At 32.0% G+C, this 72089-nt stretch overlaps 5 protein-coding genes, 1 long non-coding RNA gene and 1 pseudogene across 11 annotated transcripts; 2 read left to right on the plus strand and 5 right to left on the minus strand.

Annotated features, from left to right (window-relative positions):
* Window positions 1-8366: 8366 nt before the first annotated feature.
* Window positions 8367-16564, minus strand: LOC113861190 (apyrase 2-like). The gene is made up of 9 exons (XM_027493850.1): window positions 15718-16564; window positions 15504-15632; window positions 15317-15373; window positions 15122-15214; window positions 9880-10085; window positions 9596-9687; window positions 9208-9422; window positions 8912-9101; window positions 8367-8835 (listed from the first exon to the last, which is right to left on the minus strand). Exons 1-9 carry the CDS (start codon window positions 16027-16029, stop codon window positions 8720-8722), a joined length of 1410 nt encoding a protein of 469 aa, XP_027349651.1. The 5' UTR covers window positions 16030-16564; the 3' UTR covers window positions 8367-8719.
* LOC113861196 lies at window positions 16352-30606 on the plus strand. The gene is made up of 3 exons (XR_003504144.1): window positions 16352-16462; window positions 19187-19192; window positions 30556-30606. It is a non-coding gene; the product is annotated as an uncharacterized LOC113861196 (long non-coding RNA).
* Window positions 18092-30737, minus strand: LOC113861188 (pentatricopeptide repeat-containing protein At5g15010, mitochondrial). Of its 4 annotated transcripts, none has more exons than XM_027493848.1 (3): window positions 28169-30649; window positions 25690-25962; window positions 18285-18749 (listed from the first exon to the last, which is right to left on the minus strand). In XM_027493848.1, the coding sequence occupies exon 1, from the start codon at window positions 30040-30042 to the stop codon at window positions 28243-28245; it is 1800 nt and encodes a 599-aa protein (XP_027349649.1). In that variant the 5' UTR covers window positions 30043-30649; the 3' UTR covers window positions 18285-18749; window positions 25690-25962; window positions 28169-28242. The 4 variants fall into 4 exon arrangements, with proteins under 4 accessions (XP_027349650.1, XP_027349648.1, XP_027349649.1 ...); XM_027493846.1 differs by having other exon boundaries at window positions 18329-18749; window positions 28099-30711; XM_027493849.1 differs by lacking the exon at window positions 25690-25962 and having other exon boundaries at window positions 18092-18749; window positions 28169-30655.
* LOC113861195 lies at window positions 18599-28234 on the minus strand (annotated as a pseudogene).
* Window positions 30738-33659: 2922 nt separating the features above from the next.
* On the minus strand, window positions 33660-38977 carry LOC113861193 (aquaporin SIP1-2-like). 2 transcript variants are annotated; one of them, XM_027493853.1, is made up of 3 exons: window positions 38547-38977; window positions 38047-38319; window positions 33660-34107 (listed from the first exon to the last, which is right to left on the minus strand). In XM_027493853.1, the coding sequence occupies exons 1-3, from the start codon at window positions 38859-38861 to the stop codon at window positions 33952-33954; spliced, it is 744 nt and encodes a 247-aa protein (XP_027349654.1). In that variant the 5' UTR covers window positions 38862-38977; the 3' UTR covers window positions 33660-33951. The 2 variants fall into 2 exon arrangements, with proteins under 2 accessions (XP_027349654.1, XP_027349655.1); XM_027493854.1 differs by having other exon boundaries at window positions 34088-34165; window positions 38547-38964.
* A 13803-nt stretch (window positions 38978-52780) lies between these two features.
* Window positions 52781-55806, plus strand: LOC113862994 (calcium load-activated calcium channel-like). Of its 2 annotated transcripts, none has more exons than XM_027496348.1 (2): window positions 52781-52881; window positions 54706-55806. In XM_027496348.1, the coding sequence occupies exon 2, from the start codon at window positions 54779-54781 to the stop codon at window positions 55346-55348; it is 570 nt and encodes a 189-aa protein (XP_027352149.1). In that variant the 5' UTR covers window positions 52781-52881; window positions 54706-54778; the 3' UTR covers window positions 55349-55806. The 2 variants fall into 2 exon arrangements, with proteins under 2 accessions (XP_027352149.1, XP_027352150.1); XM_027496349.1 differs by lacking the exon at window positions 52781-52881 and adding an exon at window positions 53126-54619 and having other exon boundaries at window positions 54706-55568.
* A 3350-nt stretch (window positions 55807-59156) lies between these two features.
* On the minus strand, window positions 59157-62469 carry LOC113861998 (protein FLOWERING LOCUS T-like). Its single transcript, XM_027495142.1, has 4 exons — window positions 62270-62469; window positions 61933-61994; window positions 61672-61712; window positions 59157-59377 (listed from the first exon to the last, which is right to left on the minus strand). The coding sequence occupies exons 1-4, from the start codon at window positions 62465-62467 to the stop codon at window positions 59157-59159; spliced, it is 522 nt and encodes a 173-aa protein (XP_027350943.1). The 5' UTR covers window positions 62468-62469.
* Between the last annotated feature and the right edge of the window lie 9620 nt (window positions 62470-72089).

Consider the following 72089-nt stretch of genomic DNA (forward strand, 5'->3'; position numbering starts at 1 on the left):
ATTAAATGCTGGCTAGGAGTCATATATGGTTGGCTAGGGTCTGGCATGAACTGGTGCTGAGAAAGGCCAGACATGTATTGCTGGCTGGGGTATATGGGTGTCGGGTGGTATATGTGGTGTGATGTAGGTTGTACAGTGGGATATGCATCCGGTTGTACATCATGTGCTGGGGGGTCGACTGGTATATGCGCCTCATTGGGGTATTGGCGTCTACTAGCACGTGTACTTGCACGCAAACAACGGCTGAAAAAGCGTCTATCTAGAACGTCATCAGGGTGTGTGATGTCAGGTACCAAGGAAGCATGTAGTGCTACACCATTAAGCAAGTCCCTAAGCTCTAGATTCTGTGGGGCTCCATCCAATGACAAAAATCTATTAGCGACTGACAAATACCACTGGAAATACTTGACAGAGGACGATCATCATCAACTAGAGGATATTGAACTCGTCGTTCCTTAGTGTGCCATGTTTGGTGATAATCACGCCACCATATCTCTGGATCACCCCTCCCATCCTTAACATGCAATCAATCAATATTTATCGGGCTGATTGGTATGTGTTGTGCTCCACCAAATTATCGAACCACGCGATCAACAGAGTGTCACTCAATTATAGTAAACTGTATAAAAGCAGTCACAGATGCCCAAATATTAGCCTCATCATACACGAAAGGAGGTGTAATGTTCCTGACCTCATTGTTGTTGTAGGACGTCCACCTAAACTGAAATAATAAATAACAAATATTAGACTAAAAATATAATTATTTAAAACAAAATAATTTAGTAACATGCACCTTATTTAAACTTACTCCAGTAATGCCAATTAAATCAATGATCCTCTTATAACGCAATAATTTATCCGTATCTGATCTAGTCGATGACCTATAACTTTTCCACGTGAAATGGGCATAAATAACAATTACTTGCAAAATTAACATATATAAATAAAAATAATAATATATTGATAGAATTAATTTGTACCTCAATGCTAGTGGAAAATGAGAGGATGATGGTGCTTAGGGGCTAACTGAGGTATTCTATACCATGCCCAAGACTATAGAAGAGGCAAACAACCTGCAATCTCATGATAAAAGGATGCTAGCACAGCAAAACCCCAACTATAGTTTGAAATCTCAATAAAATCAGTTAAAAGAGGTAGTCACTTCATATGAACCTTAAATCCTGATTTATCTGGAAACAATACCCCACCAAATATCATCATTATGTACGCTCTATGTAACGAATAATAGTCTGTCTATTAGTATTATGAGATAATGCTCCAAATGTATCTAAAAACTACTGTAAATTTTTAGAAAATCCTTTTATGTTACTCTCATCAGGAACTACTCTAGTTAAATCTTCACACAATGCCCATATATTTCGATCATAAAATTTTTCCCACGCTCCAATGCAACCACTCACAGGGATTCCATTCACACGTGAGCCTAGCTGAAACACAACATCCTCTAAAGTGATCGTACATTTTCCATATAGAAAATGAAATGTATGTGTCTCCGGCCTCCAATGTTCTACAAGTGCACTTATGAGTGTTCTATCATAATCAAATACTAGAACCATCTGTTCAACATGCCAAAAACTAGTTTGCCTAAGAAATGGTTCCATTCTTGAATTTGGAGGAACGATCAGATTATAACGCCTACTTTTTAAAATTCGAGCTTCCTATACAATAACAATAATATAAACAAGATTTAAATGAAAATATTATATCAAAATTATTATAATTATAGATTACTATAATGCAAAACTATATTATCATAATAATTATAAATATATAATAAAATTTTATTTACATTCCTCAATATAATAATTATAATTATAACAAACATCAGGCAATTAATTTACAACATAATATTAACATATAATTACAGAATTAATAATACGTTAAATTAAATGCAAAAATAACTAATTATAAATCGACTAAATATATTTAAAAATTAATTTACATGTATTGACAGCTTGCTGACAATATGATCAACAAAATTAAGTCGATATAAATCATTATCCATCTTTCATCGTTTCTGCTGTCTCTATTGTTCTTTGATCATTCTTGTTGTCTTTGCTGTTCTTCGATCCCTCTCTCTGGCCTCCTTTCTCTCTCTAGTCTCGATTCTCTCTTTACTCTCTTCTTTCTGGTTGCTCACACTTATATAGCAGTCAATTATAATCGTCTCTAAACAGTAATGGAAGTCGATTTTAATTGTCTTTGCTGTTATATGGAAGTCGATTATAATCGACTTGTTTGTATCTGCAAATCAACAACTAAAAACGAATAGAATTAACTTCAATGGAGGTTGAAAGTCGATTAAAGTCGACTTCTGTGAAGAGATGAAGTTGTTTAAAGTCGATTTCTATGGGAGGTAACAACAAATTCAATTTTCAAATTGAAGTCGTTTGTAATCGACTTCTGTTTACAGTTTCAGGACATTTATGTAATAAAAATATTCTTAGGGCACATGCATCATTTTAGTTTGAAAAGGCAGTATTTATGTAAAAAAAACCTCAATTATCTCTTCTTCATGTGTCATAATAGGTTGGTTAGGCGTGGTCTCCTCCTGTTGATGAGGAACTCCCTATTGCTGGCTCTGTCCTTCATGTTAGCTCCTTGTTAACACCATGATTTATTGAAGTTAAGGCAATTCGGGCCCCACGATGAGCACAAAAAATGTTCCTGTTAAGGATACAATGATCTTCAATTATCTCTTCTTCAGTCCTACATCGTGACATCCTCGCGGATATGTCAGATCCTTCTCTATATGACGTGGGGAGGGTACCTGCAAAAGACACTCCGATAATAAAATCAGGTGTCAGTTTAGGCAATAATGACTATTTACTATTCAGAAGTCAACCCTTTACCTGTACCTCTTACTTTCCTTTTATAGGCAATATTTTGGGCTAATGAGCTTCATGACTCAGCCCTGTCTTAAGCCTTCCATTTCAGTAGATAATTAATGATTATCTACCTTAATTTATTCAATTATCTCTAATTTATCTTAATCTGACTAGAGGGATGTTCGTCTTTTTAGGCCGAAGGGGTATTTGGATTCCTTCTTTCGCCACAGCGACCGAGTAGGATATCTTATCCTGTACAATACATGAGTCTTGATCATATAACTTAATGTATTACAATGCATGTATTATGAGTATACCTTTTGATATACCACAATACCTGTATCATAATAACATCCATCAATCTATTCTGGCTCACGCATTATAATTACATTTCTCACAATTCCATCATCATGTCATATCATTTCATTTCATGTATAAAACTCTTTCTTCATTGAAGAACAGTCGAACACTTTTCATCAATAACATAGTTTCACCCATTTTGACATACTTCAAGGGAGAGGCACAATGTCCTGGTAGAGGATATCGTCTTAGGGGTTAAGGTTTCCTTAAGTATCACAAAGTACAAACCTTTAGATCAGATAAAATGGAGAAATAAGCATGAAGTTGAAGAATTAAACTCAAAGAAACTTACTTGGATCTGAATGGTTGAGCTCCTAAGCCCAGACTCAAAGGAAGATTGAAATTTAGAGAAGGATTTCTCAGAAGAGAGAGAGTGAGAGATCAGAGAGAACAGAGAAAAGGTCAAAATTTTGGATTGTAATATAAGTTTTCTAAGTTGAAAGCCTTTAAATACCTTTTAACTCGCGATATTTTTGCTATAGCGAGAGATTCTCGCTACAGCAAAAAAATCAGACAAAATTTTTTTTTGCTATTTGTCATTCTAGCTACAGTGAGAGCTTCTTACTGCAACGAGAAAGCATCAAAATACTTGATTCTGGATGCATCTTTCTTGCTACAGCAAGAGATATCTCGCTATAACGAGATACCCTGCACCCAAAACTCATATTTTTATATACAAGGACCACAAAATTAATTGTGTTACATTGACATTTGCAAAATATGACATCAAAATACATTAGGACTTATTTATATCATTTACAAAATACAAAATATGATAAGTCCTAATAAGCAGTCTATCTACCAGAGGACCGAAGACGATTCTAGTCATCATCCCTAAACCATCCATCAATCTCTGCTATCTCCTCTGAGGATAACTCTTTGTCTTAATCAAGGTCACCCTCGTCAGCTACCAGCTTAGGGCCCATGACTCTCTCGGCAATGCAACGACTAGGTCTCCCATGCTGGTCATGGTCCAAAAAGATGGGTGGATTCTACCACTGTCCGGATAATCTAAAGGTACATCTTTTCCTATAGTCATTTCTAAAGTAAATATAATACCTGACTCATTATTACTACGTACAATAAAACTACAATGGCATAACCGCTACCAATCCCTAGTTATTGGGTCTACTCTACTAGTAATGAGTAACTCAGATAGCTAACAAGTCCTTGTGGGTCTGTCATCTATATTCTCTGAAAGGTTATGTAAAGATGAGTCTCGATTCTCATACCAAGCATACATGCACAATTAAGTCAACAATACAAATGAAGGCAACAAACCATCATGCCACAAGATCATATTGATATAAAGCAACAATCATTAATTACTTAGCTTATTACATTTCCTCTTTATTAACACTTAGAATTCTCATTTCACACTTTCACTGCTTTGGGATCCCTTGAGGTCTTCCTTAGCATGGATAGTTGCTGGATAGCCACAGTTACATAGATACAACGTGTGCTGAGCCAACCCTTTTAGCAAAAGCGTGGTTAGGAGTTTAAGTCAGAAAACAAGTGTGAAGCCTATGGTGCTCTTACTCTCATTTGTTATGTGTAATTCAAGAAGAGCATCCATCACCCTCATTTCTCAAGATTTCTCAATCGTCTTCATCTTCCACGCCTCTAGTGTACTTCTAAACTTTCCATACTTATCCTTATCATGTTCTTTCCTCATTTCATTTCTCTTTTCATATTTCCTATCTCACTTCTATATTTCTCATTGTGGATTTACATTTCTCATTAGTCATTATGGCCCAAACTAATTATTTATTATATCCTAAACTCAATATTTGTATACTATCATATTATTCATCGCTTCATTTCTATATTTTATTCAAGTTCATTACTACATCATATATCAATCAATCAATCATTGCCGAGAGTTGGTCACCCCCGAACTTAGTCTACAATATACATGCATATACACTCAAAACAAATATCATGCACATAATCAAACACCACAAAAACATGCTTCAATCAAATATATATTCACAATCATGTATTACATCACAACATTTTCATGAACACAAATATATTACGTTCTTAGTAACAAGATAGAGCTCTCCTTACTTTGAAGTGGAAGTTTAGTGAAGGATTTTTGAGAGATCTTGCTCAAAAGGCTAGGTTCTTCCTAAATATCATAAGAGATCCTATTTAGAGGAGGAAAAACAAGAAAAGAATCAAAGGAATGAAGAACCAAGCTTCAAGATCGTACCAAATAACAAGGAGAGTGAACTCACAAGCTTGGATCAAAGAAAGATTGGAGCTTTTCAAGGATTTTCTGAAAAAAGGAGGAGAGAGGTAAGAGGGAATAAAGAGGGGTCGTAATTTGAATTATAATCCAAGTTTCTCAACTTGAAAACTTTTAAATACCCCCTCAACTCGCGTCATTCTCACTAAAGCAGGCTAATTCTCGCTTCAGCAAATCTTTCTCTCGCTACAGAGAAAAAATTAGACATATTTTTTTCCTTGCTGTCTGTCATTTTAGCTACAACGAGAGAGCGTTAGAGAGCTTGATTCTGAATGCTCATTTCTTACTACAGCGAGACACATCTCGCTGCAGCAAGAAATCCTACAATTTACACACCTAAAACTCTCTTAATTTCAAACAACATACATTGACAATTCATACTAAATATAAAATTAATAAATAACAACATAGGGGTGTTACATAAATCAACAAGTTATCGTTGTGTGCATGCATGTGCTATAATATAGGCCCATAAACAAATAATAACAAAATTTATTCATGAATACTATAGCAAGGGGAAATACTTACAAACATGCACATATGATCAAGCTTATTCCAAGTGTCAAGTATCAAAAAAACTAAAATAGACCCTATTAATCCACTAACAGTAAGAAAAATATTAGTATGACAAAAAAAAATTAAGAAAGAGAGCACTAGATAAATCAAAGAAAAGGTCAAACATCAACTAAAAAAATACTTATTTACTGTGAAAGATACTTTCAAACAAATCATAATAAAGAAACTTAGAAGAATTAAATACATCTAAACTCTAAATTTAATAAGAATTATCATTTTTTTATTCCATACTATAATACTCCAAAATAACATTAATTATTATAAAAGACAATTAACATATGGCATACTATATATTTTCTAATTCAGTAAATTTATTTTTTAGATATCAACAATAATAGTGCAAATATAAACACCGTTAGACAATAACAAATTAACAACCTCGAGCTCCTCAAATCATCTTCCAATTTTGTCTTACGAACATGGTATTGGATTCTATGTTTGCTTGATCTTAAGAGCTTGATTCTTGAAATTGTTTGTATGAGGTAGTGACTCTCAACTAGTTGAAATACACCAAAACCAAAATATTCCTTCCACGTTCAAATAACTTAATATTGATATCTTAAATTCCTACTTCTACTTTTATTCTAGTATCTCGATGGAGATGTCCAACAAAATAGGCTTTTTTATTTAAATATTATAAATTTAAAAATAAATTCTTAATTTATTATTATTTTCAAACTATTTCCTATTTAAGATGAGTCAGTCTACGTGCTAATAGTTTCATCAAAATGATTAACGGAAATGTTAAATTTTTACTTTTTAAAAAGCAATTTTCATCATTAGAAGCGCGAAATAATCAAATCGTGATACATGTTAGTATCAGTATAATTTTGCAATGATTAGCGAATATAATTTCGCAATGATTAGCAAAATTAAAGGTCAGTTTCGTCGTAGAAAGTGCAAAATTATCATATGGTGACACATGTCACGATCTAAGTAAACTTCACTATGAAAAATTGCACAACTTGCAGGAATCTAACACATGGCATGATTTTGGCCCATTACACGAATAATGGCAAAACTTTTACTTTATCGTGAAGATGATGTCATCTATACAAAAAAAAATAAACATATAAATACAAATATCAGTTTCATTAATAATAGTTTATATTTTTTTAACATAATTAATAATACATATATTAACTTCATTATAATAGTTAAAAAAAATCTACAGACAAATTATTATCACATCATAATGACATTAATTTAAATTTATAATTATATTATTTATGCAAATATCAAGTATAAAAATACTTGTGTTATAATTCTATAAAAATTATTAGTATTTCTTAAATAAAAATATCAAAGCACTTACTTAATTACAACACAAATTTGAACTTATTTAAATATAAAAACATAATTAAACAAAATTCAATTTATATTTACATATAAATCATAACCATATTTAAAAAAAAATTCAAAGTACTAACATAATTAAATATAATTTTTTTAAATTTTCTATAAAATTATAATCACATCATAGTTAAAAAAATTTTAACAAAATTAACTAACATTATACCTGAAAATATTTTTTGCGCAATGGACCAAAATCATGTCACATGTCAGATCTGAGCAAGTTATACAATTTTTATGGTGAAACTTACTTAAATTGTGACACATGTCACCACTTGAAAGTTTCGTGCTATCCATAGTGAAACTGACTTTCAATTTCGTCAATCATACTGCGAAACTATATTGATATTGACACGTCACAATCAAATTATTTTGTGCATTTGGTAGCAAAATTTGTTTTTAAAAAAAATTAACATTTTCCTTGACCATTTTAACAAAATTATTGTCACATGAACCGAGATAGGAAAATAGTTTAAAAAAACAATAAATTAAGAATTTATTTTTAAATTTGCAATATTTAAATAAAAAAGTCAAACTCACAAGTGTTGAATAATTAAAAAGGTTAATTTTTTCTTTGATCATAAAAATGTAAACTCTTACAAAATCGAGAGGAGATAAAATGTAAGATTATTTAAACTAGGAGTCATTAAGTAAACGAGTTTTATTGTACTTTACCCAAAAAGAGAAACAAATATTAAAAAATACAAAAAAAAGACAAGATTCTATCAAGAATGCCTCATTTGACATTTAGGTCGAATCAAGAAATTAAAAAACATTATGCCATTCACACACTCTATCCAACTCATTAATCTCATGAATGCACTCAAATTTTAGTCCTCGAGAATCTACGTGTAACGTATGATAGTAATGAAAAGTTAATTGTGCGTGTACCATAAGATATCAATGAAGGGTTACTCAAAATTCCAAGTCCACACTACTGCAAGCAACGAAATGCCAGGTCTGGGTCACCAAAATAAGTAACAAACGGTTAACTATTATCGAGAATGAAATCATTAATAGAAACAAAAATGAAATGGTGTTAAGTATCACCATTTTGTTCATCTCTTGACAACATATATAGAAACACTAAATGAATCGAATGAATCTTCCAGAGCCGTAAATCAGATATATTGTGAATTAATTACATCTGAAAAATAATGAAGCTATAATCTTCCATTATTCCTGAAACGAAGACCCATATGCAATCTCAATTAGCCTCAACGTAATCTCTGATCACGATGAATGACAGTATTTCACCACAAAATACTTGTGATAAAACTCGTCTCACAAGATTTCTGATCAAGTTGTACGAGTGCTGATCCTTGTGATGTTACGCAGTAGATGATACAGCTTCTATGGCGCTGCCTAGGGGCCATGCTGCCTCAACAAGGGCATCATCGTATTTAAGTTTCTTCACCAATGTAATCTCTTGCCATGGATATATGCCTGCCAACAAAACCAGACTTAGTAGAAACGTCATTATTATGCACCACTATTCCAAAACATCGAAATAAAACCTTACCAAATCCTTCAACAAGCAGCGTATACTGATATACAAGATCCATGCAAATATACGGAAGGTTCCCATCATCAACATGTCGATAAGTGGACTTGGCATTCTCAAGTTTTGTCTGACAAGCTTGCTTAGCTGCATCCTCAAAATCCGCAGGACGAACTATTGCAACTGGTGAGTTTGGATCAGCAAAACCAGCCTATGGAAATGAATAAATAATGGGATTAGAATGGAAATGCAGTGGCATTAGAAGCAATGGCTATCAGCACCTGATTCCAAGATTGAGTAAATTAAATAATAAATACCTCAGCAGCCCGGTCAAAGAAAAAGGAAGCAACAAAAAGGTTTTTCTGTCCATCCCCGCCTCCACCGTTCCATATCCCACCAAAAGTGCACTTCATATGTGTACATGTTGTTGACTCATTGAGAGCCTTTAAAGCTACACTTTTGCATTCATTTAAGCTTGACCCAGAAGGGGAGGATGAAGCCTTAAATGACTTTCCTCCATATTTGTAAGATCCTATGAAAGTTAAATGTTATCCCAATTACAAGGCAGGAGAAAAACTATATTTTAAAAAAAAAAAAAAAAAAACTTCAGAACTCTTTTTCGATCTATGAAATGTAAACTTAAAGAGCTGGAATCTAAATTAGCATCAAAATAGAACCAGTCATATAGAAAGATGTTATGTTTACCATCATAGCCAGATAAGATACAAGGGTTTTCAGCATCATCGGAAACCTTTAAAATCTCAGCACGAGCAGCTAGTAAACCATAGTGCAAGTAACTGAAAAAAAGATGTAAGAATCTGTTAGAAATTGAAGTGATATTAGAATATCTATCTATGTGAACACTGAATAGTAATTATGAAAAAGACTACAAGTGGAAGTACTCAGGTCCATGAATTAGTTCTCCTAGTGCAGCTAAAAAGATGAAATATCATACTGGCATAGTGGCATATCAAGGATAAGTAGAAAACCTGTGAACATAGAGGTAGTATTTCCTTCCCCTAAGGAACATCTCCTTGACATATGGGTCCTCTCCATCTTGTACTTTTGGAGCCATGGCAGCATCTGTTTCTGAGATGGCATATGCCATTTGAACAGATCCACCTCCAAGATCAACTACCCCCACAGTCTTCGAAAAATCTTTTCCCAAGTTTCCCAATAGATAGTTAATAGTAACCTAAAACAATAAACAAGGTATGACAAAATACTGCATCAGTTCTTTAGAGGAGAAAATACACAAAGCTCTTAATTCCCTTACAGCTTGTAGTTCATATTGACTTTTCTATTTTATAAAACTTTGGGACCAAACAAATGTTTTCTTGCACTATGAATGATCTCTCTGACCATATAGTAAATTAACTTTGAAGAAAGTGTCAAATCTCTACCTTCCAAGTTTTCCGAAGACAAACAATCTAAAGATTTTAGAGTTCTAATTTTATGCATCTACCCATTGCTCGTACCCTCTTTCAAATAGAAATTACACAACTTCTTGTGTTGAAGAAAACTGTAGATGAATGCAAGGAAACCAAGAGCTTTTCACTGTTAGGTTAATTCCACCAAAAATTATCCAGTGGAACAATTCTTCAAATATTTTATATGTCAGAATGAACCACAATTTGAACTATTAGCTTTTTTCACTTTAGGGTAGATGGTAGAATTATAAACAAATCTTTGGAATTTAACAATCACAAAAAAGAATCAAGTCCAATGTCATGTGTTGTTCTTCAGAATTCAGACCGTCCATAGTTTAGAACTTTGATAATAATGGTCATCCCTAATTTAGAACTTCTATAGATCTGACAATATCATTCATCTCCATCCCCATTTACTACTGTGTATTGCTATTTTAAAACCACTACAAGAAAGAAACAGTGTGATGCCACTAACCATCCTGCCTAGAATACTGCTGGTAAAAAACTGTCCCATTGGGATTTTAGAAGTGAAATTAGAAAGAAAAATGAATATATATGAACATAATATAGATATGGAAATATAGACTTTAGACAAACCCTTGCTCTTTTAATCTAGCTAATTTGGATAAACTTCTCAACAAACACTTAAGGTAGAAGAAAATTAAATGAATTAAGAAGTAAAATGAATAAAACTTTTTGTAAAAGTTAAAATCAACTTATGCACCTTAACTTATGGAGAAGTTAATTGAGGAAGGTTTTAAAAAGGTTGAGATGCATAAGTTAATTTTAATTTATGAGAAAAGTTTGATTTATTTTACTTTCTTGATTCAATTTATTTTGTTCTCTTAGATGAGCTTTATCCAAACTGGCCGAAAATATAAAAGAAAAACCTTATATCAGGTGAAAGTTTATGTGGTTATGATCCAGTATTAATCAAATGTAAGATACAAACAACTAAGACTATTCATAAGACAAGAATAAGGAGCCAACTCTGACAAGATTTATACCCAACAAAATAGGAAGTGTAAATTCAAAAGAAAGTCCAACTGTAGTGATCTAACAGGAGTTTCAAATCTAAGTGTGATGAAACTTTCTCTGAGAGGCAAAGAACCAGATTTAATAACAAATTTTATAATTGATTTTTAGAAGATATTCCAGGAGAGCTTGCAATATGTACAACCCAATGCACCCTATAACTGGTTCTTCAACCAACTAACAAAAACCAGATTCCCATTATCATGAAGCAGGATTTTAATAATTCAAAATTCACTAAATTTCCACAAAAATTGTAAGCAAGCATTCCTCTGTAGCTGTATTTTCCAATAACTTCCCCAAGGCAATAAATCACAAAACCAATCATAGTACACATAGATCTTTGACATAAAATTAACACTGTCAAGACAATTTTCCTGCCTGATTTATGAAATCCACAGTTTCAGAAATACAGTACATAAAATTTGGCAGGTCTGTGTTTAAAATTATGGAAATAGCTACTATCAATCTTATCGATTAAAAATACTATCTTAGTCACATTGTTTATTCAACATTTCAATTTGGTTTCCAAATTCCAATAGCTTACACGACATGTTTATTAACAGCTTTCTTTAACTTAATATAGCACATTTAATCTGACCAGAGGATCCCCTTACTGTACAACCAAAGTACTAAGTCTACTAATCACAGCAACTAAAGTAGTATTAATCATATATCTACCTGCTTTGTCTATATCAGCACTTAGATTCCATTACCTATCCAGTAAAAAGGTAAAATTTTTGAAACAATTCATTCTTTCTGTTTAGAGATGACAATGGATAGGGTATGGGTAAGTTACTATAGTACTCATCCCCATATTTGCGTTTTAAAAAAATACCTGTACTTAACCCCATACCCACGTGGTTATGAACATTAATTTCTACACCCGTACTTTATAGGTACCCGCATACCCATTTTGTACTCATTACCCATGCTTGTTTGGAAAAAAAAATATTTATAAAAAAGAATATATTTATATAACTTCACATAAGTAGCATAATAATACAAAAATTCAATAAGTAATTGTCGTACAAAGTACAAACATAGATAAAAAATAAATATTCAAAGATTACAAGTGTTAAATGCATCTTAATACAATAATTTTCTAAACTAAAATTCTTAGAAACAATAAGTGAAACTAAACACACAAGTTATTTGTCGACAATGACTCTATTTTGTGTGATATTCAATTGATTGGCAACATAAGAGTAACAACGAAAGACCTGCACAATGGGTGACCCTTCATGTAGGATCAGTTGGTGACCTCTTGTGGCGACATTGACAACTAACTTTAATAAATAACGTTTTATAGTTGTTAGGTTTTAATGAAGCAGACATTGAGAATGAGTAAAGTTAAGACAAAAAAGTTCAAATACTAAACGACAACGAAAAGTGAATACATAAAATACTTTTTTTAACTTTTGAATTTGAAATTGTAAGAAAAATAATAGATTTAATTAAAATAATATAATATAATTAAAACATATATATATATATGTATATGTATATATATATATATATATATATATATATATATATACATATACATATATATATATATATTAATATTATTATTTTTAACTCATGTACTATACGAAAGTATTTTGTTAAAAATATAAATTTTTGAAAAATTATTTTAATGAATTAAATATTTATAATGTATATAAATTTTAACAGAAAGAATTTGAATAAAAGATAAATAGTCACAATAAAATTTTATAATAAAAAAATATATGTGTATATCAAAAATTATATTTTTTATCTGAAAAAAAATTAACAATATTTTTTTATATTTTATATCTTTTCAAAAATTTCTTTGAACATAAATAAATAGTAAAAATAATATTATTTAGATTCAATAGATTATAGTTGTACTCATAAATATAAAAAATAAAATTTAAATATTATCAATAAATAATAAGTTTACAGTAATAGTAAGTGATCATAAAATTTATCAACTCACTTTATGATTTAAATATTAATATGATTTTATTAACAAAAATATTTGTATGAAAAATATTGTGTCATATAAATAATATTTTTTTAAAAAAGTCAATCTCATAACAAATGTATAATAATTAAATTGTATTAGTCTAATTAAACGATATAAAATAGTAAATAAAATTCAAGCATATATATATATATATATATATATAAGCGAGTATGGGACAGTGTGGGTACTTAGATATCCATACTCACACCCATCCCCATTAAAATTTGGAAGTGTTTATTCGTAGCCATGTAGCGGATAAATATCCTAACCATTGTGGGTAAATTTTGCGAGTAACCATCGAGTAATTTACCTATTACCATCCCTATTTCTGACAGCCATAATCATGTAAATAGTTGTTGAATTAACTATGCATTTGGATTTTCCTATTGTTCATCTGTTGTAGAGTTCTCTTATGGTATATTTGGAAGTTGGGTTTTGGAGGGGAGGGAAGGGGAGGACAAATATTTTATTTTCAAATTTAAAGAGATATATAATATATATAAAAAAAAAAAAAATTGACATATTAAGTTTATACTACTCTATCATTTTGCGGCTTTTATTTAAAATAATATGAAATTAAAGAATGTTAACACCCTTCCCCAGCAAAATTTAACACCCAAACACATCCTTAAGAGATAGGAACTACTTTGAGTGAGAATTTAACTCTTCTAAAGTGAGAGATTCACTTTAGAGAGTAAAGTAAGTTAGTGGTGATAACTTCTCACTTTACTATCTCTATAAAGTAAATCCCTCACTTCGAAGGAGCCAAATCCAGTGACCAAATGTATTTTTGCAACTGTTTGGTTTTTTCTTTTTGATTGTTCTAGGAGGACTGCTTATCCTACTTTCTTGTATCTGACTTCTATATTGTGTTCAACAACTTAATAAACATGTATATCAATTAATTCCAAGCTCTATAATGCAAGTTATGTAACCAATAATGGGACCACACCACGCCTTTTGAGAAAAATACAACAAGCCCCAAATGAAAATTCAGGAATCAAAACCCAAACAAAGTACTGGACATTAAAGTTCAAAATAGTAGTTTAAACTTCAGCGATTTACATATGTATAGATTAAGAAATGAAAAAAATGTGTATTCAAGCTTGCTTGTTGTCTTTTTCAAATAAAAGGACTATATTAAAAGAGAAAACAGACAACATGAAAGCAGGAAGCGAGGTTAGGACTAGTATAAGAAAGCATACTACCTATATGTTTCAATAATCAACAACAAAAGTCATATTCATCTTGAGTAGAATGCCAGTGTGTTTGCAGCTCAGAATGTTCCTTTGGAATTGTAGGACACAACCTAAGGACCTAGCATACAAGGAACTCAATACAAGAATAAAAAGATACAAGTGATAGGCAAAGAACAAGCAAATGTAGTACTTTGAGCTAACTTGTCTCAGAAATACCTTCATTGACAAAACTTCATTTAACACGAGTTCATCCAACCTTGATCTTTTAAACCTCACCTCAATCGTCCCAAACCCCAAAAGAAATAAAGAATTAAAAATCACATTGCACAGTATTCAAATCCCACAATCATATAAACCGTCACTTAATCAGTCTGTTAGTAAAAGCCAGTATCGTCTAGCCCCTACCTAAGAATTCCACTCTTCAACTTCAACAATATAATCTATGTCAGTAAAAATCTTATTGATTCTCCACAAGGCAGGGTGCATTCTAGTCTTGACGCATTCAAAGTAATGGCATATAAGCAAGCCTAAGAAATGTTAATGCCAAACACTAATAACATTAAGCCATAAATCGTACCCATTGATAAGCACCTTCTTGTGTTCCATCCAGCACTGTGACCGCATCCGACTCAGATTTCAGGCTGCTTCTATCCTTTAGCAAATCCCTTACCTTGAATCACCAAAATTCGAAGCAACAAGAAAGTTAAAATAAAATCAAAATGCACATAGCTGTTAAAACTACTGAAATTGAAAAAGGCATAGAGATAGTCACCGCTTGCAATATCCTATCAGATGCATCCCCTTCCAAAGCCCTCAAACCCGCAGTTGCCTGCAATAGCAAACAAAATCAATTCAATTTTCCTTCAGAGAAACCCAAACGTAAAATTAATACACACACCGATGCAGAAATAAAAAAATTTAAAATAGAAAAAATTTTAAAAATAAAATAAAACGCTCACCCCAACTCGAACGGGTGTCTTGGATCGCAATTCACGAGGAACAACACTCTCCGCTTTATCTAAAAGAGAAACCAGAGATTCCGCTGCCTGTTGCGGATTCTGAGCGTACGCACTCAAACCCGGTTTAATCTGCAAAACACAAACGACCACAATAAATTAAAAAATTAAAAAAATAATAATAACAAGAAAAATAACAATATTCATTTAAGTTGACCTGCACGAAAAGCTCGAGGTCTTTGCCAATGTGAACGAGATCTAGGTTCTGATCGAAATGGAAGACGTGCACGCGGCTGCCGGAGCTGCCGGCGTCAAATATGACGGCAAAGGAACCCCCAGATGTCCTGTCCGGGGACATTTTCCGGCTAACGAGGGCGTAATCACCGACCGACTCGTTGGAGGAGCTCGACGGCATGGCGTAGAGAACGAATGTGATCAGAACAATCGGGATCGCTACAACGAGGAGCGTCCCTCGGAACCTATAGATCTTATCGGAGAGAGACTCCTGGCGGCCAGAGCGCTTCAGCATTTTGCTAGACTCAAACTCCGGCGACTGCTGATCGGCGGCGTGAGACGGCGGAGAGTTGCTGCTATTGCCCTGGCCGTCGAAGAGCTCGGCGGAGGACGGCGATCGGTACCGGATCTGACCGTTGGCGGTGGCGGCGGCGGGCTGAGCCTTCAATTGCTTGGGATCTTGTAGCGGCTCCAGCTCTGTGTCTTGGGATTCTCAACCACCTGAATGAAGAAGACGACGACGACGGATCCAAAAACCGCCGGAAAGTGAAAACAGCGCGACGGTGCCCGTCCTATTGGGAAATGCACGTTGCGTCTTGGCCTCCTGACACTGATGCTTCTCTCTCTATCTCTCCCTCGTGTGTGTAGTGAGAGAAGTGCGCGTGTGTGTGTGTCAGTGTCTGTGTTTTGTGTGCGGGGAAAATGGTTAAATGGTGTATCTGTAAATTGTAAAGGAAGGATTACTGAGTTGGCCTTCTTCACCCACCGAGTCGGACTCGGTCTCGGGGAAGAGAATAACTGAGTCGTTCTGTTTCTGAATCTTTCCGCGTTCTCTCTTTCGTGTGTGTATTAATTTAAGTATCGGAGTGAAATATGTTACGTGTCACATACGGCCTCGAGGATGAAAATGCTTACAAAGAATGTACTTTTTACTTTACTTTACACTACGGCCTACTATTGTGCGTTAGGGTGTAGGAAAATATAAAGCGCATTTAAAATTGCATATGCATCGATAAACAGAAAATTAGAAAGACTTAACGACGTAGAACGCAAAGTGCCACAATAGGTAAATGTGTGATGATAAGTGAATAACACTTATAGATATGGAGTATAATAAATAAAGTTTTTAAGCATTACTTAATTTAGGTTAAAAAAATATCTATTCTAGACCCAGACTCATGTTTGAGTTTGAATTTATATTTGGAGCTCAAAGTTATGTCACCCGCAAAAATTTTACCATAAAGATATTATTGTTTCAAAAATTTCAACTTAAAATTTTGATCCCATACATTTCATATTATAGTATATCTTTTAAATATAATTTAAAGTGATTAAATATTTAAGGTAGACCTTATGTATAAATATCATTATTACATATCTGTATAAGAAAAGAAATTTTTTTTAAGGTACAAAGGTCTTTGTCAAACCTTCCGTAGTAGAAAATAACTATCTTTTCTAAATAAAGATATATCTCGAAGATCAATGGTATAAACATATTTTTTTGACTAAAATAAAAAAATTATAAGTTTCTCATACTTAATAGACAATGAACTTTTGGAGGATCATGAAGAAAACTCTTATCCTTCGCAAAAAAAAAGTCAGATTTCGAGTAGTTTTGAAGGATCGTGAGATGTTAAAAAGAAGATGATTTTTCAAAGATTTTTTGAGGATTTTTAAGCTTTCAAAATGAAAGAAGTCAAAATTAATAGAGAAATTATTTTGAGTTAATGAGACTGAATGAACTCTTAGATTTGTTTTAATTTTATCGTGTTTAGTGTTTAAAGAACTGCCAAGTTGTGTTTAGTATTGAGCATTCTTGCTTCATCTTTTATTTTGTATTTATTATGCATTATTGTAATGGTTTTATATATAACATTATTTGATTGTAATTCTCATTAGGCTTTTATAATTTATGAATGTTCTGAAAACAAACTATGGAAAGAAGACATCTAATTCAAATTTTTGGTTGCAAAAATTTAATGTTAATTCAAGCAAGAGTTGATTGGTAGTTTCCTCTATTATATGAATGATATGTAACGTGATGGATCAGTAGATCTTACAAACAACATAATTTAATTCAAACTGAATTGATCAATTCAATCAATTATTGAACTAACAAATCTACTAGTGCAGTGATTGTCTAATCTCTTTGTTCGTTAGTCTTTTATTTGTTGTTTTATTTTGCATGTATTTTGAATGAGTATTTATTTTGTGTTTATTTTATGTAGCATTACAACATTGTTCTTTAAAGAGGGGGGGGGGGGGGGATCATGATATTTAGGGTCACATGTTTTAGGCAGTCCCCCTAGTGAGTGTGGTGATTAGTAACTACATGATATGCCCGGAGTTTTTTTAATCTAAAATCTTGCTTTGAGGGAAAGTTTTGACGTTACTAACACAATGATTTTGCTAGCATGAGTAAAACTAACACACAACCAACTTCTCTATAAAGTTCAACCACTTTGGTAGGTAAGGTCACCATTTGAGTCTTAGCATAGTGGAGCTTGACCCCTCCTTATTCGTTGTAACCCAAACAGGCGTCTGTTAAAGACAATCCATCGCATATTCATGCAAACACAATGGAACCGACATTAAGATGAATCAAGTCAGTATCCAATTCAGATACTAAACTTCTATATAATTTTTCTAAGTGGATACCGAATATATGGGCCAAACATAACCCAGTAATTTCTCCCTAACTTATAACATTTGATTTTGCGCCGAACAAACATGATTTATCAAAAGATCAGAAACAGAAGAGAGAATGATGAGGAAATTATTATATAATGTAAAAGGGGTTCTTAATATAGTAGCATGGTGCTTAAGAATTGCGATGCATGAAGACCCAAATCTACTATCCCTTATCAGGCTTTCTTCTGTTTGATTTGAGGCGATGGTGGGGGAAAGCACGGAACAGCAAGCAGCCAATATTGCTCCAGTAAAGGGGCAAATCCAATATACATAAAATTTGTCCCATGTGTTGTGCCAATTGTTTAAGTATGCCCAACCAAAGGCCTGCATAGACAATAATCAATCATAGTCATTCATTGGTATCTACAAGTCAGACCCTGACCAAGCTGAAATGAACATCAGAAGGATCAAGAAATAAATGCACATAACAATGTGTATAAACTACAGGAACATCAAATAAGTTACAGTGCAATGGGTAACAGAAAATTCTGATTTTAAGATGACTATTTGGAATCAAACTGTAAATGTTCGTTCACCTAGACTCAGGTAAAACCACCAATTTGTTTCTGAATTATTAGTATTTGTCCCAGAAAAATATATGAAAGATGGCAAGACAAAGTTTTCATGTCATGTAAGGAGCTTCATATGAACCCGCAGCTCAGTTTACAATTCAACACAAACGCTAATAATATACTTTGACATTCTTTTCTTCAACATTCAATGGGTGAAATTTCATGTTGGCACCACTAAATCAAGAAAAGGTGAAGGTTATTAAGTGGGGTCAGCATGAAATTTCACCTAATAATTATTGAAAAAGAAGTGCTACTAGCATATCTCCATTTTCCAAGTATAACTGGCTGAAATTTGGTATGGTTAGGCGCACAATCAATATTCTAGTTTTTAAGAGTAGTTCCATTATGTCAACTCAAAAATTAGGAAAAACATTCCATTTCCATGTTGTCCCCCAAAGACTATAAGCAGTCCAAGTTTCCTGAATATTTGCATAACTTAATGACAATTTTATTTAACATGGATCAGCATCAAGTCCTTTAGTTGAGAAAACGAGGCATGTGGTCCAATTTCAAGAACAGAGAAACTACAACAACCATATTCATATTAAATGATTTAAGCTTATGATGTTTTAAGAAAAATGTTGATGCTGACCAACTGAAACACAGCTAAAAAGGAATGCAATAATTCAGCAAGAAAGATCTAGTAAAGATAATCAAAATGAAGGTGAGAACAAATGAAAAACTATTGATATGACTGTGAACAGGCAGGGACAGAAAAGGAGATTGATACTTAGTACTTCAAACTTAAAAGTGTTATCAACAGCTATAAAGGTACTCACACCTTAGATCTTTTCTTAGCATGAAATGGCTGCCAGAATTCAATCCCATGGTCTCATCCTCTTCCACTTTAAGTGAGTACTACTAGGAGTCAAACTAAAGTGGATGAGAAAGATATATCAGTGCTAAACGATGATGGAGAAAGAATTGCCACAGTAATAAAGGTACTCGCACATTATCCCAAGAACTAAATGAAATATGAAAGGATGACAGCAGAACAATAGATGCAGGGGATAAAGGGCCACACACAAGCTTAAGATATGATTGTTGTGGAAAGGAGAATATTGCACTGGATCAGTGGTTAAACCCGAACTGCTAAGACTGAAAAAAACGTGAATATATTAGATGGAAAGTAGGAGTGCTACTTATTGAGAGAAAATATGGTAGAATTGTGCCTTCACCTAAGATGGTTCAGACGTGTGAAAAGACCAATAGAAGTTCCAATTAGAAGATTTGATCGAAGAAGAAAGCCCAATAATTAGAGGGGAATGAAATTTTTAAAAATGATTTAGATCTAAATTGACTATGTGAAAAATTAGTTTATGATAAAACATAATTATATTGTTTGATCTGTGTAGTCAACCTCACTTAGTAAGAAAAAACCCTATCCTTATCAGCAATTCAAAGGAAGAAGAAAGAATACCCAAATCCACAAAAAGTATATATTAATTCCCATGTTTTAAACTGATAGGCAATATCATTTTGATTGATTAATCAAAGTGATGTTGAGGAAAACAGGCAAAAGCAAATATACCATTAGGTCAGACATAATTTAATAGCTTTCAGTTAAAATGTATTAAAGCAGCTTTATCAAATAGGTCGTAATGGTTTAATACACTTGATTAACATGAATGCGCTATGACACCAATTCCCCCGTTTTTATTTGTCAAAATAGCATAACGTAAATCTAAGCAGTAATCACTAATATTCCTCCATCAAAACAGTTCTTTGGCTAATAATATTCATCCATATTATAAATTTGCATTTGATACAACTTGATACATTATTTAACACAGTTAGATATACTTGGCATATAGAAGAAAATTAAACTAAAAAGCAGAACAAAAAAGAGGAAAAGAAGAGACAAACACCTCAGGGCCTCATCTTGGTCCACTAACTCAGCTGCCCATGCTTCCACCCTTGTTTCCCCTTGGGCAAATCGCACCAATGGAGGAGGTATCCTTCCATAAACTACTTCAAAAGGAGTTTTGCCCGTGGATGCATGAAATGTGGTATTGTACCACAATTCTGCCCAAGGTACCCAATATGACCAATTTTGGGGCTGCTCTGACACAAAACATCTAAGATAAGCTTCTAAACATCTATCACCATTTCCGTTTGACCATTGGTTTCCGGACGATAAGCGAAACTCATCTTCAACATGGTTCCCTGCAAACGGAACAGCTCCTGCCAGAATAGACTCATGAACAATGGATCTCGGTCACGAACAATTGAGTGGGGTATGTCGTGAAGCCTAACCACCTTTTTAGCAAACACTTCAGCTACTTTTCTTGCCATATAAGGGTGTTTGAAGGGTATGAAATGTCCATACTTAGATAACCGATCCACCACCACAAATATAGCTTCAAATCCCTTGGATTTAGGCAACTTGGTAATGAAATCCATGGAAATATCTTCCCAAACTCTATCTGGAATTGACAAGGGCTGTAACAACCTTGCTGGGGACATGGCAGCATACTTATGGCGCTAGCAAATATCACAGTTTTTCACGAAATCCTGCACTCTTGTCTTCATGCCCACCCAATATAGTTTTCCAGCCAGTCTTTTATAAGTTCTCAAAAACCCAGAATGGCCACCAGCAGGAGATGAATGAAATTCCTCCAAGACATGAGGAATAAGAGGTAACTTTGCTGAAATAACCAATCTTCCCTTGTGCATCAATACCCCTTGCTGTAAACTAAATCCATGGTGAGAAGCAGCACCTTGTTGCAAGTCACTCACCACCTTTTGAAGAAAAGGGTCAGCATTGCATTCCTCTTGTATTTGCTGCCCCTGCAACCAAATTGGCATTGTGGCTATCTCCAATAATTTCCCTTCTTCACATACACGAGATAGTGAATCAGCTGCTTTGTTTTGAGGTCCCGACTTGTATATGACTTCAAACTGATATCCCATCAATTTTGTTGAGCAACCGTAGTAATTCGCTGCTGCAGCAAGTGCCCCAAACTCTGTTGGTCAGAATACACCTTGAACTTCCTATCTCCAATAATTCCCCTTCTTCACATACGCGAGGTAGTGAATCAGCTGCTTTGTTTTGGGGTCCCAGCTTGTATATGACTTCAAACTGATATCCCATCAATTTTGCCATCCAATTTCGTTGAGCAACAGTAGTAATTCGCTGCTGCAGCAAGTGCCCCAAACTCTGTTGGTCAGAATACACCTTGAACTTCTTGCCTAGTAAATAAGGCCTCCAATGTTGGACTGCTAACACGAGAGCCATCAATTCCTTCTCACAAGTGGATTTACTCAAGTTATTAGGGGATAAAGCCTTACTAAAATAAGCAATTGGCTGCCAGTTTTGCATCAGCACAGCTCCTATTCCAGCCCCAGACGCATCACACTCTATCTCAAAAGGTTGAGAGAAATTTGGTAAGACCAACAGGGGAGCTTGAGTCATCACCCTTTTCAATTTATTAAATGCATCTAATGCTGCAGAATTCCATTTGAAACCCTCCTTTTTTGTTAACTCAGTCAATGGTTTGGCAATTTTACCATATCCTTTAATAAATTTTCTATAATACCCAGTCAAGCCGAGGAACCCCCCTTACGCCTTTAACATTACGTGGAATTGGCCACTCTACCACACTCTGAATTTTTGCAAAATCAACAGCTACTCCTTGATTCGAAATCAAATGACCAAGATACTCCACTTGCCTACTTCCAAACACTTATTTTGATGCCAGAAAATGCTGTTCTTCCAACAATTGCAAAACAACCTTTAAATGCTCCAAATGCTCAACCCATCCCCTGCTATACACCAAGATATCGTCAAAAAATATCAACACAAATTTTCTCAAATAAGGTTTAAAAATATGGTTCACGGTGGATTGAAAAGTGGCTAGAGCATTGGTTAGCCCAAATGGCATAATCACATATTCGTAGTGCCCATCATGCGTCCTAAAGGTTGTTTTATGGACATCTTCCTCCCTCACACGTATTTGATGGTATCCCAATTTTAAGTCCAATTAAGAGAAGTAGCACCATATAATTCATCTAATAATTCTTCTACTACCGGAATGGGATACTTATCAGGAACTATGACTTTATTCAGCTCTCGGTAGTCCACACACATGCGCCATGGTGCATCTTTCTTCTTTACCAAAGTCACCAGACTGGAGAAAGAACTAGAACTGTGCCTAATAATTCCCTGCTTAAGCATTTCGTCCACTTGCTTCTCAATTTCCTTTTTCTGGCCGCACATTTATTGGCCTAGCCTCACAGTGCAATTCAATGACATGTGAAACATCTCTAGGGGTAGGCAACCCTTGAGTTTCCTTGAACAAAGCAAGGAAGATAGATAAAACTGTCTAAATATCCTGCAATTGTTCTAAAGACAGCCCCAGTTGATGCCTTATTTCTCCCTCTTTCACATCATCCTTTATCAAGCTCTATAACGAAGCCACTACATTCACATGTTTTCTGTCAGAGTCCAGACCTTGTAATTCCACCCTCTGTCCTTTCCAACAAAAACTGAGAATCATATGTTCCCAGTCAAATATAACTTTCCCAAACCTCTGCAGCCAAACGACCCCCAGTATCATATCCAAATTGCCCAACTCACCCAACATAATTTCCACTGGTTTACATTTAACAATTGTGGAAACTCGATGTCCATCCCCTAATCACACTCCCATGGATTTTCCCAGTTCTACCTCCAACGCCAATTTTGTTACCACTTGTGGCGATATGAATTTGTGACTGGCTCCACTGTCAATAAGCACCACTAGCGAAACACCGTTGATTTTCCCTTCTAGGCACAATGTAGAAGGAGCAGTTCCCTTCCTTTGCTTCGTCGCCACTGCCCCAAACACCCTGATAGCGCCGCAGTCTAAAGTGGGCTCATAATCTTCTTCCTTAGCTTCAATGGCTATCACCTCGCCGGCCTCATTAACTGCTTCGTCATCTCCTAAAATCACCAGCCGCAACTGGCGCTCCGAGCACTGGTGTAAGGGGTGATATCTTTCTCCACACCTAAAGCATAAACCCTAAGCCTTGCTATTCATCAACTCTGCATAGGGCAGGTGTTTAATGCCCCTGTTTCAATCTGTAGTTGACAATCAGTTACTGGTGGCGCGACTGCCTTGCGGAGCAGAGTTACGAGACTTCGTCTGCGTCACACTGATCGTCGAGGAGCCTCGCCAACTTGGGCCACTGTTGTGCACACCGCAACTTGGGCCAAGCCCACTTACACTCTTTCCTGCTTGTAAAGTCTGACCCGGCCCAGATCCGCCTTTATGCATAACACCAGAGACCCATTCTCTGTTTCCCTTCCATCCTCGCGAAGCTCCACTACGCGGAACAGCATCTCTGTACAACTCTGCTTCAACATCACGGGCCAACCGCATATCATGAAGACGGCTTAACAAATTGAAAGTGCGAACACGTCTCCAAAATCAGGCTTTAAACCACCCATGAAGTACCCTAAGTATTGTTCCTCAGGTAATCTCTACACCTGTGATGAGATGAATTCAAACTGCTAAGTATTCCTCCACACTTCCCGTTTGCGTTAGGTCCCTCAATTCCTCAAATGGATTTTTCCTCATCTGCCCCCATACCGTCCAATCATCTCTCATTTTAATTTTGTCAAAGTCAATTGATCAACTGACTCTTGAAGGAGGTTGAACCAATGAATAGTTGGCCCCTCCATACTTAATTTCGCCAATCTAACCTTCACTTCCTCATGAGACCCCTGGACCTCAAAGTATGTTTCAGCTCAAGTAATCCAACCGACGGGATCAGTACCATCGAATGCCGGTAATTCTACTCTTCTTCGCCGTCATTCGATATTCTAACAAAGACTGTCTCGGGGAATGCTGACTCACGACTGGAACGCAGCTTAGAAAACTCTTCCAAGATGGATTGACGGAATTCCACCAGAGATTGTCTAACCGAAACTTCCATTGTTGCCATTCTCTCCTCTAACAACTCCACCCGATCGGTCATTTTCGGGGGCATGGACTACTCTGCTAGCTTCTCCCTCGTGAATCCGGCAGGTCAGACCAATAATAGGAACAGATGACAGAGCAGAAAAATATGATTAAACGACAGTACCGTATACTATTGAATGCATATGAATGAGCAAAAATGCTCTACAATTTATTCGTAGCTTTTCCAGAGTCGGTGACTCCTCCAGAGAATCTCTCTCCTCTAACTAACTCAGCATCAACAATAATCCTCTCCCAATACAATCTCTCCCCTTATATTCACCCCCCATAACACGTCATACCCTTCTAACTAACTAATCATTAGTTGAAGGGCCCACTTTCTTCCTCCTTGTGTAAATCTGCCACACCTTGGGCCTCACTAATTCTCCTTCTGCAGGCCCATCGCTCTTTTTTATACTACTGCCCCTACTCAATATCCTATCAATTTTCCTTAATATATTTTCAATTTGTCTAAAACAAAGTTCAACAAGAGTTGACCATATAATAGTCGTGCTGCTAGTGGAGCTATATTTTTCTTGGTATTCCTTTACTTTGCTGATAAGTTACACAACATTTTACTTTATAATGTAAATAACTGGAAAAGAAGACACAAGATGACAATTCAAATCACCCTAATGAGATATGGCAGTATTATGTATTCTTAGTCTGGTGCAATGCAATGCAAGTAACACACATAATTCATACATGAAGAAAACAAAAACTGATGAATGCAAAAAATTAAGCATTCACATTGGCAAGATTCATGGCTGGCCCGGTGTAAGCAGATCCAACCATAACCAAAGTGACGGTCGCGGTTGCCAGCAACCAAGTCTTCAACAAATCACTACCAGGACCCCTAAGAATGATGAAGAGTACAGCAAAGGTAATAAAAAAAGTCAACACCCCCTCAGCAACAGCCCCAGTATGCAAGTCAACTTTCAAAGAAGGCCCTCCAATCATGTGCTTGTACTTGGTAGGAATCACCTCCATAATCGCCATTGCACCACCCACAGCACCAAGCGCCTGTTTCACAACCCAAAAGCCATTCATCAAACACCCTTTGCACAATCCCCATCGACCCACCAAAACTTTTCTCAAGATTCAAAATTTAGGGGTCATGACTCGTTAGATTAAATCAAAAAAAGGAGAAAAGAGACCAAAAGGGAAAATACAATATATATATATTAGGGTCTTAGCATAGTGGAGTGGAGATTGACCCTTTCTTGTAAGTTGTAACTGAAACCCGTGTCTGTTAAGATGAGTGATTGTTATGCACACAGAATTGAGGTTTCAACAAAATGGAACCGACATTAAGATTAATCAAACCAGTATCCAACTTAGATACTAAACTTCTACATAATTTTTCTAAGTGGATACTGAATTTATGGACCAAACATAACCTAGTAATTTATCTCTCACTCTTCACATCTGATTTTGCACCTAAGGGAACATGTTCTTGATGTGGACATAAGGAGTGAAGCCCAGGCCCAAATCCAAGTCCAAGACCAACCGCAGGCCCAAGTAATCCAAGATCCATTACAAGGCTTAGGAGGGCCCATGACAAGAGTTAGATCAAGGAAGGCCCAAGAAGCTCTACAACACATGCTGAGCACCATGCTAGAAGCCCAACCTCAATGTGAGGCCCAACACCCAGATGAAGTCCAACACTTGAATTCTAAAGTGTACACATGCATAGCCCACTTACAATGAAGGAAGAGTCCAAAGTTTCAATCTGAATTTTGAAGACTTTTTATTCATTTTGGAAGACTTATTATTTATTTTGGTACTTTGTGTAAAAAAAACATGTTATTATGCTTTATTGTCTATTATAGGATTTGAACCCTTGCACCTTAGGATGTAATATGCTCGCTTAACCACTAGAACATATACATCATGTTTGTGCTAAAGGGATTAGTTTTTGTTTTTATATGTCGAGTCCATGTGGACAAACTCCAAAACTGAATTGTACTAAAACACTTGGAAATCATTTTGAGGATATACATGATTGAAATCAGATTATAGTGAGAATTATTCTCTGCTAGGGTTCTTCCTTGCAACCTCCGATCTTATCAAGAATTCATCCGTTCTTGTGGCGATCTTGTTGGCTTATCAAACATCCTTGTTTGTGGCACCTTCCCTATCATATTTCCTTCCTTTTATTCTCTTTACAAGGTATGAATTTCAATTTTTTTTTTCCAATTCTGAATTTTAAGGTTCATAGCATTCTCTTCCAAACAAACCCCAAATTAAGCCCAGAATAACTTTTATCCATATCTTGCGTTATACAAATCCAAATTAAGTGATTATTGAGTCAAAATTAAGGTTCACAACGTGAATATTCCTCTCGTTTTTGAATCACCCATTTTCGAGTTTTGTAGCTCAAGATACGTCCTAGTCCTAGTAGGTCCGAAATTCACGAGGGTCAGGGAAATCCTCATCAGTTCTACCAAAAGATCAGAAACAGAAGAGAAAATGATGAAGAAATTATTATATAAAGTAAAAGGGGTTCTTAATATAGTAGCATGGTGCTTAAGAATTAAGATGCATGAAGACCCAAATCTACTATCCCTTTTCATGCTTTATTCTGTTTGACTTGAGGTGGTGGTGGGGGAAAGATAGCACAGAACAGCCCAGCATCCAATATTGCTCCAGTGAAGGGGCAAACCCAATATGCATATAAAGCCAGAGGCCATACTAGATCATATTTCCTGGGATCAAAGACAAGAAAATAAAACCTGCTCCATCATATCCTGAAGCTTAAAAATTCCTAATGGAAGCCCAACTCAAGGAGAATAGTCATATTTTCATGCAATTTCATACATAAGTTAATTCCTTTAGTCTATGTGCGGAAATTTTGCTTCATATGTGTTGTTTTTGCTTCTAGACTACATTCTGTTATAATCTGTCCCTGCAAGCTATTAATTCACATTTCAAATAGATCACAACTTTGGGTTAAGTTTCTTGCTCCACTTATTTGGGATTTATAGTCCAAGGTCATGTGGATATACACAAGTACCTGAATTAGCTCAGTATTTGATCATTCACCAAGTTTAACCAGTAGTAAAGAAGCAATTACATTTAGATTACAATAAATTCTAACCCAAAGTTTCCAATCATATAATAATTAACAAACTTGAGTTGTTTATGAGCTAAACTAACCTTGCAACTCTTGCTTAGGGCAAGACAGTGCATGTCTGAACATACACCGAGAAAAGAGCATGTCATTCACCTGTGCAGAGTATACTATCAAATTTGAAGTATGCTTCATCATCTTTGCAAGTGTCATGAGAGCTCTTTATAGATTTACTGCTCCCAGAAAGAAAAGCCCCGTTCTCTTGTTACTCTTCTGGTCTCAGGTTGGCGAAGAAAAGCTTTTTCCCTATCAAATTTGCTGGGTACGGCCTTGACTTTCTTTCTAAGAGTGTCTTGTTCCAATTGATTGTGTTCTAAATCTGTTGCCTGAGTCTCTGTTACCTGTCTCCCAGAAACCCATGCCTGAAGCATTTTTTCTGTCTTTGGCTCGGGGAGGAAGCCTTTCTCTTGCATATCTGTATAATAGTTGTAAGCTTCCTCCAGTTTTCCATTCAGAAACAGCCCATGAATCAGCACAATGTAAGAACTACGATCATGGCTGATTCCATCTTCCCTCATCACATCCCATAACTTAAATACATCATCAAGCTGACGCCAGCGGCAAAATTTTCTTATCAACATTATATAAGTCTCAGTGATAGGGTAACATCTCAGCTCTCTCATTTTGTCTAAAAGCTCAAATACTTCTTCCTTGGTCCTCAATATACGGAAGAAAGCATGGAAAGTCTGAATTGTTGGGGATAGGGAGCGCTTCAACATCTGATCAAAAATTTCTTTAGCTTCATCAATTTTGCGAGCTTTGCAGAGAGGTTTGATCAGGGAGTTGTAAGTAACAACATCTGGAGTGACATTGTTGTCTTCCATTGTTCCAACGAGATTGACAGCTTCTATCACAAGCCCAACCTTTGCTAGAGCATAAATGACCGCATTATAAACCTTCCTATCTGGAGTGATCCTCCTTTTCTTCATCTCATCAAACAGCCTGAGCACCATATAAAGTTTAGAAGATTTTGAATAGCAAGATATGATACTTGCATATGAGACAACGTCATGTTGGATTCCTCTCTTGCTCATCTCCTGCCAAATTCTTTCTGCATGACGAGTGCTAACAATCATATTACACCATCCATTCAGAATGATGTTAAAGCTTTTGGTGTCAAATGGGAACACATTTTTGTTGCAGAACAGTAAGTGCTCGGCATCTTCCACATTCTTGTACCGGCATAGGGCAGAAAGGAGACTTTGAAATTCTTCCAGCCTAACTTGAAAGTCAAATCGTTTATAAGCATAGAAAGTATTGATAGCCCTTGCAACATCATGTACAGCACAGTATCTCCTGATCATAATCAACAGAGTTTGTGAAGTGACAAGAGATGGACCCATTCTACCTCCTCTCATTTCCTCAATCAAGGTCCAAGCAGTATCAAACTTCCTCATTTTGCCAAGGATAGAGATCATGGAATTGTACTCGCGAGCCGAATGAGCATATCCCAGTTGCTTGCCAGCCCACAAGAAAAAGGTGAAAGCAACATCCCAATCATTGCGAGTCCTTGAAAGGATCTCCACTACAAGTTCTGATGATGGCATAACACTGCAATGCTCAAGCTTTTGCTTGATTTTAGATGCTCCATAACCTGACTCATGCATTATATCCAAAATGGTTTTAACATCTTGGGCAAGACCATAATCCTTTAAATGTAACTGACTACAATGGGTACCATCATCCTCATCCGTATCATCATCACTCATGGCCTCATCCAATCCATGTGCAGGGGCATCAGTTGAAATCCCTAGGCTTCTGATTGAAGAAGCAGAAAAGGGGCTGAAGGAGAAACCAAATCTTGAAGGAGCTAAAAATGTTTCAGCGTTCAAAGGGTTAAGGAAATTGAATACACTACTCTTAAGTGGCAGTTCAACTATATGATGACAGTGATTAACAGCAAATGAATTATAGCTGAAGCGTTGCAACACAACAGAGAAAAGCGGTAGGTTTGGTATGATTCTGACCATGATTGATAAATAAGCAAAGCCCTTTACTCTATGGGAAATTGGACAGAGTCCAAAATAAGATTGTGCAATTTTCTTCGGTTCTAAACCATTGAGCGTAAGGTGTTTGTGAAAATGACCCAAAGAACTGCAAAGCTAGTTGATCACCCAAGTGATGTTCATATCAGAAGCAGTGTACGAAAGTGTTTGATAGACCTGGCCCATGGCCCAGTGTACACATCAAAGCTATTAAGCTAGATGAGCCTTCAATTGCTTGGGATCTTGTAGCGGCTCCAGCTCTGTGTCTTGGGATTCTCAACCACCTGAATGAAGAAGAAGACGACGACGGATCCGAAAACGGCTGGAAAGTGAAAACGTCGCGACGGTGCCCGTCGTATTGGGAAATGCACTTTGCGTCTCGACCTCCCGACACTGATGCTTCTCTCTCTATCTCTCCCTCGCGTGTGTAGTGTGTGTCAGTGTCTGTGTTTTGTGGGCGGGGAAAATGGTTAAATGGTGTATCTGTAAATTGTAAAGGAAGGAAGGTTACTGAGTTGGCCTTCTTCACCCACCGAGTCGGACTCGGTCTCGGGGAAGAGAATAACTGAGTCGTTCTGTTTCTGAATCTTTCCGCGTTCTCTCTTTCGTGTGTGTATTAATTTAAGTATCGGAGTGAAATATGTTACATGTCACATACGGCCTCGAGGATGGAAATGCTTACAAAGAATGTACCTTTTACTTTGCTTTATACTACGGCCTACTATTGTGCGTTAGGGTGTAGGATAATATAAAGCACATTTAACATGTATAGGATCATAACGCAATTTCGGGAAATGCAGCTTTTCAGTGTAAATTAGTTTAAATAAATTTTATTTTACTTACCTTTAGAAAAAAAAAATTATTTAAGCTAAACAAATTTTTTAAAGTAAATTTGATAAAAAAAATTAATTTTTATTTAAGCTAAAAATTTGCTTAAATTAAAATTGTAAAAAATTTTAAAATTTCAACTCCTTTTTCTTTAAATTAAAAAAAAATAAAAAACTTTTATTTCTTATTAATGATTACCTAATTACTAAAAATCTTTACATATATCATCTCATCAAATATTCTAAATATATTATCTAATATATTACTTGTGCTAAGCATTAACAAGATAAAACCATTTAAAATTAAATTTAATTGTTGAAATGATGATAAGAATGATAAGAACCATGATTTTGAGATTTGGTTTAGAAATAATTTACTACATGATTTTGTACAAAGTTTATCAAATTTGCTATAATTTAGATAGGAAAAAGATAAATTTTTGAATTTTTTCTTAATTTTGACTTAAGTTAATTTTTTTGTTTAAGCAAAAATAATTTTTTTCAAATTTATTTAAGCAAATTTACAGTACAAACTGTTATTTTTGCTAAAATTATATAGGATTCAGATATTTTAAATTACGTATGCATCAAAAAATATAAAAAATAAAAAAGACTTATCTACACATAACGCAAAGTGCCATGATGATAAGTGAAAAACACAGAGATGGAGTATAATAACTAAAGTTTTTAAGCATTACCTTAATTTATGTTAAAAAAAATATCTATTCTAAAACCAGACTCATGTTTGAGTTTGAATGTAAATCTGGGCCCATACTTTTCATATAATAGTATATCTTTTGATGACAGAAATGCTTAGCAATATTTTCTTTTTACGTAAAAGTTATAATAATCATCATAATCACAATGACATGATTTTTAATATGTGATTAATTTTTTTAATTTCTTTTTTTATGTTTAACTAACTAGAAGATTAGTCTTTACTTACCTGGTAAGTAAATTCTTCATACAAAATAACATTACTCTTCATATAAATCTTCCTCGCGAATGTATTAAAAATATTGATTAAAAAGTATTACATAGTTTATTAATTGTTTTAAATCAATTAAAAAGGCAAACATAAAATAACTTTATATTTAATAAAATAATTTTTTCAATACAAACTTTATAATATTATTTTTCCAATTAGTAATTATCATTTGTCATCTCTTCTTTCAAGTAATCAAGCAAATAATCTCTTATTCATTGCAACTATAGATAAAGGAGATCTATCAAATACATACAATTCACTCAAAATCTTTAGTCCCTCTTGGTATTATTTGACTTAATATTAAAGGACTTTTAGAAATATATCATCATACACCTAGTTTTCGTTTCTGTTGTGTAGAAATATGACACACTTATATAGACATATAAATAAATTAAAAGATACATTAGGAGTCAATGACTTTTTCTATATTATGTTCAAAATAACTTAGGTATTACTAAATAAGTTAGGACATAAGTTTTTAATAGTTATATTTGCAAAAATAAAAAGAAATATCACATGTGACATTCACAAGTTCTTTTATGTGAATTGTGCTATTTCTGTTCTTTTTTTTTTTTTTCAAACCCTAACAAAGCCACCTTATCTTTAATACAACACCAAGGAGACCCCTCTCCCTCATGTGGTGTTTTTCTTTTCTTGTGATGTTTTCTCTTCCCTTGTAAGGTTCATAATCATATATGATGGATTTTTGTCTCGCCTCATGTGAAATTTTTGTTTATCTTTCTTTTACTTCACCATCCTTCATTTTATCATTTTCTTATCTTATCATTCGTTTACTACATTTAATTTCCTTTTTCCTTACATCCAAACTTATTAGAGCTACATTTAGGCATGTGCTAATCCAGGAGGGGGAAAAAAAGAGGAGCATTTTTTGTTCCTATGGAAGAGTTTGTTCTACAGAAAAGTGGAAGATTGTTTTTAACTTCATTTTGTTTTGTGTTTAAAGGACAGCTAAGTCGTGTTTATATTGAGCATGCATGCTTGATCTTTTATTATGTACTTATTGTGCATTGTTGTTATATTTAACATCATTTGTAAGTGCTGACAGGCTTTCTTTCTTTTTTTTTTATCTATGAATATGAATATTTGATAAAAAAAAAAAAAAAAGAACTATTGGTAGAAGACATCTATTTTGAAATTTTGGTTGCAAAAAATAATGTTAATACAAGCTAGTTGGAGTTGCCTGGTAGTTTCCTCTGTTATGTAGATGAAATATAACGTTGATTGAAAAATATAGAATAAATCTTACAAGCAACATAATTAAAGTCAAACTGAAATCAATTCAATCAATGGATTATTGAACTAACAAGACTACTATTCCAATGATCATAATGGATTGACTTAGCATAATACATACAAATCAATGTTCTCTTGATTCACTGGTTTTTTTATTTTGAATAATGTCATTTATTTATTTTGTGTTTCTTTTATGCAGCACTGCAATTATTGTTCTTCAGGAATTTTTTTCTTCTTTTCATGATATTTAGGGTCACCTGTTTTAGGTAGTCCTCCTAGTGAGTGTGGTGATTTGTAACTTCATGATATGCCCCGAAGGGGGTATAAAATCTTGCTTTGGGGGAAAGCTTTGACGTTACTAACACAATGATTTTGCTAGCATGAGTAAAACTAACACACAACCAACTTCTCTAAAGTTAAACCACTTTGGCAGGTAAGGTCACCATGAGTCTTAGCATAGTGGAGCTTGACCCTTCCTTATTCATCGCAACCCAAACACGTATCTGTTAAAGACAATCCAACGCATATTCATGCAAACAGAATGGAACCGGCATTAAGATGAATCAAATCAGTATACAACAAAGACACTAAACTTCCACATAATTTTTCTAAAGTGGATACCGAATTTATGGGACAAACATGACCCAGTAAAATATCACTAACTTTTCACATCTGATTTTGCCTAACTAACATGTTTTATCGAACGGTCAGAAACAGAAGAGAGAATGATGATGAAATTATTATATAAAATAAAAGCGGTTCTTAACATAGTGGCATGATGCTTAAGAATTGAGATGCATGAATACCGAAATCTACTATCCGTTTTCATGCTTTCTTCTGTTTGACTTGAGGTGGTGGTGGGGGAAAGATAGCACGGAATAGCCAAGCAGCCAATATTGCTCCAGTGAAGGGGCAAATCCAATATACATAAAATTGGTCCCATGTGTTGTGCCAATTGTTTAAGTATGCCCAACCAAAGGCCTGCAAAGACAACCACCATAGTTATTCACTGGTATCTACAAGTCTGACTCTGATCAAGCTGAAATGTACAGCAGAAGGAACAGGAAATATATGCACATAACAATATGTATATAAACTACAGGAACACCAAAGAAATAAACAATAGGAACATCAAAGAAGTTAGAGTGCAATCGCTAACACCAAATTCTGATTTTAAGACGACTATTTGGGGTCAAACTGTGAATGTTCACCTTGACTCTGAGGTCAAGCCACCAATTTTTTTCTCAATTGTTAGTACAACAACAACATCAAACTTTATCCCACCCGGTGAGGTTGACTACTAAATTTTCAGAAATTTGATTAATCAAAAAGTCACTTTCAATAACTTCATCTAAAGTTCTTTTGAGTTTTTCTTGACTCTTGTTTACCAAACTAAAAGTCATGCAATTCATTCTCCTCACATGTGCTTCGAAAAGTCTTCTCTGCACGTGACCAAACCACCTTAGATGGTTTTTAGTCATCTTTTTCACTATAGGTGCTACTTCTCAGTTATTAATATTTGTACCAAAAAAAATATGAAAGATGGCAAGACAAAGTTTCCATGTCATGTAAGGAGATTCATATGAACCGAAGGTAAGTTTATATTTCAAGAGAAATGCTCATAATATACGTTGACATTCTTTTCAACATTTCATTGGGGTGAAATTTCATGTTGGCACCACTAATACAAGAATAGGTGAAGGTTATTTAGTGGGGTCAGCATGAGATTTCACCTAATAATTATTGAAAAAAAAAGTGTTAATAACATTTCTCCATATTCCAAGTATAACTGGCTGAAATTTAGTAAGGTTAGGTGCAAAATCAAGTTTCTAGTTCATCCCATGGTCTCATCCTCTTTGACTTTAAATGAGTACTATTAAGGAGTCAAACTAAAGTGAATGAGAAAGACACCTTAGTGCTAAACTATGATGGAGGAGGAATTGCCACAGCAATAAAGGTACTTGCACATTATCCCAAGAAAAATATAGCAGTCAAGTAAGAAATAAATGAAATATGAAAGGATGACTGAAGAACTATAGACACCTTACGATATTGACATAAGGGGATAAAGGGCCACACAAAAGATTAAGATAAGATTGCTGTGGAAAGGAGAATATTGAATTGGATCACTGGTTAAACCCAAAATGAGAAGATTGAAAAAAAATAAATGAATGTATTAGATGGAAAGTAGGAGTGCTACTTATTCAGAGAAAAAATGGTAGAATTGTCTCCACTTAAGATGGTTCAGACATGTGAGTAGACCAATAGAAGTTCCAATTTGAAGATTTGATCAAGGAGGAAAGCCTAATAATTAGAGGTGAGTGAAATTTTTAAAAATGATTTAGATCTAAATTGCCTATGTGAATAATTAGTTTATGATAAAACATAATTATGCTGTTTAATCTGTCTGTATAGTCAACCTCACTTAGTAAGAAAAAAACTTTTGTCATCCTTATCAGCAATCCAAAGGAAGAAGGAAAAAATGCCCAAATCCACAAAAAGTATATATTCAAACATTCCTTGACAACAAAATCTCATGTATACTACACCTCAATCTTACAATTTCTTTGCCAACTCTACTGTTAACTGAATGTCTGAAATATGTCCAGAATTCCCAAGGACTTATTTTTGTGATTAATTATCTAAGAGACAAGGCAGTTTATAAACCGTACAATTTATCATTGAACTTAGACTTAATCCAGGAATGTTGGAAAATACAAAACCCATGCATGACAGCAAGCACGATAAAGAGTCATATCTAATGAGTATGTAATGTAGGTATGGTCATTATTTTTAGTGATTACTTTGATTTTATTCTAACAACATATTCAATAGTTGAATGAAGTTATTAAAAAAAGCAAAATATTCTCATTGATAAAGGCAAGGGGCAAGAGTTAAATTCTAAAATGCTAAGAACAGGAAATTCTAGGCAGAATTTGTTGAAAATGATTCATGATCTAAGAAGCATGGGTATGACATAGGACACAAACATGATATGACACAATATGATAAAGTTTGAAAATCATAGAACATGACCTGGCTATTATATAACTTATAAAATTCATCTAAAACTAATATACAATAAAAATTTTAAATCACAAGAGAAAATTCATATTAAAAAATAAGTATATACATAAGTCACTAAAGACATATAAAAGTGCTAAAATTCATCCAAATACCACGGCCTTTCAATCAGTATTAGTATAAAAATTTTAAAAATCAACGTGAAAAAATTATAAAAATGCATCTAGAAGTATTTGAAAGTGTTATTCAGTGTCCAGACGGACCAAAAACTCCTGCCTCCCCTTCCTATCTCAAATTCTGTCCCACCCATTAGAAATTGACATCTCATTTAATTTATCCATGTCATACATTTGCTTCTGTTTTTCTTCCGATACTTCACCTTTGCCTTGCAATAGAGTTGCCCACAATGCAAGTCCATTATAGCCATAACCACCACTTCAACGTGAAATATCACACAGACTCACAACCCTGTACTGTCAGAAGTCCAGTATGGCCACTGCTCCTCTTCCCTTGTGCACCTTTGTGCCCTATTCAACCTACTAGTATGATGGTTGCTTGCCCTATTTATGATACTAGTCCACCACTCACTCTTGCCTCAAACAGCATGTGACATTGCCAATCCAAGTCCAACTAGTCCATGCTACTCAATTATCCATCAAAGTTTGATGTATTTGTTAGGACTCAGAAGCCCCCTCATTGGTATGCTTGGATGTGGAGAAATTAGGTGTGATCCTAAAGTGATTGATTAAATGCTCGATAGGAATGCGGCTTCTTGGAGTGAGATGATATATAGATATACTCAAAAGGGTGGGAATGAGGATTTTAATTTGCTTAACTCTGCAAAAGACCATGAGTTGAACATATATAATAGTCATGGCTGCTAGTGGACCTATATTTTCTTGGTATTCTTCACTTTGCTGATAAGTTACACAGAACATTTTAGTTACAGATGAGTTGAAAAAGTGGTATTGAAATTGGAACTGGACATGTGGGATGCAATCTCAACAATGGGTCTGTGCACTTAAGGTGAAATGCCCAGTGCCCACAATCAAGTAGTACCTAAATCATTTCACTATCATTGTATATGCTAGATATATTGAGTTAAGCTACATGCTGCAGCAGAATCAAACTTTTGGGGCTTTGTTGTAGAGTACAATAGGGTTGGATATTGGGCAATGGAGAAGAATTATTGTGCAAACTAAGAAAAGAGACATCCTACACCAAATTAGAGGGAACGTAGGAGATGAGATGTCATTGAAGCCGAACAAAAAGTGGGAAAACTCGAGATCAACATAGAGGGATGGATTGTTAAATTCTGAAACAAAAGTGTGTGTCACCAAGTGGCAAGAACAGGCTGGATGGTGCTAGGAAGAACATGTTGAAATAGAGGCATGAAGGGGAGGATGACGCTGGTCGATGTATCAAATTCTGAAATACAGGACAGAGGCGTGAGGCAAGGACAGAGGCGTGATCATGATCGACAAAAATAGAAGTGGCATGATTGTTTGCCAGTTTGTTTGACCATAACCATAACGTGAATTGATAAGTCAACTAACGGATTGAAAACTGAAACGTGAAATCTGATGTGGTTAACTTAAGTGATGTCAACATTTAATTGGTGGGACAGGATTTGGGACAGATAATTTGAATCCTGTCTTGACATGGATACGCATCGGATAAATTTACAACACAACACGACTACCGTTTAGAAGTATCCATGCTTCTTACTTTACAGTATAAATAACTGAAAAAGAAGACAAGAGAAGCTGATAATTCACACCCTAATGATATGGCAATATTATGTATTCTTAGAGTGGAGCAATGCAATGCAAGTAACGCACATAATTCATACATGAAGGAACCAAAAACCGATGAATGCAAAAAACTAGCACTCACGTTGGCAGGATTCATGGCTGGCCCGGTGTAAGCAGATCCAACCATAACCAAAGTGACGGTCGCGGTGGCCAGCAACCAAGTCTTCAACAAATCACTACGAGGACCCCTAAGAATGATGAAGAGTACAGCAAAGGTAATAAAAAAAGTCAACACCCCCTCAGCAACAGCCCCAGTATGCAAGTCAACTTTCAAAGAAGGCCCTCCAATCATGTGCTTGTACTTGGTAGGAATCACCTCCATAATCGCCATTGCACCACCCGCAGCACCAAGCGCCTGTTTCACAACCCAACAAACATTCATTAAACACCCTTTGCATAATCCCCATCGACCCACCAAAAGTTTTCCCAAAAGATTCAAACTTTAGGGGTCAGGAGATTAAATAAAAAAAGAAAAAACGATACCCAAAAGAGAAAATTCAAAAAATATATATTATTTATTATTATTTAAAAGTAAAAGCAAAAAGGAAAGAGAAAAAGACCCTTTTGGTTTGGGACACGAACCTGGGCAGGGAAGCGCAGTGCCATTGAGAACAGAGTGTCGGAACCGAGACCAACGGCGTAAAAGGAAGCGGTGCCGGTGGGGTTGAAGCTGGCACCACCCAAGGCACTGCCGACGATGGTGAAGAGAAAGACAAGGATGAACACGAGTGTGGTTGTGACGAGAAAAGAAGGGTAAGGAAAACCGCTGTAAGAGAGATGTTGAAGGTCAAGGGCTCTGGTTATGGCCCCTGAAGCTATTCCCAACATGGAGGAGCAAAACACCCACATGAAAGTCAACACTGCGTCTCCAATTGCTGCCTTTATAGCACCCACCATTTTTGCTCTGAAGGAAAAGCACGAGTGGTGGCTCACTCACTCGCCTCTCTCTCTCTCTCTTTCTGATATTGCAGTGACGACAGCAGAGAGAGAAAAAGAGGGGTCTTTGTGTGAGTGAGTTGAGAATTAAGGAAACATTGTTGCTTGGCGTTAATAATAGACAGTGAGTGCTGTGGGAAGAGAATGTGACAATGTGAGTTATTCACCTAATCGGGTAGGTGGCGAACATGGACTAACATGGGGTGTAAGCAGATAAGCTCAACAAACAATACCTGTCATAACAGGTGACACCCGGTTTGTTTTTCTTTGTAAAAAACTACTCATTTCTCCGTGTTTCATGAGTATAATTAAAATTAAATTTATATAACTATTTTAAGATTTAATAAATTTTAAAAGTATTGTAATTATTAATAATGAATATTTTATTTAATTAAAAAAATATAATAAGAGATAGATTTTAAATTAAAAATAAATTATAACAAAATTTAAAATTTATATTAATATTAAATTAAAAACAAATGTTTAATGTATAAATATTATTGAGTATGATAGAAAAGGAAAATTTTTTAAAAGTATTTTTATTTAATAAATATTTTAAAATATTTTTATTTAAAAATTATATATAGATGTTGATACTAAATTTAAATAAAACATTTTATGAATTAAATTTTAGTTTTTTGCTGGAAGAAAATTTAATTAATATCTAAGTGCAAGCAATACTTTTCATAATTTAATCCCATAATAATATAATAAAGTATGTTACTATTTTTTAAAATTTTTACTTATTTTAATAGCAAAAAACTTTTACTTATTTTATATTAATTTTTTTATTCTTAAAAACTTAATATTGAAATATTAATTTTGATCTGTAAATTTTTTTGCTTTTTCTTCATCTTTTAATTCTTAAAATATAAATTTTTTAAAATATATTTGTCAAGTAAATCAGTCGAGTTGAGTTGAGCCTCATAATTTTTTTTAGTGAACATTGATAAATAAATAAATTTTAAATATAAAATTAAAACAACTAACTTAGAATTACCTTTAAAATTATGAAATAAGATTCAATCAAATAATTTTTATAAAATAAAATATTCAATCACAACAATTAAATTACAATAAGTTGTTGGAACTTTACCGTATGTGAATTTATTTAAACAAGTCACAGTTATAAACTAATGGGAATTAATTTTAATTTTTTGATCTTCAGGATATTTTATAATTTTTAATTTTAAATAAAAATTTAATAAAATTTTCATTTTGCACCAAATTAAACTACAGGTTAAAAGCAATTCTCATCAATTCGTAATTTTATCTTTGTAAACATACTGGAATGTGATACTTATATGTTAACTAACTTATGCATTATTTATAAATTTTTCAAAACTAAAAAATTGACGTGACTTAAGAGAAAATTTTAGCTATTAAAATATTATTTTATTCTTTGTTTATCTGATGTTACTATTATATTTTAAAGGAGTATTAGCAACTTATTTTTTAACATATTTTTTATTATTAACTAAAATTTATTAAAACGTGAGTTATTTTTTTAAATATTTTAAACCTTTTATTTTATTTATAAATTATTATTATATGTTGATGAGAAATATTTATAATATGTTTAACATATTATTTTAACCACATTCTTTATTATTAATAAAATTTTATTAATTTTTTAAAATTTATATAAATTTATATTGTTGAAATTTTTAATAAATTTTAACTAAAAAACAAGATTATATTAAAAAATTATTTTAATATTTTCCCCTTCATATATTAGATCAAAATCATTTAACTACCTAAAATCAAAATAGTCGTTAGCACCAGTGGTACATGTTTGAATTTCTTTGATTCAGCGGCGCAGCCAACCTAGTTTAAATCAGTTTAATTTTTTGAAAAAAAGAAAAAAAAGAATCAGTTTATTTTAATTTGAAAAATAATTAACAAAACCTTATCCAAATAAGAATTTATACAGTGTTTAGTGTGTGGATAAATCATTGGTAGTATTTGTTTCCAAACATATAAAATAAGCATTATAAAAGATATATATATATATATATATATATATATATATATACTTATCAATTTAATTTAACACTGTAAATGTCTAATTTTAAATTGTCACATTAGTAATAATTATTAATTTTTGTAATAATATAAAAATTATTTTAATGATATATTCTAATTAGTTGATTGTAGAATTTTTTAAGTTTGTATGATATTTTTTTATCAAAATTAAAATTTTATTTCAATAAAAAATATTATTTAAAGTTATATTGTAGTTAATGAAGGTAAAACTCTTCTAAAGTAAATTTGTTTGTAAAATAAAAAATAAAAAATTATTTATTATTAATTTAATTTAAATTCTACGATAATATTAACACAAAATAATTTAATAACGAAAGTTCATTGTTTTCTTATTTTATGTATAAACTTATTTTTGAGGAGCTTTTCTTTTTTAGGCATAGAAATGAAAAAGCGCAGCATTCAATTTTATTTTATTTTAAGGGTAATTTTAAAAAAATAGAATATATTTATCCAGTAACCTAATGAATAAGTTGCGGGTGATTCATCACTACCATCAATATAATTTCTGAGTGAGTCAATGGCTCAAAACGCACCCTTAACATTATTGAAGCATTAAATCCCTTTCCAATCCCAGTCAGCTAAAATATTTTGAAAGATCTGGCCGGAGCGATGAGCACACCCCTGCTAGTCTGCAGCACGTGGATGTCATGTTTCAACTTTCTATCCATACGCTTAAGGTTGACTTCTTTTTTTCTGCTTTAGTAAATAAACAAATTAAATTGTTAAAAATTCCATATAAGTAATTTATAAATTCATGAATTAATTATAAAAAAATCCTTTTTTGTATTGATGTCAATAAACTGTGAATTTGAAAGCTTTTGAAAATTATATAATTTTCCACTAATTAATAATGTAAATTAAGTTCAAAAGTTATGGTAAATATTTATTATAATTAATTTTTTGCATTACATATCATTAAATAATAATATTGAACTTTTCATTTAAAAGGGACCAACCATTTTGATTCAGTAAAAGCTATTAAATTTTATAGGAGGCAGATCGATCCTCCTTTGAAAAACTAATAATAATTAATCTTAAGTGTATAAATATGTACAAAAAAGCACATGGGACACTATTGATCACGCTTACGGTGGAGCAGAGTCGAAAAACAATATTGGTCACGTGTTAGCTATGTTCACATAAGTGAAAAACAGGAAAGGATTTCAGAAGATTAATTATTTAAAAAAATCAATTGATTGAAAGAATTTTCAAACTAACATACAGTAATCTCACCATTTGTTTATGGGACAAAATTCTTGCACGATCAATAACTAAAATCACAAAAAACAAATTAAAATAATTTCAGTAAAGGATTTGTTATACTTCATTTTAATATATTTTAAATTGTTTATTGCTTATACTAAAGTGAGAAGAGTGTATTTATATTTCATAAGAAAGAGAATTTCACTCTCAAATAATTGGTTTGGTCTGTTTGGAATGTATATCTAGAATTGAGATTCTAAGTCCTGTTATATTGGAATTGGAAATAAATTAAAATAACAATTCATATGGTTAGGTTGTATGAAATTATAATTTTATTTAAAATTTAATTGTATCTTAGTACTTTAAATTAAGGACAGTCATGTATGAAGTGGTTACATTGGTTTTGAGTAAAAGATTAATTTTTAGGCAATGATATAGTGCTAATAATAGTAATGATAATAATAAATATCATACTTGAAAGATGAGACGAGGGATATGAATTATTCTAATAATTTCTGCTCTTGTGGAGAGAGAGCAAAACTAATAAATATGATGAATGGTAAGATGTGATGAGTGATATGCTAGACATTGAAAGAAGAACAACTTGACATATTTTTGGCAGGATCATTGGATGAGTGTGATAAGCTAAAGTTATTGCTGAGTAGATATCTCTATCTTTGAAAATAAAATCAATTATATTGTTGATTGTGGGGAATGAAGTAATACTAAATAAATGTGGAAATTTAGTTGGGGAAGTCCATTTTTCTCTTTAAAAAGAAGAAATGCTTTATATTTTTTTTTCTTTTTTTTTTTAAATCACATTAACATTGTTATCTCATGTCTAAGTGAAACTAATAGTTCAAAATGGCAATACACAAGCAAGACGAAATTTCTGTCAAATGTGTATATCACTTTTTCAATCAATGATATTATAATTTTTAACTTATACATTGGTGTGTCCTTTCTTATGTGCTTTTGGTTTGTTGAACCAATGATATTAAAATTTCTAACTTACACATTGCTTGAAAGATGTTGATGGATAGGATATCTACTAGATTAAAGTTTACAAAAAGAAACATCATTTATGTTTTTACATCGTTAACGTGCCCATTATGCAACATGCAAGGGGAGTCTTCTTCTCATTTATTTTTTAGGTGTTACATATCTATCTATAAGTGTGGTCTATTATTTATGTTTGGTTAGTTTTTGTAGTTTATCTGCCTTAGATAGAAAATCTCAATTTTGCAAGCATGATAATTGTTGACCGATAGAAAGACTCGTAAGGTGTGGATGATCACTTGATAATTTGTGGTGTGGTCTTTATAGAAACTTAGAACATGGTTGTTCCTAATAATGAACAGGTTGATGTTATCGAAATTTTGGATCTCTTGGTCCTAGATTATGGTAAAGTTGGGAGAGTTTTTCATTTATTTGAATATTGTGTTAATCTGGTGCAATACTTGATGTGCTATTAGTTTATAAATATTTTCACCTTGAGGGTTGTAATATCCTTCGTATTCCCTCATATAATGATGGCAAACATACCCGAACATATGCAGGCCTACTCGACTTGAGTTTAGTGGAGAAAACTTATCTTGAATGAGTTTGGGATCAGGTCTTATCGCTTAAAAAAGTTGGGGTTGGGGTCGAGTTCAAGGATCTAGTATTTGCCCTGCCCCTGTCCTCACCCTTAAACTTTCCCTTTTTCTTCTGTGCGTGTTTGACGTATATATTATTGAAATACATTTAAAAATAAAATAAAGAGTAAATTGATATTTAAGTTTAAAACTGAATTTAATTATAGCTTTAGCTCAAAATCAATTTCAAATATAATTTTTAAAATTTAAAACCAGGCTCTTTTATGTAAATAAAGTAAAAAAAAAAATTAAATATTACAAATATGTCCTAAATTGAAAAAATTTACAAAAATATTTTATTTTTATTATATAAAAATGATTATAATTGACTTTATCGCGATTATTGTACACAATTTAAAAGTAAATTATAATTAATTTTTTTCAATTTTAAAATCTACTTATACATAAGTTAATTTTAATTGACTTTCCTTCGATTAAAAAAATTCTTACACAAAAGTCGATTATAATTGACTTTTTTTAATTTAAAAAAATCTTACATAGAAGTCAAATATAATAGATTTCTATATAAAATAGAAGTCGATTATAATAAATTTTAATACATTTTTATGCATTGGGAAGAGGGCTTAATGAGGAGCACAGGCTACATTTTGGCATAAGTGCCATGCAAGTGACTCATGATATTTTACAATATTTGATATTTGAATGAGACAACAATGCAAGTTATGGTCAACGATAATTAAAAGTGAATTTAACAGAAGAATGGTGTGATTGTAGGAAATTTCAAATATTGCACTATTCATGTTGTTATGAACTCATTGCATGTTTTAACACTCAACAAGTGTAGACCTCTTTTGTTAACGAAATTTATTCTATGAAGTCTGTGTTCAATATATATAAAGGTGAATTCTTTTCCATTCCTAATCGAGATTGTGGCCAGCATATATTAGGTTACCTATATGGCCAAATCCTACACTTAAGCGAACTCTTAAGTGTCGTTCAATTTTCACAAGGATTCACAATGAAATGGATGAATTGATCAAGTCAAAGAAAACATTGTAGATTATGTAGATGTATAAGTCACACTAGATGTACATGCTCATATGCTCCATCCTCTAGAACATATTTGATTGATTGTGTTTTGTTGTAAGAAAAATATTATAAAGTTAAATTTGTAGTAGTGCATTGGATATGATGAATATGTTAAGATGCATTAATAAATTTATGTCACTACTTTTGTAAAGACAATTTGATGTTTTTTTTATTGTGTTCCATCTTTCAACACATGTAACAATATTAAGTTCTAGTACATAATAATTAAAAGTCTTAGGCCACTACATTATAATAATTAGAAGTCTTACACAACCATATATACATAATAAAAATTGAAAAGTCATTTTTAGAATGCGTCAGAATATACTGAAATATATTATAATCAACTCATGTATAAGAGTATTTTAAAAATTGAAAGAAAGTCAATTATAATTGTCTTTTGTGCAAACAAATTTTAAAAAATTAATTATAATCAACTTTTATATTATGTACAGTGGCCACAACAAAGTCAATTATAATCAATTTTTATATAATCTAAGATAAGACATTTTTGTAAAATTTTTCAACTTAGGACATATATGTAATACCTAAATTTTTTATTTTATTTATGTAAAAAAGTCTTAAAACTAATTTAAACTTTATTTTTAAAAACTTAAATAAATTTAAATCTAATTTTTTTAGCCAAGATAACTTTTCACTTAACAATTACAAACAATTTCAAATTTTAAATTTTGTCACAGTCAACTCTTAAATAAATAAATTATACATAATTAAGTGGTAAAATCATATTAGTACAAACATTGACTAACGTAAGTATAATATATTAACTTCAATACTTCTGTTTGTCCGTATTTTTAATTAATTCATAGAAAAAGAAGAGTCTTATCACGATGCTAAAATAATATGAAAATGTAGGAGAAAAAAAAATAATTACAAAGCATCAATTCTTAATTTGTGTGAAATATATGTTACATTAGCCTATTCATCTTTCATTCATTTATTAGGTAGGGCACTACATTATAAATCTATGTATTTACTCTTGTGAGTTATAGATGAAATGTTGGAGATTGAAATTTGAAACCTTGAATTTTGCAAGTTGCAATAATGAATCATTTTTATTAGTAAGGAGGTAGCAAAAGTCGTTTGCAACATTGACGTTCCAAGCCATAATAAATTTGAATAGAACAAGCTATTATGCTATATTAATTGCGGGATTTTATTTGCTTAACTGTCAGTTTTTTTTCCTTTATTATGTTATTTTCTTATAACAAATGTAACTAAATTTATTAGTTGTAAGTACTATTTGTAATTCCTATAAAAGGCTTGTAATTGATTCCATTCATTAAACAATTACTAGAAAGCTAATGCATTCCTAAAAACTCTCTCCTTTCTAAACATCTTTCAAGTTGTATATGTTTTTCATTCCCCATCATCTTTTTTAAGTGAGTTTGATAGAGTTTTGTAGGATTTGTCTTATAATAGATTGGTGTCAAAGCAAGGTTGGATATTCTTGAAGGTGTTCTTTGTGAAATCCTTTATGAATCAAAGAATGAGGAGTTTTACGAAATTTGATATTGAGAAATTCATGGTCAAGAATGATTTCAGCATTTGGAGAATGAAGATGAGAGTGTTTCTGGTTCAACAAGAGAAATTGAAGAAGTGCTAACTGGTGACGTAAAAATATCAACCACATTATCTAGGGAGAAGAAGGAGATGCTTGATAAGTCCCATGGCGCCTTGATTATTTCTCAGGGAGACAAGGTTCTTAAAGAAGTCTTAAAGGAGAAGACTGCTGTTCTAGCTCAAATTGGAGAACCCATACCTGACCAAATCTTTGGCAAACAAGTTGTATTTGAAGTAGAAATTGTATAAATTCAAGATGCGAGCGAAAAGAGGTTGGAAGATCACTTAGATGATTTCAATAAGATCATTTTTTATTAAGAGAATATTGAAATCAAAGGTGATGAAAACCAAGCCTTTTTGCTACTGAGATCATTACCCAGTGAGTTTGATACTTTCTCAAACACCCTCATTTATGGCAAAGATGTGTTCATTGAAGGAGGTCCAATCTGCCTAGTTCTTAAAGGAACTGAAGAGGAGAAATAGAAAGATATCAAGATACTTAAAGTTTGTTTACGAGAGACAGGTCTGAAAAGAAAGATTCTAAAACCAAGAAGGGTTCAAAATTAAAGTCAAAAAAAGGCAAGAAGAGGAAGTGCTTTATCTATGGAGTGAGGAGCACTTGAAGGAGTACCCGAAAAATGAGAAGAAAAAGAAGCACAAAGATCAAAATGTTAACAACAGTGATGCTAATGTTGTTTCATAAGTATACAAAAGTGCCGAAGTCATGTGTATTGCAAAAGATAAGGACAAATCAGAGTGAGTTTTTTATTCAGAATGCACATTCCATGTGTCCTAACAATGATTGATTCGTTTCGTATGATGATAGCCATGGAGGAAAGGTTTTGCTAGGGAATAACAAGGCTTATAAGGTGATTGAGATTGGTACTATTAAACTGAAACTTGCTGATGGAGCCATAAGGATCTTCTTCCAAGAGGTCAGACATGTATTAGAACTAAAGAGAAATTTGATTTCTCTTGGAATGCTTGGTACACAAGGCTATGTGTGCAAAGTTGAAAGTAGAGTTTTGAAGATCACTAAGGTATCTATGGTGCTGATGAAGGAAAAGTTAGATCATGGTTTGTATATTCTTTAAGGGAGTAATATGATAGATCTGTTACCTCTGCATTTTCTAAGAAAGTTTAGTCTCAAGCAAGTCTTTTGCATAAAAAGACTTGGTCATATAAGTGAACGAGGATTAAAGGAGTTGACAAGCACAAACTGTTTGGTATTGCATGAATGTTTTATGAACATTGCATCTTTGGTAAAGACAAAGAGATTGGAGTTTGTCATTATTAAAAATTACTCATTTTATAAAATATAATTTTATAATTTTTATAATTTATCTTTTTTAAATTATAATTTATTAGAAAAAATAAATTTTAATTGAAAACAAATTATTTTACTTTATTATTAAAATTTTAATATTATATATATACACAAAAATGTATTTTATTGTTTATATATATATATATATATATATATATATATATTGAAAACTTGAATTTTTTTTTAAAAATATTTTAATTTTAATAAAATGTAATTTTGTCATTTATATCTTACTCTATTATTATTTTTATTTATTTCAAACTTTAAACAAGGTGACATAATGTATCAATTTTACTATTTTGATGCATATTAAATATAAGATAGAATAAAAATGTATTATTTTTTTTATTATATTATATTTTTATTCAACTCTAATATCTTATATTTTTTATTCTTTATATTTATCAAAGTGATAATACAAATTTGAAGAGTTAGAAAAGGAAAAAAGAAATTATTGACATAATGTATCTATTTTACTATTTTAATGCATATTAAATATAAGATAGAATAAAAATGTATTATTTTCTTATTATATTATATCTTTATTCAACTCTAATATCTTATATTTTTATTCTTTATATTTATCAAAGTGATATTACAAATTTGAAGAGTTAAATAAGAAAAAAAGAAGTTGTTGATATAATGTATCTATTTTACTATTTTAATGCATATTAAATATAAGATAGAATAAAAATGTATTATTTTCTTATTATATTATATCTTTATTCAACTCTGATATCTTATATTTTTTATTCTGTATATTTATCAAAGTAAAAATACAAATTTGAAGAGTTAAAAAAGGAAAAAAAAAGTTGTTGACATAATATATCTATTTTACTATTTTAATGCATATTAAACATAAGATAGAATAAAAATGTATTATTTTTTTATTATATTATATCTTTATTCAACTCTGATATCTTATATTTTTTATTCTTTATATTTATCAAAGTGATAATACAAATTTGAAAAATTAAAAAAAGGGAAAAAGAAATTGTTGACATAATGTATCTATTTTACTATTTTAATGCATATTAAACATAAGATAGAATAAAAACGTATTATTTTCTTATTATATTATATTTTTATTCAACTCTGATATCTTATATTTTTTATTCTTTATATACATAAGAAGTTGTTTACTTGAATACTCACTTAATGTACTTAACACCAAAAGAAATATGAAAAAAATTTAATTTTAAAATTTAAAAGAAAAAGAAAAGAAAGAAGGAGAAAGGCAAGAGGTCTAAGGAAAAAAAAAAAAAAGGAAAAAATGAAAAATTCTATGTTAATAAGTTGTTACTTAAGTAAAAGATATCAATATTCATTTTGTACATGAATTTGTAGAATAAAAATTAAATTAGTAAAAAAGTTCAATTAGTTTTGAGAGTCCAAATAAACAAATATTATCTTGATTAATAAATTAAATTTGTCTCAAACTTAGACTACTTAGTAGATCAAGATAACATAATTTGGATTTTTTTTATGCAATTAAAATAAGTTTCACAAAATTTTTAGGGAACAAATGACAATATTATGCAACTAAGAATACACATGTAACAAAAAAGTAAAATTAGAGAGGGTTAATAATTTGGAGAAACCCTTAATAATGGAAAAAATAAATAAATTCATGTAACTTAATTTAGAAAAAATAAATAAATCCATGGAACTTAATAGGTATATCATAAGTCTTCTTAAAATTCTTAGGAATGTATTAAAAATTTAAACTTCACAAACAAGAATGCAAATAAAATATACCAAAATATCTCTTAATTAAAAGAATAACATAATAAAATTTGAAACAAAGCATAACACATTTGTGCATCAAAACATAACTCACTTCCTCCTTTTATTCCATCCTATTTATTATTTTAAAAGTTATTATGAAAAAGGAATATAGTAGAATTTAATAAAGTAAAAATAACTAAATTAGGATAAAATTAATGTTTTTTTTTTCCTTTCACCCTTATCTCATACTATAAAATTTTTGTGCTTCACCATCTTTACTGGTACTACCAAATCTATCATTGTTGTTGTAACATCCTCTTTTCATTTTTTGGTAATTTATATTTTGTTTCATATTAAGTAGTATTATAGTGCACTTAAAAGGAAGTATAGATGATTTTTGGAAGGAGTTTAGTGTAGGGGATATTGCTCAAGCGAGGTAAATCTTGCCCAAGTAAGACTGAGCATGGCAGGACTATCTCGCTCAAGTGAGATGCTTTTTGCTCAAGTGAGAAAGGATAAATGCAATCCAACTGTCACCTCGCCCAGACAAGAGTGAGCTTACTTAGAGAAACTAGGATCTTGCTCAGGTGTGGGTTGAGGGGTGTTTAAGAGATTTCTAGAATGAAAATTTTATTTCATTTTAAACTCACATCCCTCTCTTTATTTTCTCTGAACTCTCTCTTCTATTCTCTAAATAAAAGCCTCAGAAAACTCCAATTTTTCCTCAAATCCAAGCTTGGACGTTGAATCTAAATGACTCCAAATAAGTTTTTTCAGATCAAACTTAATTTTCTCCTATCGTTTTTCATATTTTGTTTCTTATGGATATCTCTCGGTACTCAGGAGAACTTCCATTGTTGATCCTTGATCCTTTTCAACATCTCTTTGTGAACTCATCTCCGAGGTAAGAAGGACTCTATTTTATCGTTATATTACAACATTTATTTTGTGTTGATTAGAGCAATGTTTCATGAATATTTTGTGAGAATATGTGATTGAGATACCTTTTGCGTGAATAATGGATGAAAAGGTGCTTGTTTGATTGTTTGGATTGATTGTTTGTTTAGACTAAGTGGTTGGTATATGCATTATATGATGAGTGCTTAATTTGAAATATGATTAAACTTGCTGAGTGATTATTGTGAGATTTTATGAAATATGTCTGCGTAAAATGATATTGATATGGAAGAATTTAACAGTTGTAACTATATCAATAAGTGTATGAGTGGAATGGATTAGAATGAAATTAGTCTGGAAGTGCTTTACTAAGCACGATCTTATGAGTGAGAAGAAAAGATAACTTTAAGAGTCAAATATAGATTGAATCTAGTGTGAATAGTTACAGAGATACATTAGGGGTATAGAGTCCAGATACGATGAAAATATAAGGGAAATGTAGGGTGGTGAGCGACATTCACGTATGTGCACACACTCTTTCTGAAAGCGAATGCATCACATGGCTTCACACTCGTTTCCTGACTAGACTCCTTACTATGCCTTTGCTAAGGGGCCCAATTATTGTACATGTTGTATCCATGTGCATGGATTAACCGACGATTATTTACCTAATTGAGTAAGACTTCAAGAAATGCTGGAGGCATCTATACTTGTGATTACAGTGTACTGCAGTGAGTATTGGAATGAGAGAACAGATAATAGATAATAAATTGTGAATGATGAGTGAGTGAATATGTTTGCAATGTGAATTTATTTACAAATGGTTGTATTGCTTTTATACTATAAACTATGATTTTGTGATATAATTTATGAAAAAGGATAGAATAGATGCTCATCCTTACTAATATTTTCAGGAAAATAGAATGATGGAGCCTCAAGGAAGAGTTATATTAGTAGATAGTTCAGTACATAATAGGTTAAATTATGTATTTAATGAATATCAAAGACTTTATTATTTTAAATTTGTTGTTCTTGTAGAGGATGAACTTAAGAGTTTTGTTATGTTAAAAATGAATTTCTTTTGTAGTATTCCATTTGATTTTCCTAGGACTAGAATATATCAGACTCTGTGTATATATGTATAAGGGTACTATTAGAACTCCAGCAGTTCTCACCTATTTATTTACTTACCACGACCATGACTCTCATTGAAGACCGTTCAAATGGACATTTGAGCGAGTGACTGGCACAGAGGTTACGACTGATTCAGGTGATCGTTACTTGGGATCAAATGATGATCTGGATTCAAAAAATTTAGCCGAGATAGAGAGCTAACATGGGGTTAATGAATAGGACTGGTCTTCAGTGTTGGCTTATGTTTGAGACTGCTCTGAGATTTAATTTTGTATATATTGATGTGACTATTTTGTTGATGTAAATTATTGTAATTGATATAAGAAATGCATGTTCAATTTCTTAAATCGAATATTTGACTATGTTTTATCATTGTCTTTAAAAGTATTGTGGTTCTATTTATATTGCATGTATAGGAAAATTTTATTTATAATAAATCTATTTATAAAGTAACTTTTATTAACATGTTATAATAAGACTTATAAATTCTGTTTTGTGATATTTATTATTAATTATTGTTATTGTTCTACCATTAATATTACCGATTCTATGAATTTTTTTTTTATAAATAACCATATCTTATAAAAAATTTAATTGATTAATTATGATAAAGTTTATTATGCATAAAATTCGTATTTTATATCAAATTATAAAGAATGAAATATATATTGTACGAATTTAATATATTAGGATGTTACAGTTGCCACCCATATCAATTAAGCAATAATGATTAATGAAACATTAATTTAGTTAATTTTTTATTTTTATATTTCATTATTATTAAACTATTTAATAAGTTTCTTAATTTTTTAAATTTTAAAACATTCATTTATTTTGGTTATCTTCACTCAAAATGGCGTCTAATTGAAACCTTAGCCCGAAAATAAAAATCATATCGAAACATTGACTCGTAAATATTTTTTTATTAAATTATCTATAAAGAATTTAAAAATCAAAACCTATGGAATACAACACAATTAATATTTTCAGAACGAAACTTATTTGATCTTTTATTTCTTACGCATTCTATATGTTCTTTAACTTTTTCCAATATTGGTTGTTTATAGCTCATTAATTTTGTTTTACTTAAAAAGTAATTAATTTATCAATAAGTGAAAAGATACAGATAAAGTGTTCACAATAATATTTTGAAATACTATTGACGGAGCAAAAGATTGGGTAGTTGATATTTAGGCCCAATGTAGATAAGAAGCTTGATGGGCCGAACAGTTCCGCTGGAACAAAGTGACGATACACGAAAGCCTTTTGATTTGATTTTACAGCGAACGAAAAAAAGGACCACAGAAGCACCACAGTCGCCGAACCCCCCAACTGTGTGCGACTTCGAATAGAGACCGAGAACGCCGATACTTAGGTAAATGAGAACTTGAATTCGAAATTTTACCACAGATCAGATATGTAGTAGTTTGGATCCATTTTCGCAACCGTACAATTCAGGCGTTTCAGAAAAACCTTTATTTTTTCATGTGGTTGCTGTCCTCTGTGATAGATCTGGTTTGGATTGGATAGTTTTGTTTTATTTTATTTTGTGGTTGTTATATTTTTTTAGAATTTTTTATTTTATTTTAAAGTTGTGCCAAATTGTTTACGAATGCTTGCTCACTATTTGTATCTAGAATTTAGTAGAAGCAAAGTTACTTGTAATGGTAGAACCTGAATTTGGAGTGTTAGAAAGTGAATGGTCAATGACTAGTGAACGAGTCACTCAACTGAGCTGAGATTACCTAGTTCTTTGATCCCTTGCTTATTTTCTTTCTTGCTTAACGTTACTGATTTTATTGCTTCTTTTTATTTTGCATCTACATACACATTTACTACTTTCTGAGTATGCAGTTTTAAATAGAGAAAACTCAATAATCGCTGTGGCAGTGGTGTGTTAATTTGTTGTGTAACTCTGAAATTTCTCTATTTTGAAGGATTGGTTGGGAAGGGTGTTTTTTGGGGAAAGGAAAGGCAGGGAAAATTTTTCATTTTAAATGAACTTATTTTAATTTGATAAATTTTTAAATAAAATATATAAAATGATAGATTAACATAAGTTTAATGTATTAATCATCTATTTGTTATCATCAATGTTGTATAATTCTATTACTTTAAAAAATTAAAATTTTTCCCTTCACTCTGTTTCTCTCCTAAAATTCCTTCCCAAACAACCCATAAGTTCATGATACAGTATTTATATTTATACTGTTGATGTGACATTTGCTGACTATTGGGCGGTTCACTAATGCTAATAATATTTAGGTTAATCAGAAAGACCCAACATTCCAAAATTGCAGACAATCAAGTCATGAATATAAAATACATTTTTTAACTTTTAAGGAGATCCTAAACCAGCAACTCTGGTAATTTAGTTGATGCTATGGACACATTAACGTTTTTACCTGTGTTAAGCTCCATGGCATGCTGATTATCTACTAAGAAAGTACTTATAGAAGTCATATTGCAAAACTGAATAATGATTATTTATAGCTGTGCTTTGTGAAGTGAATATGATAGAAAATAAGTGGGGAAATGGATTCTGTTTACGTGAAGTATTGTGATCTGTTTTGTTTCGTATTATATATTATATAATGTTTGTTGCTGCTGAGTGACTTTGCGTCATATTTCTGTTTTCTGAATTTGCAGTCTTTATATTAAAATCTGAGACTTGAAGGGAAGCTGTGGTACTTGGCCCAGTAGTAAAACAAAAAGTATATTTGTTGTAGAATAAGTTTTTCCTTGATTAGGGAATTTAATGAATTTTTTTAATTTGTAATTTTGTATATTAGAATACTTAAATTCTTGACTATTTCCAATTTTCTTGTGTTAATGAGAAGAACCTTGTAAGAGCCAGGTCGTCATAAAAGTTAGCCATTGAAGTTGAAGATTCCAATGCCTTATAAACCCGATACTAAAATCTCATAATTCCAATGTTGGACTCACGTTGGATACATTGGAATTGGATTCTAAAAGTTACCAAATTGGTTTGAGCATTTTATTTTTGACAGCAAAACAGTAGTGACACATATTAATCTATTAGGAGACGGATGTTGGTTGTGCTATTTTTTAACAAAGGGAGAACAATGTAATTTAAGCACTTATTTGGTAATGTTAGTGTAATCTACCCTATTTATTTTTCTATTCTTTTAATAAGGAGTCATATAATGCGTGACTAAATGTTTCTGTTTTTATACAGGCTTTGGGCGTTTAAACAAGTCTGATCAATATCCAAGTTTGCTTTCTCATATATTTTTTGTTACGGTCCTTCTATGGCATATCCTTTCTCAGATTTCAAGTACTCTGATGGCCTCACTGTAGTGGGTATCTCCTTCTGCACAGCTATTGTCTGTGAGGCCATCTCATGGGTTCTAATCTATCGCACGAATTCTTACAAGAACCTCCGGTCCTCCATTGATAAAGCCTCCAAGAAACTTGAGACCATGAAGACAGACAGCAACAAAATCAACATAAAAAAGTCAAAGACCAAAAAAATTGACCGTGTGGAAACAAGCCTCAAAGAATCGAGTCGTGACTTGTCTCTCTTCAAGTTCAAGTCCGGGGGTGTGGTGGCTCTGGTTCTATTTGTGGTCTTTGGGTTACTGAATTCACTCTTTGAAGGCAAGGTAGTTGCCAAATTGCCCTTCAAGCCTTTTGGGCTTATTATGAAGATGAGCCATCGAGGGTTGCAGGGTAATGACCCCACTGATTGTTCCATGGCATTTCTATACTTCTTGTGTTCAATTAGCATCAGGACAAATTTGCAGAAATTCTTGGGTTTTGCACCACCAAGAGGTGCAAGTGCTGGACTCTTCCCCATGCCTGATCCAAAGACCAGTTGATTGGGTTTAGTGTTATATTTAAACTCTTTATCTAGCTATTTCTAGATTGCAGATTATTGGAACTGCTTAACTTCAGACATTTATATTTGATTTGGTTCTCTTAGGGAGACAAGCATGATTTTAATAGGTAACTGATACTTGAAGCAGTCAACTTCAGTTTTACAATGATTTGCTTGTTTTAAGTTTTGATTTAATTGCAATAAAGACTCTTCTCGTCTATGTTACCATAGAAATGGAGTTTTTATTCTCTCTGAGGCCCCCCTCCCTACCAGAGTCCAGAATTTTGTTGTTTTTACTATCTCTTACAAGAGGGGATAGAATTGTCATTATAAAGTAACTATTAACGTCATCTATATGTTATACAGTTGTTTGTTTCCTTACAGACTATCAATGAGATTTGCAGAGTTGCTAAGATTTTCGCGTTTTTTGTACGAAAGTTGATCCATTGAGTTATTTGTTTAAAGCTCCTTGCACATTTTTTGGTTTTTAATGTGGCCTTCGATGGTTTTCGGTAGGAACTTGTGTCAATGATTTGCTTGGACATTGTTATTTTGAGATTCAGCTCAAATATCGATAATCCTATGTAAAATATTAGGTCTTTCAGGATTCCTTAATCACTTGGACCTAATGAATTTTAATATTTTATGGCACAATGAATAGTGTGTTTAGAATGCTTTTTATTTTTTTATTTTTTATGATTATGTAAAAAGGTTGTTAAAGACACTTCTCAATCTTGTTTGATATTTATTAGACTCTTAAGATATTTAATAAGTAATGTGAATTATGGGTCTTATTTGGTGACTTTTTCGATGTATTAAAAGGATAGAAAGATGCTAGTTGGATTTAAGATTCAAATGTGACCAAATTCACTAATGGCCATGTGTTCACACTGAGAACTAATGCAATTACTTATATTAAGGGATGTAATTACTTAGATTGATTGAGACATGACGTGATAAAATAATTACTAAGAGATGTAATTACTGCTATTGACTATGTGAAGTCAAAATTACATATGACCGATTCTTTGAAGCAATCTTTAGTAAAATGGTTGATAACAAAAATATTAAAGAAAATGAGACTTTAGCTATTTTAAAAATTAAAGATAATGAGAACTCAACCTTTATGATTGAAGACGACTAAATTCATTAAAGTGAAATTATGCTGCTTTCCTCTCCATTTAACTTTATAAAAGTTTGATCCTCAATTGTTTGGAGCATTTAAAAAATTGAACACTTGGATTAGTACTGTGTTATTAAAGTTAAAAAAAAAAAACAATATTGAGAGGGGAGAAGCATGGGTGCTTCTATGCAATTGGGCTTTTCTTAAGTGCACGTTGGACTTGATATGTGTCATCATTTTGGTTTGTTTAGTAACATGGTTTATTTTATTATAATTTTATTTACTTTTTCTGTATTTCTGTTGCTCCCTGTTATTCATTATTTAATTTAGTTTATTTGCTAAAAAGTTAGGAGTTTTTTTAATTGCAGTATGTTTTGTGTTTTTAGAAGGTAAAACTACCAAAAACTTAATTAATCTTTTTTTGAATGATAAAATAAAAATATTTAAATTTTCAGGTTGATTTGATTTATTTTGTTTCTTCTCTTGATTGTTATTTTTATGTTCCTTGATTGAAATTAGCTTATTTAAACAATTTTTGAAGAGTAATAACCTAAAATGCTTCTTATAAATTGTTGGACCTATTTTAGTACTTAAAAAAAAAAATAATTAAATATCACCAAATAATCTTTGAAAAATTATTTCATGAGATAAGTTAGTCTCTTTATTAAATAATGTTTAACTTAATGAAGTTGATTATGTGGCCTATTAACTAGGAATCAGTAAGTTCCATCTTATAAGTTTCAAAAGTTTATTTTTAGATTCCAATTAGTCCCTAAAATAATTTAGAAGAGCTAATTTAATTCTAAATAAATGATCATTGAAATGGGACCAATTTGGATATAGAAAAAACAAGATTTCAAAAAAATAAATAAATTTATAAGATGAAAATTATTGATATCATCTTAGTTAATTGACTAGTCACGCAAGTAATTCTATTGAGTTAAAAAAAATGACATTTTAATGAGAGGCTACCCTGTCTCACAAAAAATTATTTAAAAAGAGTATTTAGTAACTTTTGTTATTTTAAAGACTAGACTAGGTTTAACAAACTCTTTCAGGGGCTAATTTTGGTATTTATTTATTTACTTTAAACCATATTTTAAGTATTTATACTAATTCAGATTTATATTTTAAAACTTGCGTGATTGCATTGAGTTATATGTGGAAATATGATTTACCTAATTGTTAAAAATAGTTTTTGTTTAGATAATTTTCAAAACAGATAAAATAAATCTACTTTAAATTGGAATATAACATAACTGTGTTCCCAAACTGAAAGCTCCAGATTAAGGTGGAACACAGCGAGGGGTTTGTGCATTTATGAGAATTTTCTCTCTGAAAAAACAAAACTGGGTGTTAAAGAGATACGAGGTTCCAACAAAAAGCACAAAGTAAGGATGGATAAAGTATAAATGCGACGTGACAGCGATGATTCCAAGCGAATTTCGTAGCAATGATGAACAAAGTCGAAGAGATTCTTCATGTATACATCGAGGATATAGAAGTCACAATGCAAAAAGTGTTTCTTATGACTGTATTAAAGGAATAAAATTATCATAATTAAAAAAATGCAAAAGTAAATTATTTAAGTCAAGATGCCTATTTTTTTTTTACTGATATAGAATATCAATTCCATATTTCAAATTTAAAAATCAAAAGTACTTTAATTAAGACTATAATAATCTTAAAATTTAATATATTTAAAGAAGAAAATATGTTAAATGTATAATATAACATATCAAGATTTTAAATAAAATAAAATAAAATTATTTCAAAAAATTATTAAAAATAAAATTTAAAAGAAGTCTTATTCAAGAAAAAAAAGGATTTATAACAGAGAGATAAATATAAGTAATTTAACTTTTAAATTTTTTATTAAAAGAGAGTCCTCTCATAATTCAAAATTGTCATACCATTCTTAAAATAGATTTCTTCAATTCAAAAAACAAATAACTGTAAAATGAATATCCAGGACGTAAGTGAAGTCTCGTTCAATAAGAAGAAGAAAAAAAAGTAGAGAGAGGATTTACGTTATCGGTAAAGTAATTTCTAAATTAAAAAGAAATTTTATGTCCTTACATATGTATATAATAATTATTGTTAATTTATTAATTTATTTAAAAAAGACATAAATATATTTTATATTTTTAAACTAATAAAAGAATAAAAAAATACCATGTACTTTTTTCAAATTTATGATTACCGTAAAAGTAAAATACCTTATCATTGATTCACCTGAAAAATGTACGTCGCTTTAAACTCACGTAAATATTTGGAAACATGGATAATTGATATTGAGCTGGGAGAAAGAAATTCTTAGATATCGTTGTGGATTACTTTAATTAAACGGGTCGTTAATTTTTCTCTTATTTTTTGGTACGGCATTAATTTTTCTTATTTTACCTACGTTGTAATGTTCCAATAATACGAAAATATAGTAATATACAATGATTAAAGAGAAAGATATATTTCTAATTTCCAAAACACTTATTTTTGCATATGAAAAGGAAGCTACAAAAGAAAAGAGAGAAAAATTTATTTGAAATTGAATATGTACGTATGAACTATGACTTTTTTTCTTCTCTGGGAGCAACCATAATCATCGTTTTTTGTCTCTCTTGAAATAATTATTAGAAAGAAGAGAGATTTTATTTAATTTTTGATTTAACTCTTGTATAAGTTGAAATTAACTTCTCCTTCCACCGCAACCGCGTTCTCTTTGGCAATTGAAATAAGCTGCTGCGACAGGTGCAAGATTATTAATTTCAGCAAAGTTTCTGGTATTGAAATTATGACGCCATTCTGGGGCGAAGACAGTGTCTCTGCCCAATTGCTGGAATAACACAAACACAAGTCGATGAATCCCTGCCGAAGGTTGCGGGCTCTCATAGAACACTACCTCTTTCCCTGCATATATCTATTGTCACCGTCTAGACACATGTACATAAACATCAAAATGCAATCTTTGCTATAATGTAAATGCAGTAATTATAAGATTAAATAAATGTTTAATCCTTAAAATATTATGATTTTTTATTTATATTTTCTATTTTATTTTTGCTAAAATTTGAAAAATCATATAATTTAAGTTATTGGTGAAGAACTAAATTGACATCATGTTTATTTAATAGAACCACCAAAATGGAATAAAACTTTATAGTAGAAAACATGATATTTTTAGAATTTATTTATTTATTTAAACTTAACTAAAATTACAGTTTAAAATTTATGTAAATTCTTTGATATATGGATAAATGTGTGTAACATGTTAGAAACAAAAATTTGTCCTTTTGTAAAAGAGAGAGTTTTCTACATGAATGATTAAATTATTAAAGTTATGCTAATAGAAAGAAGGAAACAAAGTAATAATTTTTAAATGTAGAAAAGTATTAGATATATATTTTTTTATTGTATATTCAAAAATCAAATTAAATTGTGTAATAATTGCATTGAAATAAAATATGAGTTTTGTTAACCTCAGTTTTAAGGCTGAGGATAAGTAGCTAATAATAGTAAAATTTTAAGAGAAAGATGAGTATTTATTGTATTTTTATAACTTTAATATAATAACTATGAATTTTTTTATAAAAATTTTCTATTTATAGATACTTAAACTCAGTTTTAAAAATTGAGGTTAACAAAATTCATAAAATATTTTACTAAATATAGGTTAAATTATTTCATAAATCCTTTAAGTATTTAAAATATTTTAAATAAGTTATTATATTTAAAGACTTATAAGTAGATCTTTTAATTTTAAAATTATTTTTAATTGGTGTCTAATCACATTTCTGTTAGAGTTTCATTAAGTTTAATAACTTAAATAAAAAATTAATTAGTTCATAAGTTATTGAACAATTAAATTTGTGATATATCTTCCAAAGTATTGAAATTTTTTAATTAAGTATTTATATTTGATGAATCTCTAACAAAATCCTAATCGAGAGATTGAAATAAAATTAGTTTGAAGATTTAAACATCTAATTACAAACATTTAAAGCGTAAAAATAAGAATCCATTTAAAAAATCTTGAAATAATTTAGAGACTTGTAGATTAATTTGCCCAAAATATACGATCCTTCTTGGACGAATCATTTGGTAGACGAATGCAATATTGCTTTTCAACTCGATAAAAAATGCATAAAAAAGTGTATAGTTGAGGCACAATCTGGCTAGATACTTGTTTCTTTGTTTGCTTACACTTTATATATATATATAGTAATTAACAAAAAGTAACTGTAATGTAATGTTCTCTCAGTAACCTGCACTATTCATAAATTTGAACACTTGGATTTAGATGTAAAAATGGATAAAACTCGTGTTTATTTGCATAATTTTCGACAAACTACACATTTTAAAGTTTGTTTAACATTTTTACATTTTGTTTAATTATCAAGGATCGAACTTAACATACAGTTTTTTTTTTCTGACGTTCTTAAAAACTTTTTTTTTTCATCAACTTCAATTCGCCAGTTCACAAAAATCAATATGCAGTTACTATACAAATGAAAAAAAAAAAGACAGAAGAAGGTTTGGTTACCCTTGTATCCTCTTAACATATTTTGTTTTTTTCTCTTTAAAAAAACCAAAACCAAATTATCATTTTCTTTCATAATATTGAAATGTACGATAGCGAGAAGAGGGCTTAATTGTCAAGTCAAATGGACTTTGCCTCTCAAGTCCCAAATCTAGCCGAACAAAATAAATAAATAAATAAAAATCATGGCACGTGAATAGAAAGATAATTATAATAGTTTCACAAGAAATAATAGTTGAATAAAAATGGTCGACCAATAAATGCTTATCTTGTTCTAATCTACTTTCCTGGAAATTGATTTATATAATATAGTCACTCGTTCGTCAAATTTACTTTAATTTTATCTCTTCAGTAATCAAAATTTGACTCAAATTCGTCTCACGAGGACTAAATTGACATGTATGAATTTCCAGGCTTTGATCGATGAGGAATTAAATTATAAAATTTATGTATGGAACTAAAAATTAAACTGAATAAATAAATGAAAAATTAAAATAAGGCTTTTGTCTTTTGTTTTACTTCATAATAATATTAAGTTTTCTGATTGATGCATGCAGCAGGCGAAAGTGAAATTGATATAAAACCAACTACATTAATACCGCCACAATAATACTTGCAGATGAACATATACACAAGCAACTAGGACATGGATATTTGTACGTACCGAAGGTTGCATTTGTGGTGGCTGGAATATCTGTCACCATCCTGCGACTCATCAAAAGGAAAAGAATGATGAAAACGAATATATATATATATTAATAAATATAGGTCACAAAATCTAAAAAAATTGAACACATGTATGTGTATATATATAAGTTTAGGCTTTAAACTTTAGTTACATTCATTCCCAGGAAATTTTGGGATTTCACCTATGCTTCTACCACAGATAGAAAAGAGGGACACTAAAGCAATCAAGGCAACTCACCAGTGCAGGTATTCTCTCAAGACAGGGTTACTAGGGCTAGGTGCATCTGCATCCACCATAACCTGAAACCCAACCACAAAATTATTTAATGCAATTAACAATTTTATAGACCTCTTAAAAGAACTAATGAAAATAATTTACGACTCTTAAAAGTGTTTCTCAACTTATTTTTATAAGTTATTTAGTATAACTTATCAAAATAAACACTTTTGACAAGCTTAATTATTTCAAGAATTTTTTTGATTAAATATAGTATAATTTCTTATATAATAGAAGTTTATTGAATATGTGTGTATTGTCACCGGGTACTAATTAACTAGTCACCGCTATTACTTACCAGTGTGTAGAAGGTCCTGAGGTCTTCACCACCAACAGTAACTCTTGGGCGATTAACTACTTGAGAGGGCCTCAGTTCACAACCATTGCTGATCTCTCTGTTATTGGTGACAATCCTCATAGAAACGGAGCTTGTAAAAGGGTTCAGAACATCCCCTATCACACCCCCAACAACAAGAGGGTCTCCATCCCGTGCCATGATGTAGATATTTCAACTCGATTTGTTTGGAGCTCTTGTTATGTTTACATTGCTATATATATTTACCTCCTTAGAATCTGCTTTTCCTTCTGTCCCATCAATAAATTCTCCATTTTTTCTGTGTTCTCTTACCATGGGTTGATTGGATTTTTAATTTAGTATGATGAATTGCTTTCTATGTATAATAAACTCATTGGTCCACCACTTTTCTTCCCCCCTTTTCATCAGACGAAATTTGTTTGTGCGGGGCCATAGTTGAAGTTTAAGGTAGAGATTTTGGATAAATTTTAAATTCAACTCTTAATAAAGACTTTTTATTCAACTTTTATATAATAGATGTTGTTGCTTGTACCTAGCTCATACATGTACACAAAAATCTAGTGATAAATTTGTGTTTCCAATTGATCTTTATCAAGTGATTTTCATAGGAAAGTATTTTCTGTGAAGTGTTGCTATTTACCATTCTGTGTGATCACTGAAGACGGATTATTTTACATCAATTTTTTTTTCACTCAACTTCTCTTTCTCTCACACACAAATAATATAAAATGATACACACATTTATACTATTTAATATGTAAATTTTCATAAAATGCAAGATTAATGAATCTAATGGTTAGTTTGAGGTTTTTATCAAATAGATTAATTTTTTAAAATTTATATAAAAATAAAATTATTAAATACTTTACCAGATTACTTTATTTTAATGTGTAGTAAATTTTTTAATTATAAATAAATATTATTCGTGTGAATAGATTCTATCTCTCTCTATTTATATTACATTATTTTTTATATTTTTATTATCTCTCATTAAATAAGTAAAATATTTAATGGATATATAACAGTTTTCCTATTAACAAGCGTGGTGTGAAACAGACATTTTTCAAGAATTTCCTATAAGGTTTCAGTGGTCATTTTAGGACTTGTTTTCCTTTGAAAATTTTCAGGCCGAAAAACTCATCCATTATATGTATACATGTTAGCAAAATAATAATCTTGAATGGTTTCTTTCAAAATTCATATTATAGGCACCGTGTTCCTTTCGCGAAACAAAATACCAAATCTCACCAAAATACCAAATCCATATTCTTGGACAAAAGACAGAATTTATTTTAGAATTAATGAACTTTTGCACGTCTCTTTCTTTCTTTAGAATACCTTGTCTTCCTATAGCCAGTTTATGTGCAATGCAAATCTCCAGTTCATAGAATCTTATTCTCCTCTCTATCCTTACTAAGCTTTTCTTTAATCAATATATAGGCTCTACATTTCGTGGTATATATATTTCAGGAATAGTATATAAATAGTATATGTGGCCTCATATGCATGAATTTGACATTCAACCGGAAACTAAAGAACTTCAATTACGTAAGTGGAAGAAGTGGGACTTTTCTGAAAATGAATATATATAATATGCGCACTCATGTATAATGCGCTAGCTTTATTTGATACTAGAATATATGTACTAGATTTTTGATATGATATGATATGAGAAAATTATTTGATGAATTTGCTATTGCTTTTAAAGAGTTTATTTTAGGCTAAATTTATGTGTAAATGCAAAAAGCTCTCTTTTTCTTCCAACATCTTCCTGTGATTCAAAGGATATGTCACCCCTGTTATGACTCAAGCATACGAGACTCATAACACATCTCTTGAATTTGGTTTAAATCTTTAGAGAGTTCTCTAATCAATTTTTTTAGATGTTTCTATTTAGAAATTATTAATTTGTTGTTTGAATTTTTCAAGGTTTAATTTAGTAAGAGATAAGGGATGCATTTTTACTTTTATGAAATTGCAATATATATGTATATATACATGGAGCAAAAACTTCTTACACTAGTGTAAGTCTAAAAATTTCTACATCGCTTTATATTTAATTTAAATCTAACGGGTTATAATTTATTACTTTATTAGCCGTTAGATTTAAGTTAAATGGAAGACTCAGATTAAATGTAAGAGTTTTTAGATTTACACTGGTGTAAGAAGATCCTTCCTCTCTTTGTATATATAAAATAAAAACTTTTATGAAATCGCAATATCTTACATTTTTTTGTTTATGCTAATTTTCACTTTTATAAATTCCATTAGGAATTTAATATGTTAATTTTACATCCCTTCTAACATTCAAGATGCTTATTGGTGATATTTTGTATGTATTAACTTAAAAATTACTAATGAACCGTGATTTTTTTTATTCCATTGTTTTTCTTAATTTTCTTTCCCATTGTTTTTTTTTTAATTTTTAAGTGAGATTATTTATACCTTTATCGAAATAAGAAACAAAATCTGAGATTGAAGGAAGCTTCCTTGGTTAGAGATATGTATGCTCCGTCTCTTTGTTTCTCAATTTTGTGTATAAGAATGAATTAAAAGAAGTTTAATGATCAAGAATATGTTTATTCTATCTCTTTATTTTTTTTATTTTTTGTTTAAAAACATTGAGCTTAACAAGCAAGTTCATGTATTTATATTCCTGATCACTTTTAGTGTTTCAGTGTAAGAGATCCAATGAAGCTCTACTTCAACTCAATGAAGATCTACTCACAGTTTTCCGTCCATCCATATAAAGGGTTAGTCTCGATAAGTCAACCATGTCAAAGGTGAAGCAATTTTTACAAATTCCCTTATGAACCTTTGGTAATAACCTACTAAGCTCACGAAACTACGAATTTCCATAACAGTCCTTGACAAAGGTCAACTGCAATATTGACTCCACTTTTAAACGGTCAACTGCAATTCTTCTGACAGAAATTACATAACCAAGGAATTTTACTTCCTCAAGCCAAAACTCACATTTAGATAGTTTGACATACAACTATTTTTCTTTCAAAATCTTTAGAATAATTTTCAAATATTCTGCATGTTCCTCCGGTGTACTAGAATATATGAGGATATCATCAACAAAGACAACTACAAACTGATCCAAAAAAGATCTAAAGATTCGATTTCTGTAGTCCATGAATACCTCTGAGGCATTGGTGACTCCAAAAGGCATTACCACATACTTATAATGGTTGTACCGAGTGTGAAAAGTTGTGTCATGACCCCTTTTTGAAAAAGATTTATGACATACTATCCAATTAACAGCTGTAAAAATTTTAAGCTTTGAAAAGAATTAATATATAACTTAGGACGATTAAGGGAAATAAAATGAGAGCTCACGTTTCGATGATAAAATAAAGTCTCGTTACAAAAATTTTAAAAAATATATGTATATATTGTAATACCTTAATTTAAATTTTCTGAATAAAGAAATTTTCGCAACAAATGGGAGTAAATAAAATTACATTTAATTAGTTCTCAATACATAGTTTCATTAAAGTATTTCAAAATAAGGATGACTTACAAGTTTGAATTAAATTATTGCTGCAGGACTTAATTAATACATCATAATTTCAAAATAATTTTTCTAAGTCCTATAGCAGTTTCATCCATCCCTTTCACTGAGCCTGGTGGTGATTGTCTTGGTCACCTGAAAGATAAATGTAAGGGTAAGTACTCTACACTATCACACACAAGCACAGAGACTCACCTTGCACGTTTCACACATTTATTAACATTATTCAAAATCATGCATCAAACAGGCATAAATAATACATTTCAACATTCTATTCCAACTCGCACAAAGGTGCGCTCATTGCACCATCAAACAATCCACACATACGTGCGCTCACTACGCGTAGCCTACGCTCATTGTGGCATTGTGATTACAGATTTCTGATTCCCTCAACTTCAATGGCTTACTCAATTTCACACAATGGATGGTTGCCGGATAGCCCCCACTTCATGAATACAACATGTGCAGCACTGGGCCCCCAAGCAAAGGTGTTAGTAAAAGGCCAAGTTAGGAGGATAGTGTGTGGCTTGTGGTGCACCCACGCTCACTATTGGTGTCATCACCACCCTCTTTTTTCCAAGGTACTTCTACTGCCCCCATCTTCCACATTTCCAGTGTATTGCTGAACCATTAAAAGTTTTCCAACATATTCAAACACAACCAACATGCCATTCACATAGATTCACCCATTTCATATTGTTCATCATCCATCAATGGCATGCAACTAGATACAATCACCCACATTTTCAATCACATCATAGTTTTCATCTTCACACATCACAGATACACACATAATCGGTCACATTACACTTAAACACACCATAATTCCATCACAATCCTATGACAATCAAATTCATTTCATCACATACATCACCCAATAACTATCCTATCATATTTCACACGAAATTTCCACTAAGGTACACACTTTCCTACATTCTATCTCAACCACATTTCATTATCTAGCTCTAACAACGAATTTCAAACCAAAGAAATAGGGTAGAGTCCCCTCTTACCTCGGATTGAAGACCCAATACGAAACAATAGTAGAAACGTTCCCCAAACGGTGCTTCATCCCTAAAAGATGGGAAATCTCCATGAGAATTCAAGAAAACAAAGAAAGGGACGAAGGAATGAAACCCTAGCCTATAAAACTTACCTCCAAGCGTCCCAAACACGATTCCAACCTTCAATCTTACTCCCAAACGGCTTTGGAAGTAGTTTAATCGATGGAAATGGGTTTAAGGTCAGAGAGTCATGAGAGGAATGAGAGGGAATGTAAAAATGCATTTCCTTGAACCCTAAGCCCCTTAAATACTCATTCTGGTCGCGATATTCTTGTTGCAGCGACACCCTTTCTCGCTACAACAAAAATATCAGAGGAAACTACACTCTGGTTTCTACAGAATCTCGCTACAGTAAGGCCCTCTCGCTACAATGAGACTGCAACCCAGAAATGCACCCATTTCTGTGCCTTATCGCTACAGCGAGGAGATCCTCACTACAACGAGAACGCAATAGAAGCATCCCCTTTGTCCAGGACACTCTCGCTACAGTGAGAATGCCTTTGCAGTTCTTACTCAGCCTATGTTCTTAATCACTCCAACTCAACCACCAGTCAAACATTCTCAATCAATTCACATATATTCCTACACACGTATTTGGGTCATAACAAGTCAGATGTACATATCGACATCATCATATATCTCAAACACACTGATGAGTAGTTTCTTGTTGTGTTTAAAAGATTTGTCGTAAATCCTCATCAAAATTTAAACAAATTAATGTAGTACTAGGGTTACCCTAGATTGTCTCCGTGAACATTGGCTATTAATCTTCATTAAACATGTTGAAGGCATTAATTAAACAAGTAATTAAAATGGAGGGAGTTTTGTGATTTCAAATCAATATAAAGAGCAACAAGCAAACAAGTTTAATTAATTCAAACAATAGAAAGTAGCAATCCTTAGTTCATCCACATAGATTTTATCCTCATTCCACTCAAGATTTAACACTAATCCTCTCTCCCATGAATTAGGTTCATTTAACAAGCGAAAATCAACCTTATGGTCCTAACGAAATTACGCAATTTGTTAGGCTCTAATCCCTCATCCCAATATTACGCAACCTTAGAATTAAACCTAGGATTAAACAATCCCTAGTTTAGAATCTCCTTAAATGAATTAGGGTTAATTAAGCAATGTCCCCCTCATTCACCATTAATTAAATTCAAGAGGCAAGGAAGAAGTAATTCATGAAAAGAAAGGAGTTATATTATCATTAAAATCAAGGAACTCAAGAATCCATGTGAACTTACTAAGAATTACACAAAATTTAGCCCTCCATAGAAATGAGGGTCAAAAACACAGTTTGGAAATGCAGAAAACTCATTGGCATTAATGTAAAAGCAAGAGAAATGAGAAACCAAACCCTAGGTTAGACCCTTGGCTGTCACCCAAGGTTCCCCTAAGCTCTGGAAAATTTCCTAATTTAGTAAAGAAGAGAAAAGGTACAAAAAGCATAAGAACCCCCTGCCCTAATTTGGCAAAAATCTATTTATATTAAGGTTGGCGCCCTCCAAAGTGATTACTTTCATTCTTTCATAGTAGACACGCGCAGCATCAGTTGGTTTTTGCTTTTATGTAGTGTCCACTATCAACTTTGATAGTAGACATGCGCAACACCAGTACATTTTGGGCACTTTGGAGTGACTACTATGAACTTTGATAGTAGCTACGCGCAGCACCTTCAATTCTGCACACTCTGGAGTGACTACTATGAACTTTCATAGTAGCCACGCGCATGCTTAGTGGATTCTATGCTGCTATAGTCGCCACTTTTAGCTTTGAAAGTGATCACTGTGGTTCCTTTGCTGAAAGTAGCTTGCTGTAGTGGTCACTATTAATCTTGAAAGTAGTTACTTTCACCTCAAATTCCTCAAAATCCAATAATTCTTCAAAATAAGGTTGGGGATTCCTGCCACATTATTCAAATGATTAAAACATGTAAAATAAACTATCTAAATCAATGTAAATTAACCAAAAACTAAGAAACCTATATTATTTAGCCTAATTGGAATATTCATCTTATTTTCACTATCTAAGTCTATTCTTTTCTATAAAAAGTAATAAATGATGTATAAAAATTTAGTAAAATGTGGATTCATCACAACCCCAAACTTAAACTTTTGCTTGTCCTCAAGCAAATCAAAACTCAAGAAAGTTACATGTAAAAAGGTTGAATTTATCCAAAAATTTTTCTCAAAATTTTTCATTCCAATATTAGACCCTAATTGACACTTCTAATATTTCCAAAATCATGGAGTCATTCAACAAAGAAAACACACTCATATCAATTAATTTTATGCAAAGTCCCATCCAAGTGAAACAAAAATTCAACAAGGTTCATTATACTTTACACAATGCAAAAAAATTATCTAGCTCATAAGGTGGTGTTTCACTCTTCACTCGTCAGTGTTTCAGGCTAGGTATTTCCTTCAATACATGCAAATTGCTCTACCCTAACATATGCTTGCCCATATTCTCAATCTTCTTTGCCTTAATACAATGATTTACCTATCAAAAGGACTTAGTTGGTCACAAATAGGGATAGGTAAGGTTCAATTTGATCAAGGAGGGTCAAAAGATCAAGTGGGTTTTCAAGATAAGGGAATCCTTTTGAGTGAGTGAAGACAATCAATTATAATAAAATGCATCAAATGAGGTAGCCTAAGAGGTTCAAACATTCTTTCACCTTATTTTTCATCATTTTTCATTATGTGAAGATCTCTTCAATCTCTTGGACCTTGCTTCATTTTATTTTCTTTCCTTTTTCATTCTTTCTTTTATGATTTCTTGGACTTTGGCAACCACTCTTTTTCTTCAAATTTAAGCAATTTTTTTTGACATGTATTAATAACATGTATGATGTCCACCACCCCAAACTTGAGAGGTTGCTTGTCCTCAAGCAACTACAGTAAAAAACAACACCCCAAACTTAGTGTTTGCATTTACTCTTGATGTTACTCAAAAGAAATACGTTCTTGATGGAAGAAAATAAATATGTTTTGGCAGACTAAGTTTGGCAAAAGAAGGGAATGTAATACAATAAGGTGCAAGGGTGGGCAATGGGGAGTGGTTGTGTGTAAAGGAGGCCTCAATCATCTAGATAAAAATTGCATAATGCATATTCAACTAAGAAGCAGGGCAAGTTCTACAGGAGAGATGCAAAATTACATGGAATATACACACAGAAAGGAAATTAGGGGCTCAATTCTCTACCATGGTAAAAATGGTGATAACTACTTAACATCATGTGAGGATAATTCACCTTGCAAGAAAATATATTCAGCATGGCATGGAGAGAGAATTATTTACAAAAGTAGAGTGTGTTCATAAATTGAATGAAAATTGCAGTAAGAGTCTAGAATTGGAATTACAAAATTAGATTCAATGAAAAAGAGAAAGAACAAAGAATTATTTTTGTATTTTGATGTATAATTGTGCAAGAAAAATGAGGTTAAGAGTATATGAAATAGAGGCAAAAAACTTCACCCTCCTTTCATGAATGATAGTGCCTCAACTCATGGGCAAAAATGATGCTCCTCTTGATGGAACTAAGGGCATTCTCTGCACAAAGAGACAATAGATTCAGCACCAGAAGAAGCAAAATAAACTCAAACTCGAAGAATAATATATATATAATATTGATCGTCCTTGTCTGTAACAACGCCACGAACTAATGATACCGAAATATTGCTTTTGTACAGTTCTTTGTTTTTAGAAAATCCTTTACTGGAAGTACGGCAGTTCTTCGTTCTTTTGAATAGGGCTGTAGCAGTAAGTCCCGTATAGTTGAAAGGGCAGTAAGGCTAATTTGACGATGCTGTATTCAAAAGAAACAAAAGAACATAAGAAGCTGGTGGCTATAGTAAAAGAATTTTCAGAATTTTCAGGAGAATGATTCTCCTGGTCATTAAAGAGATTGGTTTTAGTTGGAGAGGAGGAGGAGGAACTGGAGCCAGAACGAAAGGAAATGCGAGAGAAAGAGCGTAAGAGTCTAGACATAATATAAAAACATCTGGCTCATCACCCTCATTTGGTTCCGTAACAATACATCTGTTAATTATTTATAACTTATTCAACTGGATCTGGTTATTTGTGGACTTTTTTTTTTTTTTTTTTTTTACAAAATTCTGAAAATTCTTTTACTATAGCCACCAGCTTCTTATGTTCTTTCCAATAGGCTTGGTTGCAATCTTCTCTAGTAAGGACCCTAGACATAAAGGTATCTTTATACCACTTGAAATGTTCTAAGGAATCACATTTGAGTTTTGAAAGTAACTCACCAGATCTTTCCCTCCAAAGAGAAGGATCACCTAGGAAATGTTGGGATATTGTGTATAATAACGTATACACAGCATCAGGGAGATGCTCATTGTCACTGACAATGGTTTTCCCTTTATCATTAATTTTAACTGCAGAGAGAATGTTATCTCTGTCAGCTTCAGTGAGATAATTATCCCACCAACCTTTGAGTTGGTCTTCTTTTTGAAGCTATAAGCTCTATTTCGGATTTTCAAGAAAGAAAAGAATTTTTAAACAAATTCAAAGAGGTTTTAGAAAATAAACCTAAACCTAAAGAATATTTTACTTCAAATAAATTCGACATTACAGATATTTTCAAAAGGTTAGAAAAGAATTCTAATATTAAACCAACCACTATTCAAGATCTCCAGATTAAGATAAATAATCTCAAGAAAGAAATCAGAGAAATCAAAGATCAACAACAAATTCACCAAGTTATTCTTTCTCAGTTAGATGATGATTCTGACATTGAGAAAGAAGAACTTCCTGAGGATAATGATTCTGTAAAGGTTGACTCTGGTAATCCAGAAGAAACTTTTATGTGTTTGATCAACAAGGTCAAAATACAAAAATTTTACATTAATATCAGAATCGTTATTGATGATTTTGTTCTTGACACTTTGGCCCTTTTTGATACAGGTGCTGATTCAAATTGTATTTTAGAAGGTTTAATTCCTACAAAATATTTTGAAAAAACCTCTGAAAAACTCAGCACTGCTAGTGGTTCAAAACTGAAAATTAATTATAAGCTTTCTAAAGCTGTAATTGAAAATCAAGAACTTAAGATTGAAACAAACCTCCTTCTTGTTAAAAATTTAAAAAATGAAGTGATTTTGGGAACACCTTTCATAAAAGCTCTTTTCCCTTTGCAAATTTCGAAAGATGGTATATCCACTCGACATTTAGGGAAACAAATAAC

The sequence above is a fragment of the Abrus precatorius genome, unplaced genomic scaffold (genome assembly GCF_003935025.1).
Source record: "Abrus precatorius isolate BTA unplaced genomic scaffold, Abrus_2018 Scaffold3, whole genome shotgun sequence".
Lineage (NCBI taxonomy): Eukaryota > Viridiplantae > Streptophyta > Magnoliopsida > Fabales > Fabaceae > Abrus > Abrus precatorius.

Excerpts from the sequence above, each read along its gene's own strand:
- LOC113861190 (XM_027493850.1), bottom strand. The coding sequence starts at position 16,029 with ATGCTGAAGCGCTCTGGCCGCCAGGAGTCTCTCTCCGATAAGATCTAT. Across the intron at positions 10,086-15,121 it reads AAGAAGGTGCTTATCAATGG|GTTACTATTAACTATCTATT; the intron begins GTACGATTTATG and ends TTATTGTTTTAG. Across the intron at positions 9,423-9,595 it reads TATCTTATCTGGCTATGATG|GATCTTACAAATATGGAGGA; the intron begins GTAAACATAACA and ends TAACTTTCATAG.
- LOC113861188 (XM_027493849.1), bottom strand. The coding sequence starts at position 30,042 with ATGGTCAGAATCATACCAAACCTACCGCTTTTCTCTGTTGTGTTGCAA.
- LOC113861193 (XM_027493853.1), bottom strand. The coding sequence starts at position 38,861 with ATGGTGGGTGCTATAAAGGCAGCAATTGGAGACGCAGTGTTGACTTTC. Across the intron at positions 38,320-38,546 it reads CACTGCGCTTCCCTGCCCAG|GCGCTTGGTGCTGCGGGTGG; the intron begins GTTCGTGTCCCA and ends GTTGTGAAACAG. Across the intron at positions 34,108-38,046 it reads CAGCCATGAATCCTGCCAAC|GCCTTTGGTTGGGCATACTT; the intron begins GTGAGTGCTAGT and ends TTGTCTTTGCAG.
- LOC113862994 (XM_027496348.1), top strand. The coding sequence starts at position 54,779 with ATGGCATATCCTTTCTCAGATTTCAAGTACTCTGATGGCCTCACTGTA.
- LOC113861998 (XM_027495142.1), bottom strand. The coding sequence starts at position 62,467 with ATGGCACGGGATGGAGACCCTCTTGTTGTTGGGGGTGTGATAGGGGAT. Across the intron at positions 61,713-61,932 it reads TTGAGAGAATACCTGCACTG|GATGGTGACAGATATTCCAG; the intron begins GTGAGTTGCCTT and ends GATGAGTCGCAG. Across the intron at positions 59,378-61,671 it reads CACCACAAATGCAACCTTCG|GGAAAGAGGTAGTGTTCTAT; the intron begins GTACGTACAAAT and ends AGATATATGCAG.